General features: G+C 43.9%; 1 long non-coding RNA gene across 1 annotated transcript; it reads right to left on the reverse strand.

Annotated features, from left to right (window-relative positions):
- Nucleotides 1–18533: 18533 nt before the first annotated feature.
- On the reverse strand, nucleotides 18534–51679 carry LOC138637360 (uncharacterized). The gene is made up of 5 exons (XR_011312387.1): nucleotides 51096–51679; nucleotides 20200–20275; nucleotides 19667–19810; nucleotides 19240–19394; nucleotides 18534–19023 (listed from the first exon to the last, which is right to left on the reverse strand). It is a non-coding gene; the product is annotated as an uncharacterized lncRNA (long non-coding RNA).
- Nucleotides 51680–72089: the final 20410 nt, after the last annotated feature.

Here is a 72089-nt window from a genome sequence, read left to right on the forward strand (position 1 = left end):
ATGGAAAGCCGAGGAAAAAGACAAGTCAATGCCCATTCTACCACAAAAGGCTCGCCAAAACCTCGAAACAAACTGGGAACCTCTGTCAGAAACAATATTCTCTGGAATGCCATGCAAACGAACCACATACTGGAAGAACAAAGGCACCAAATCAGAGGAGGAAGGCAATTTAGACAAGGGTACCAGATGGACCATCTTAGAAAAGCGATCACAGACCACCCAAATGACTGACATCTTTTGAGAAACGGGAAGGTCAGAAATAAAATCCATAGAGATATGTGTCCAAGGCCTCTTCGGGACCGGCAAGGGCAAAAGCAACCCACTGGCACGAGAACAGCAGGGCTTAGCCCGAGCACAAATCCCACAGGACTGCACAAAAGTACGCACATCCCGCGACAGAGAGGGCCACCAAAAGGATCTAGCCACTAACTCTCTGGTACTAAAGATTCCAGGATGACCAGCCAACACCGAACAATGAAGTTCAGAGATAACTCTATTCGTCCACCTATCAGGGACAAACAGTTTCTCCGCTGGGCAACGATCAGGTTTATTAGCCTGAAATTTTTGCAGCACCCGCCGCAAATCAGGGGAGATGGCAGACACAATTACTCCTTCCTTGAGGATACCCGCCGGCTCAGATAAACCCGGAGAGTCGGGCACAAAACTCCTAGACAGAGCATCCGCCTTCACATTTTTAGAGCCCGGAAGGTACGAAATCACAAAGTCAAAACAGGCAAAAAACAACGACCAACGAGCTTGTCTAGGATTCAAGCGCTTGGCAGACTCGAGATAAGTCAAGTTCTTATGATCAGTCAATACCACCACGCGATGCTTAGCTCCTTCAAGCCAATGACGCCACTCCTCGAATGCCCACTTCATGGCCAGCAACTCTCGGTTGCCCACATCATAATTTCGCTCAGCAGGCGAAAACTTCCTGGAAAAGAAAGCGCATGGTTTCATCACTGAGCAACCAGAACCTCTCTGTGACAAAACAGCCCCTGCTCCAATCTGAGAAGCATCAACCTCGACCTGGAACGGAAGAGAAACATCTGGTTGACACAACACAGGGGCAGAAGAAAAACGACGCTTCAACTCTTGAAAAGCTTCCACAGCAGCAGAAGACCAATTGACCAAATCAGCACCCTTCTTGGTCAAATCGGTCAATGGTTTGGCAACACTAGAAAAATTGCAGATGAAGCGACGATAAAAATTAGCAAAGCCCAGGAACTTTTGCAGACTTTCCAGAGATGTCGGCTGAGTCCAATCATGGATGGCTTGGACCTTAACCGGATCCATCTCGATAGTAGAAAGGGAAAAGATGAACCCCAAAAATGAAACCTTCTGCACACCAAAGAGACACTTTGATCCCTTCACAAACAAAGAATTAGCACGCAGGACCTGAAAAACCGTTCTGACCTGCTTCACATGAGACTCCCAATCATCCGAGAAGATCAAAATGTCATCCAAGTACACAATCAGGAATTTATCCAGGTACTCACGGAAGATGTCATGCATAAAGGATCGAAACACTGATGGAGCATTGGCAAGTCCGAACGGCATCACTAGATACTCAAAATGACCCTCGGGCGTATGAAATGCAGTTTTCCATTCATCGCCTTGCCTGATTCTCACCAGATTATACGCATCACGAAGATCTATCTTAGTGAACCAACTAGCCCCCTTAATCCGAGCAAACAAATCAGATAACAAAGGCAAGGGGTACTGAAATTTAACAGTGATCTTATTAAGAAGGCGGTAATCTATACACGGTCTCAGCGAACCATCCTTCTTGGCTACAAAAAAGAACCCTGCTCCTAATGGCGACGATGACGGGCGAATATGCCCCTTCTCCAGGGATTCCTTCACATAACTGCGCATAGCGGTGTGCTCAGGCACGGATAAATTAAACAGTCGACCTTTTGGGAATTTACTACCAGGAATCAAATTGATAGCACAATCACAATCCCTATGCGGAGGTAGGGCATCGGACTTGGGCTCATCAAATACATCCCGGTAATCAGACAAGAACTCTGGAACCTCAGAAGGGGTGGATGACGAAATTGACAGAAATGGAACATCACCATGTACCCCCTGACAACCCCAGCTGGACACCAACATGGAATTCCAATCCAATACTGGATTATGGGCTTGTAGCCATGGCAACCCCAACACGACCACATCATGCAGATTATGCAACACCAGAAAGCGAATAACCTCCTGATGTGAAGGAGCCATGCACATGGTCAGCTGGGTCCAGTATTGAGGCTTATTCTTGGCCAAAGGTGTAGCATCAATTCCTCTCAATGGAACGTTTAGCATAATCCAAGTCCATCAAATTCAGGGCAGCGCCTGAATCCACAAACGCCATGACAGAATACGACGACAAGGAGCATATCAAGGTAACGGACAGAAGAAATTTTGACTGTACAGTACCAATGGCGGCAGACCTAGCGAACCTGTTGTGAATTCTGTGGCTGAATTCACTCCTGTGGTCACAAGTGGTACTGCAGCTTCTGAGCTTCCTCCCTCAGGTGTTCTGGTGAGCTCGTTAACTGCTTCATTACTTAACTCCGCCTGATGCTGCTATCCTTGCTTCTTGTCAATGTTTCAGTGTTGGATCTGAGCTTCTCCTGATTGTTCCTGTGACCTGCTGCTCTGTATAGCTAAGTGCTTTTTGCTTTTTTGTTGCTTTTTTTCTGTCCAGCTTGTCTTTTGTTTTGCTGGAAGCTCTGAGACGCAAAGGGTGTACCGCCGTGCCGTTAGTTCGGCACGGTGGTTTTTTTTTGCCACCTTTGCGTGGTTTTGCTTTAGGGTTTTTTGTAGACTGCAAAGTTCGCTTTACTGTCCTCGCTCTGTCCTAGAATATCGGGCCCCACTTTGCTGAATCTATTTCATCCCTACGTTTGTCTTTTCATCTTACTCACAGTCATTATATGTGGGGGGCTGCCTTTTCCTTTGGGGAATTTCTCTGGGGCAAGTCAGGCCTATTTTTCTATCTTCAGGCTAGCTAGTTTCTTAGGCTGTGCCGAGTTGCCTAGGTAGTTGTTAGGCGCAATCCACAGCCGCTTTTAGTTGTGTTTAGGATAGGATCAGGTGTGCAGTCTACAGAGTTTCCACGTCTCAGAGCTCGTTCTTGTATTTTTGGGTATTTGTCAGATCACTGTGTGCGCTCTGATCGCTAAGCACACTGTGTTTCTGGATTGCCTTCATAACACCTGTCATTAGCATACATAACACGAACCACTTAGTGCGCTTAGGACAATCACAGATAGCATGAGTGGAATCACCACAGTAGAAACACAGCCCATTCAGACGTCTGTGTTCTTGCCGTTCAACTCTGGTCATAGTCCTATCGCACTGCATAGGCTCAGGTTTAATCTCAGGTAATACCGCCAAATGGTACACAGATTTACGCTCACGCAAGCGTCGACCGATCTGAATGGCCAAAGACATAGACTCATTCAAACCAGCGGGCATAGGAAATCCCACCATGACATCCTTAATGGCTTCAGAGAGACCCTTTCTGAAAATGGCTGCAAGCGCAGATTCATTCCATTGAGTGAGCACGGACCATTTTCTAAATTTCTGGCAATATAGCTCTATCTCATCCTGAGCCTGACAAAGAGCCAGCAAATTTTTTTCTGCCTGATCTACTGAATTAGGCTCATCGTACAGCAATCCAAGCGCCAGGAAAAACGCATCGATATCACTCAATGCAGGATCTCCTGACGCAAGAGAAAATGCCCAGTCCTGAGGGTCGCCACGCAAAAAAGAAATGACGATCCTAACCTGTTGCGCTGGGTCACCAGAGGAGCGAGGTTTCAAAGCCAGAAATAGTTTACAATTATTCTTGAAACTCAGAAATTTAGTTCTATCTCCAAAAAACAAATCTGGAATAGGAATTCTCGGTTCTAACAAAGAATTCTGAACCACAAAATTTTGAATATCTTGAACTCTTGCCGTGAGCTGATCTACACATGAAGACAGACCTTTAATGTCCATTGTAACACCTGTGTCCTGAACTACCCAAATGTCTAGGGGAAAAAAAAGACAAATCACAGTGCAAAGGAAAAAAAATGGTCTCAGAACTTCTTTTTTCCCTCTATTGAGAATCATTAGTACTTTTGGCTTCTTGTACTGTTATGATAGGCAATTCAGTAACACAATGTACATAGCGATCAGAGCACATACAGTGATCTGACAATAACCCAAAATAATAGAACGAGCTCTGAGACGTGGAAACTCTGTAGACCGCAATTCCTGATCCTCTCCAAACACAACTAGAGGCAGCTGTGGATTGCGCCTAACGCTCCCTATGCAACTCGGCACAGCCTGAGAAACTAACTAGCCTGAAGATAGAAAAATAAGCCTACCTTGCCTCAGAGAAATACCCCAAAAGAAAAGGCAGCCCCCCACATATAATGACTGTGAGTAAGATGAAAAGACAAACGTAGGGATGAAATAGATTCAGCAAAGTGAGGCCCGATATTCTAGACAGAACGAGGATAGGAAAGATAACTTTGCGGTCTACACAAAACCCTAAAGAAAACCACGCAAAGGGGGCAAAAAGACCCTCCGTACCGAACTAACGGCACGGAGGTACACCCTTTGCGTCCCAGAGCTTCCAGCAAAACAAATAGATAAGCTGGACAGAAAAAATAGCAAAAAATAGCAAAGAAGCACTTAGCTATGCAGAGCAGCAGGCCACAGGAATGATCCAGAGAAACACAAGTCCAACACTGGAACATTGACAGGAAGCATGGATCAAAGCATCAGGTGGAGTTAAGTAGAGAAGCAGCTAACGACCTCACCAGATCACCTGAGGGAGGAAACTCAGAAGCTGCAGTACCACTTTCCTCCACAAATGGAAGCTCCCAGAAAGAATCAGCCGAAGTACCACTTGTGACCACAGGAGTGAACTCTGCCACAGAATTCACAACACACTCCTTCTCGATGGCCGCATAGCTCACTTCACGGGGCAGTAGTTTCCGACTCAGGTAAGCTACCGGGTGTTCTTGGCCGTCCGGCCCGACTTGGCTCAGTACTGCCCCCAATCCAAACATAGGAGCGTCTGTGTGGACCAGGAAACGTTTAGTTGGATCGGGTGCGGCCAATACAGGGGTATTGGTGAGGGCGTCCTTTAGCTGGCGGAAGGCTTCCTCACACTCTGGGGTCCAGGTTACCTGGCGGGGTTGGTTCTTACGGGTCAGATCAGTGAGGGGCTTGGCTACACTGCTGTAATTGGGAACGAATTTCCTGTAATACCCCGCTGTCCCTAGAAATGCCATGACCTGGATTTTAGTGCGTGGGGTGGGCCATTTGGCTGTGGCCTCAATCTTGGCTGGTTCTGGTCTCTGGAAAACCTAGAAAAGATAGCACTACAACGAACCAGTAAAAGGAAACAAACTCTATTAAATGTACATTACAAATAGCATAAAAATAACATTAATTTTTGGTTCTGGTCTCTGTTTACCACTTCCCACCCAATGCCCTAAATACTGAACCTCTGCTTTGCCCACGTGACACTTGTTTGGGTTCAGGGTGATTCCGGCCTTGTGGATCCTGTCCAATACTGTCTCTAGGTGATTTAGATGCTCTTCCCATGTCGCGCTGTAGATGGCTATGTCATCCAGGTAGGCACACGCATAGTCCTGGAGACCATCCAGAAGCCGGTCAGCCAGCCTCTGGAAGGTCGCCGGGGCAGTCTTCATCCCGAATGGCATAACTCAAAACTGGAATAAGCCAAACGGGGTGACAAATGCCGACTTGGGAATAGCATCAGGACTAAGGGGAATCTGCCAGTAGCCTTTGCATAGATCGATGGTGGTCAAATACTTTGCCCCTGCCAGCCGGTCTAACAAGTCATCCACATGCGGCATGGGATACACATCCGTCACTGTTTTCTCATTGAGCTTACGATAGTCTATGGAGCGCCCCCAGACACAGGGCCACGAGTTCTCGGTACCGGGCCTCTCTGGTTCGGTTCTGAGGCTGTCACGGTGGCTAGTGTTGTGAATTCTGTGGCAGAGCTCCCTGCTGTGGTCACGAGTGGTACTTCGGCTGATTCTCTCTGTGAGCTTCCGTTGGTGGAGGAAAGTGGTACTGCGGCTTCTGAGTTTCCTTCCTCAGGTGATGTGGTGAAGTCGTTAGGTGCTGCTCTATTTAACTCCACCTAGTGCTTTGATCCTGGCCTCCAGTCTATGTTCTAGTATTGGACCTGTTTCCTCCTGGATCATTCCTGTGGCCTGCTGCTCTGCATAGCTAAGTTCTGCTTTGCTATTTTGTTTGCTGTTTTTTCTGTCCAGCTTGTCTATTTGTTTTTTCCTGCTTGCTGGAAGCTCTGGGACGCAGAGGGTGTACCTCCGTGCCGTTAGTTCGGTACGGAGGGTCTTTTTGCCCCCTTTGCGTGGTTTTTGTAGGGTTTTGTGTTGACCGCAAAGTTACCTTTCCTATCCTCGCTCTGTTCAGAAAGTCGGGCCTCACTTTGCTAAATCTATTTCATCTCTACGTTTGTCTTTTCATCTTAACTCACAGTCATTATATGTGGGGGCTGCCTTTTCCTTTGGGGTCTTTCTCTGAGGCAAGGTAGGCTTATTTTCTATCTTCAGGTTAGCTAGTTTCTCAGGCTGTGCCGAGTTGCATAGGGAGCGTTAGGCGCAATCCACGGCTGCCTCTAGTGTGTTGGAGAGGATTAGGGATTGCGGTCAGCAGAGTTCCCATGTCTCAGAGCTCGTTCTATGTTTTTGGGTTATTGTCAGGTCACTGTATGTGTTCTGACCTCTATGTCCATTGTGGTACTGAATTACCTTTCACAACAGGCTAGGCCCGGTACGCGACCCTGCTAAGGGGCCTCCAATAAAGGTGGTGCAGTCTGTCAGGGGTTCGTGATGCCACCTGTGGTGTTCGGTCAGGGTGACCGACGCTGCTGTGGGGTCCGCTGGGGTGATGGAATGGCAGCTGGATGGTATACCTTCCCACAGGTGAAGTATGTCCCCAGGGCTTCCCAGTAAGGTAGATGGTAATGGTGTAAGGTGCAGTCTCTTTACCTCTTTACTGAAGACTTCAGGATCCACAATCCAGAGCACGCTTAACAGGGCTGTCTGAGACCGGCCGGTCCGATGGGCACATTCAGAGTTTCCTTCACAGATGGAAATCGTTGCCTACCACTAGCGCCTGTGTGTTGTAGTCCTACCCTGCTGAGCATTCGGAATAATCCTCACAACTGCTGTTCTCGTTCGTCATTCTCTACAGCTTTCTCTCTTTCTTTGGTTCCAGATCTTTCTTGTTCAACGTCCCCCAGGTATGTTATGGCTAGGACGCACCCGTATGACGAGAAGGCCTGGAGGTCTTCCGGGACCCTAGAGACGCCCCTCTCCCACTGTTGCCCCCTATGTCTTCGTAGGTGTTTAGGTGAGACAGCCAACCTATAATTAACTGTCCTGCGGAGTTCGAAGTAAGGCCTAGAGTCAGTTACTCCGCGGTGTTCCGGCCACCGGCTACGCGCCTCAGTAGGATGTTGCCTCGGTCTCACGGCATGACTCCTACTGGTACTCCTTTGTGCTTGATCTCGTTTACAGTGTTCCACAATATCCTTCCCTTCGTGTCTCTCTCTTGGATACCGCCGCGGGGCGTGCAGGCGCGGTTCCGTTACGTTCTGTTCTGTTCGCTAGGCACCTGCCAGGTTCCCACGCCTGACAGGGACCCCCCTGTGTCTTTTCCCTGCAACACCCCCTGCCACGGGATGTTGCCTGAATCCAACCCAGTCAGCTTCTAACTAACTTCCTCCCCGACCCCTAGTTTTACCAGTGTGAGGAGTGGCCCAATAAATAAAGCCCTTTGCTCCCCCTAGTGGCCGGAGTGTGAAGTGTAATGTGTTCTGGTGATACCTGGTCAGGAGAATTCCTTCAGTGCCATCAGACGTACCATCACTCCCCTTAGTGGCAGAGCGTCATACTGCAACGACCAGATCTCTGGGGCGCTGCATCTACACAAAACCGTGTAGTCCCATCCTTCTTGGGCACTAACACTACGGGGGATGCCCAGGGACTATCTGACTCTTCAATGACCCCTAAACGCAACATCTCTTGTATCTCTTGTCGCATCCCTTCTCGTACAGACTCAAGGACGCGGAAGGGGGGTTGTCGCAGGGGAGTCTGATCCTGGGTCTCAACCTTGTGTTGTGCCAGGTGAGTGTACCCGGGTTTCCCCGAAAACATCTTCTGTCGCTGCCTCAACAACTCCTCCGCCTGCTGTCTCTCCCGGGGACCTAAGTCTTCACCCCAGTGTACCTGGTCCCATGTTTTAGACTGAGTCCTCTCCCCTAAGACATCAGGCAAGGGAAGTCTGGCTAAATCCTCTGCTTCAGGTGCACAGATGTCCACTACCTCTTCAGGGCGCTCCCGATAGGGCTTCAGCATATTCACGTGGAACATGCGGATAACCCTGGGGTCATCACAATCGGCGACATTATAGGTGGTGTCGGCTATTTTCCCCACTACCTGGTAAGGCCCCTGCCATGCAGCTTGGAACTTGTTCTGCCTAGTGGGCTCTAACACCAGGACCTTCTGCCCTATTTCCAAGGAGCGCTCTCTGGCCCTCCGATCGTACCATACGCGCTGGCGCCGCTGGGCCACCTGCATGTTCCCACGTACAGCCTGGGTCAGCTCCTGTAGGCGGTCCCGGAATTCCAGCACATAGGGCACAATAGGTACCCCTTCTATGGTGCCCTCCCCTTCCCAGTGTTCTAGCACTAAGTCTCGGGCTCCCCTTACCCGTCTCCCGTATACCAGTTCGAATGGGGAGAACCCCGTGGATTCTTGGGGCACCTCTCAATAGGCAAACAGGAGGTGAGGCAAGAATTTCTCCCAGTCCCTGTAGGTCCTGGTAAAAGTACCAATGAGTTGTTTTAACGTCCCGTTAAAGCGTTCACACAACCCATTGGTTTGCGGGTGGTACGGGGCGCTTCTTATGGACTTTACGCCGCAGAGCTTCCACAGTTGGTTGGTCACCTCTGCTATAAACTGGGTACCCTGGTCTGAGATAATCTCCCGGGGAAATAGAACCCGTGAGAAAACCTGGAGCAAGGCAGCCGTCACCGTCTCTGCCAGTATGTTAGATAACGCAACCGCCTCTGAATACCGTGTGGCATAATCTACCACTGTCAATATATACCTTTTCCCTGATGGACTGGGTTTGGCTAATGGCCCTATCAGATCGACCGCTACACGGCTAAATGGTTCCTCCACAATGGGGAGGGGGCGTAATTTGGCCTTGCATCGATCTCCCCTCTTGCCAATATGCTGGCAACTGTCACAGGTCTGGCAGTATTGACGAACATCATAGGTTACCCCCGGCTAAAAGAAGTTTTGTGTCAGACGATGCCTGGTGCGACTGACGCCGAAGTCCCCGGCCAAGGGTATGTCATGAGAGATTCGCAGTAACTCCTGCCTATACTTCTTGGGAACTACCAGCTGTCGTTTTATAGTGGGGCTCGTCCCTGTGTGGTGCTCTGTGATCCGGTAGAAGAGTCCCTGCTTCCATATAAACTGTTCCCCTTCCAGTACCCCTCTCCCCTCCTGTGCCTTCCCACGATATCCCTCCAATGAAGGATCCTCAAGTAACTCCCTCTTAAATTCATCTGGGGTGGCCCAAGAAATGTGTCTGGCTATGGGAATACGTGTAGGGCTGGGATGTCTTACCTGGGCCTCCTCTGAGTGTGATTCCACTTCCGCAGCTCGAGCTTGTCTCCGGGTGGTCACAGGATATGTCTCAGCCAGAGGGGCAACCGAGAAGGCAGACAACATGGGCCCCAAGTCATTTCCCAGCAAAACGTCTGCAGGCAAATCCTCCATCAAGCCGACCTCAACAAGGCCATGCCCAACTCCCCAGTTCAGGTGAATCCTGGCAGTGGGCAGTCGATGTATGGGTCCCCATGCTACACGGACTGCCACTGTCCGGTCCGTCTTCTCTTGGTCCCGGACGAGATGAGGCTTCACAAGGGTCAAAGTTGCTCCGGAATCTCTTAGTCCCTGCATGCGTTTCCCATTAACCCACACGACCTGTCGATGCTGTTGTCGATTATCTGCCCGGGCTGCTTGCACGGGGTCTACTTCATGCAGCACTTCCTCCATGTCTTCCACCCCTTGGTAAGTTGTAGCCCCCAATGCCGGGTCAGCTTCGCCTTGGTAGCAGTGTACAGCGGCCCGGCGGAAGGTAGCTGTTCCCGCCTTTGGCCACTGAGTATGCTGAGTCCGGTTGGGACATTGTCTTTGCAGGTGGCCCAGCTGACGGCAGGTGTGGCATCGCGCTCCAGGGCAACTGTGGTAGGCCGGGTTACTAGCTGGTCCCCCTACAATCTTCGGTGGTTTGGGCCCCTCCAGGTCCATGGGCAGTCCCCTAGTGACCATCTTTGATCCTGACAACTGAGGCCTCCTGGTGTCATGATGTTCATCGGCCAGACGAGCGGCTTCCTCAAGAGTCATTGGCCGCCTGTCCCGAAGCCATTCCTGTGTCTCGGGGTTTAGTCCATTAAAGACTCGTTCTAACAAGAAGAGCTGGTGGATGTTCTCCTTAGTGGTTGCTTGGCTCCCTTGTACCCACTGTAGCAGTGACCGCCGTAATTTACAGGCCCATTCAGCGTGGGTATCGGTTGCTCGTTTCATAAGTCCGCGGAACTTTTGGCGGTATGCCTCTGGTGTCAGCGCATACCGGGCCAAGATCACTTCTTTGATCCGCTCATAGTCCATACAGTCCTCATCAGGTACCGTGCGATAGGCGTCCGCTGCCCGGCCTGTCAGCTTGCTGGCCAGAATCTGAACCTGTTCCTCCGGCTTCACTTGATGAAGGGCACACTGCCACTCAAAGTCCTGCAGAAAGCCATCAATGTCTTCCTCTGCCTCCCCCAACTGTCGGAAGGCATTATACTGGATCTTTTTGTGGCTTACTGTTGAAGGTACCTGGGCGGAAGCCAGAGCTCCCCCTGCTCACTGACTCTCCTCTCTCCGCTCTGCCATCTCCATCTTGGCCAGCTCCACTTTGGTCCGCTCTGCCATCTCCATCTTGGTTAGCTCTATCCTGGTCCGCTCGGCCATCTCTTCCTTCAGATCAGTACGCACATCAGCCATCACCTCTCGTATGATCTCTACTGCAGGGTTTGGGCCATAAAACGCCAGTCTGTTCTTTACCTTCCTCTGGAATTCAGTCTCCTCCACGTTCACATTGGGGTTCGCTGTACTGTCGTGTTCCATGATGGCTGCTATCAAATCCGCTTTTGTTTTGTTGCTGGCGATTAACCCTCGGGCTTCCACCAGATCTTTTAATGTAGTCCTCTTTAACTTCTGGTAGTTGTCTTCCATTCATTCCTTTCCTCCTGTAGAAGGGGTATCAGATCCCGCTGTCTGCCACCAGTGTAACGGGGTCTAACAAGCTGGGGTACCTCTTTCAGTACCACCCCGTGTTTCAGGAGGTCCACGCTGCTTTTGCTGGATTCTGAATGAAGGATGCTGGCTGGAATTCCTTGGTTACGTGAGAGCATATAAAAGCTGACTGCTACCCCATGTATTTCCAGTCTAAAAAGAACACACTTTATTTTCAGCACACAGAATATATAACACAGATACACAGGACAGGCCAATAGGAAAACAGCTGGCCAGACATACATTACAATAGCCTCAGGGGGCCGGAGCCTGCCGCTATTTACTGTGGGAATTACAAAGGTGGGGGGAGGTCAGAAAAAGAATATCTTGTCCAGGGGCGCAGCCTGTGGACTGATGCATTTCACATGGAAACTATTATACATACATTTACTGCATAACATTCTTGGTGCTAGGGGGTTCTGTAACACTATCTATCTATCTATCTATCTATCTATCTATCTATCTATCTATCTATCTATCTATCTATCTGTATGTCTGTCTGTCTGTCTATCTGTCTGTCTGTCTGTCTTTATCTTAGCACATCTTTAACACTTAAAGATCTGTAATTTCTGTTCTGCATTCTATTCCGGTACGTGTCACACAGGCGGCACACGGATGTCACACTTTGTCATCCATGTGCTGTACGCATTGTCATCTGTGCTGCCATAAAAAAAAACCAGACATATATATGTGTGGTTCACATGGACACATGGTCCCCATAATTATAATGGGTGTGTGTGTGTGTACGTGTTTCCTGTCCATGTGAAAATGGACACCACATGTCCCAGAAATACGGACATTTGAAGGGGACCTTAAAGGGACACTGTCACCTGAATTTGGAGGGAACAATCTTCAGCCATGGAGGCGGGGTTTTTGGGTTTTTGATTCACCCTTTCCTTACCCGCTGGCTGCATGCTCGCTGTAATATTGGATTGAAGTTCATTCTCTGTCCTGCGTAGTACATGCCTACACAATTCAATCTTGCCTTGCGCAGGCGTATACTATGGAGGACAGATAATGAACTTCAATCCAATATTGCAGCCAGCATGCAGCCAACGGGTAAGGAAAGGGTGAATCAAAAACCCCAAAACCCCGCCTCCATGGCTGAAGATTGTTCCCTCCAAATTCAGGTGACAGTGTCCCTTTAAAGCAATGAGCAGATATGCCAAGGTCACTAGTAAGTACAAGTGCAAGGAATTGTAAATAGGTCGTAATTTAGGGGTTTTGGCTTAGTTGATCCGATGGATATTTCTTTGCAAGCTTACTTTTACATAAAAACTTGCTTTTCTCTGCTTTTATTAGTCATTGACTAACTTATAGTTGGTTTGCTTAAGATCATATATTGTATTAAAAATATTCCTTTCGATGGGTGATGGCAGTAACTATATTATGAATGAAATCCAGTAATACTACAATATTCCTACTAGGGGGCAGCAGTGTCTCATTTAGTACAGTTTACAGGACTTATTCTTACAGTGTAAAATACACAACTAAGTAAATGGGGTCTGTCTAGGTCAATTTAGCTTTGGGCTTTTTTCACAGAAGCATCACTTCTATTATAAACACTAGTATGAACCAGAGACGTAGCTAGGAGTTCACCACAGGGGGGGTCAAAACACTTCTGATTAGGCCTCTAACCTAGCTAGCCATGCTTACAACTACGGTGGCATTCCCAAAGCATTGTGAGTATAGTGGGCACCTCAGAAGATGATAATGCTGTTACTAAATAAAATTCACTATACAAGGATCAAGAGTCAGACCGATATTACTGCCATACGGTGACCATGTAGTGGTAGATACCAGTCCTGCAGAACATATAAAAGATTACAGTTCCGTTGTAGATAGTCACTTACAGAGGACATTCTTTCTGATGGAGTTGTTCACATATCCTGTCATTTACATCTGGCCCAGACCATCATGACAACTACTTCCAGCTAAGACTCGTCTACAGGGTTTACAACAAAGACACATTTGACTTCTCACATTTCCAGCAGCAGGGATATAACTACAACAGGTGCCTAGTTGGTGCTAAAAGTCCCTTAGGCCTATAGAAAAAGACTATTGCTAGGAAGCGATGGCCGGGGGACCACCACGGTGCAGGAAGACAATCGTACACAAGATGAGGTGCAAACAACAAAGGGTAAATTTATTGGAAGGGAAGGAATGAAGGGAATGAGGAAGATGCAAACAGGGGTATGCAATGGCAAAATATAATTTACAAGAGTTATATTCTTTAGCCTGTCCATCAAATAGCACGGTGCTCCAACTGTTACAGATTAAATATATGTCACACAAGCAAATGCAAACAATAAACAAATAATGATGCTACTCTACGTATAACCTCCCTGGCCTCTACTAAGCAGGCCACACGGCTCCCGTGTACTGACTATTGAAGCCTACACTAGGCCCTAACATGTGCATAAAACAGGAACAAACTCACGGTGATGTTGGGGACTCAGATCCAGTCCCAAGGGACCCCCTACAGTCTAGTATGGTGGTGCGCACGGCTTTCTGCCTGCTCCATGAAACGTAGTCTTCTCATTGCTTCGGGGTCCTGGAGATGCTCCTGGAAACTGTAAATCCCTTTCTCAGTGTCTTCGTGGCTTCTCAAACTCACACAGGACAGCCACTCTTGCTGCACCGGAAAAGTCTGTCAAATTTCACATGTCCACTACGTTACAGGCTGTGGGTCCTCTCGCAGCAAAACAGCACAAAGTTCTCTCTGCAGCAGCTCCAGCTCACACACCTGTTTAGGCTCCACCCCCACCCTCTGCACAGTCCAGTTCATTTACACAGTCTATTGCAGGGGAGAAGCAGAACATTCCATCATGTTAGACAAGGGGGTGCAGTCTCTTAAAGTGACAGCGTGTTCCTTACTGTCCATAACAGCATCACCCTCTTACAGCTATTAAAGATTTAAAATATATTTGGGGGCCCCATTGGAGCTTTCGATCGAGGCCCATGAGTTTAAAGTTACGCCACTGTCCAGCACTATCCCCATCTGTTCCCAAACTGCTGTAATGTGGCACGGGGCAGTAGCTGCGGACGAGGCTCTGGTCCTCTCCTGTCATGCCCCGACACGCTACATGAAAGAGTGGGTTCTGGCTGGGTGTTGGTGTTAGTGTTGTGTGGGCTTTATGCCCATGCAGGCCGCTTTTAGCCGCTGGGTAGCCAGGACCACAAATTACACAGATTAATAAAGGGGACTTCCTTTAAATATGGTGATTTTACTGAACTTGATAAGGGTTGTGTACAAGGGATAGCAGGTACAGTTTTAAGGAGGTTTCCTTCATAGTAAGAAGCTTTTCATTTAAACTGTATCTTTCCTCCGTAGGCTACCCCAAGGTTCTGCAGCTTAACTGTTTTGTCTTTATGTCGCCACAACCCAGACTCCAGGCCACAGTCTTGATCATCGAGTTTTTCACTACTCACTCAGCAGTTCTGCGTACTTTCATTATAGATGTCCTGGATCTACCTCTCGGGACCCCCAGTAGTCCTATACTCTCAGTCCTCTTTAGGTCTGCTAGCTTCAGCATTAGCAAGCTCTGGGGTTTCTTATGACTCAGCGTCTTATCTGATAACCAGAGATGGATGGACACCTGGTTGCTCGGGTCCGGTGGGTTTGGTCGAACAGTTACAAAAAGTTCAGGTTCAGGTACCAGAACAGTACCCAGACCTGAACCCAGACCCCATTCACTTGAATGGGGGCTTGAACATCCAGTGCTTGCCACCCTGTCATGTGCATGACCTCGGGGCAAACACCGCTTCTGATTGGCAGTAAAATCATCACCACCGGTCAGACAGCCGCTGTTCACATGCTGTCAAATGACAGTGGTTGGAGGTATAAAGTTTACCACTGGTGTCAGCAGATGGGACTACTGCTCCCATCTGCTGATGCCTGCTGCCGCTAATAACAGCGAGAGCAGGCGACGGCTGATGGGGGTATTCATTAGCAGCGCCTGCGCTGTAAATAATAATAAAAAAAACGGTGTTGGTTCCCTTGTATTTTTGATAACCAGCCAGGCAAAACTCACAGCGTGGGGGCTGCAACCCTCAGCTGTCAGCTTCAGCAAGGCTAGTTATCAAGAATAGAGGGGTACTCACTCCGATTTTTTTATTTTAATACATAATTTTAAAAAATACCTTAAGCTCATTCCACTGAAGCCCTCGTCTTCTGTAATAAAACAAAAAATAAAAAATAACAATATCCCTCACCTGTCCATCATTCTGTTCCATGCCATAATCAATGTTTGAGGGATAAACAGTAGTGATCGGCGAATATACTTGTTACTCGAGATTCCTCGAGCATGCTCGGGGGTCCTCCGAGTATTTTTTAGTGCTCGGAGTTTTAGTTTTTCTTGCCGCAGCTGAATGATTTACATCTGATAGCCAGCATAAGTACATGTGGGGGTTGCCTGGTTGCTAGGGAATCCCCACATGTACTTATGCTGGCTAACAGATGTAAATCATTCAGCTGCGGCAAGAAAAACTAAAACTCCGAGCACTAAAAAATACTTGGAAGACCCCCGAGCATGCTCGAGAAATCTCGAGTAATGAGTATTTTCGCTCATCACTAGTAAACAGTTTTCAATCTGGATCGTGCCATGATGCTACTGTCCAGACTGAGAACTACTGATGCATGAGCTGCTGCAAGTGCAGCACTAGTGAGCAGCGGTGACCTCATCGAGGTTACTACAGGTCACTGAGGCTGCATTCTCAGCTGGCAAAGGAACTGCAGTGACCTCCCTGGGTTGAAAATTGTTTATCCCCCAGTCATGGATTACGATATAGGTCAGGACAACGGACAGGTGAGCGATATTGTTGTTTTTTATCTTTGTTTTGTTACAGCAGACGAGGGATTCAATGGAATGGGCATTAGGTGAGTATAACTGTGTTTGTTATTTTTAAATAAAAGCAGTGTTTGCTGTGCTGTCATGCACATGACAGCGTGACAAATACCCGGTGTTCGGTGGGGGCCAAACCCGAACAGTAACACTGACTTCCTGGTGAAATCCGTGTTCGGTGGCGATACCTGAACAGTAGGTGTTAGATATGGACGCTGTACTTTACTGTTCGGGTTTGCCCATCTCTACCGATAACGTCTTCTGGATGGTCTATAAATCTCATCAGTAGCTCTCTGTAGAATCTGACTATTCACCCCTTGGCAGCACTGCACATTTGTTAGTCTCTAAACTCTATCTAACTCTATCCAGGAAGAAGAGTCCTGTCCCTATCACTAAGTCCTTCCCTGTGGGATGGTCCGTAAACTTAACTACTTCTGACCCTGCTGTTTGTTGCTGGGCAGAACCTCCATACACTACACACTGCACTATATTACTTATCTGACACCTTTGTCTATCACATCCTGCATTACTATTCATTATGCATATTTCATATCAACACACCAGAATATGTCACAAGACACAATATAAGATGCACAACACTATTCACATAATCTGATTGTGTCTTCAGGGATAGGAAAATCAACAGTTCAGTCCACAACCCTTAGACTTCGTAAACTCCATATCTTGCTGATACCGCAGTGCTGAGCCACTGTTTTATTTGTGCACCCCCTCTGTTCCCTTTAGACAGAAGGATTCCCCTAAAATAACATTGTCTGTGCACACTCCAGAAAGTAATAGTATGCTCTTTGTGCCCCTTAGAAAGAATGAATGTCGCCAGTGCACCCGTGTGTTCTTTACAATACTCCCTATAAGATAATAACGGTCCCTAAGTGTTTCCTTAACAATTAATGGTTCCCCAAGTGCCCCTAAAGAGTAATCAGACCCCTTCTGTGTCAAACAAAAAGTAATAAAAACTCCCCCTATTAATATAATACCTTGCATACCTCACCAAAAGTATAATTGCCCCAAGTCTACTCACATAGCTATAATGCTCACTGATTCCCCCCATATATAATAATGTCCACTTAATACTCCCATGTAAAGTAATATTGCTCCCCTCAGTTCTCCATATATGGTAGTATTGTCCAAAAAAAGTGTGGCAAAAATTTAAATAAATACTGTATATATGCTCACTTAACACCAGGATCCTGACTAGTTTTTCAGCACAGTCAGTGTCATGACCCCTCTTAGAAAGAAATAATGACCCATATGTATCCCTGTGATTGTTATATTACCTTAGTGCCACTATAATGTAATAATGTCCCTTGAGTAATTGCCCAAGTGGTTTGAACAAGTAGCCCCCTCTGTGCCACACAAAAAGTAATAAAGTACCCTGAATGCCCCTTTTACTATAATGCCCGAATGCCTCGCTAAAAGTATAATTGACCCAAGTCCCCCCACATAGTTACAATGCCACCTGATACCTTGAATGTTTAATAATAATGTCATCTATGTAGAGTGCCAGCCATAGATCCCTTATATCAGTGACAATCTTGCCTTGCGCAGGCATGTACTACGGAGGACAGAGAATGAACTTCAATCCAATATTGCTGCCAGCATGCAGCCAGCGGGTAAGGAAAGGGTGAATCACGCACCCGAAAACTCCGCCCATATGACCAAAAACCGGTCCCGCCAAATTCAGGTGACAGGTTCCCTTTAAAACATTTTTGTCTCGCCAGCCTTGTGGAATTATAGGGCCTGATTCTTTACCTGTAATACCTTGAAGTCACTCTTTTTTTCTGTCTTGTACCCTCTTACTTTTTTTTTCGCACCGAATTGTTAAAAATATCGCTCTAGGGGCATTAAGTTATTTTTGTGTCTTTAACCTTTTCTTTTTTGCAAACTTTTTGCACTAGAAGTTGAAAATCCTTTAAAAAGTCGCACAGTTATCTAAAATTGTGCCAAATTGAAAACTCCACAAACCTTACTCCAAGGGGAACTGGATTTAAATCAGCAAAAGAATGTGATATTTGATAATAGTCGTATTTGCATGAATCTGTTTATAACATCTGAATAGGCAAAGATTTTTGAGGAAAAATTAAAAAGACTTAAAAAAAGACAACATAAAAACAAATGAATAAGACCCAAATAAAAGGAGCAAATCTTCAGAAAATTTGAGAAACCGTAGTGATGAATCGAGGACATAGCTTTTTTTTTTAAACTTTTTACCTGGTTTTTAATTGTGTTAAAATAACATGCAAACAAACAAAACAAAGATGTGAAAAGCTTATTACAGGTTACAAAGTATTGGAATATCAAGGAGAACTGCATAGTGTGTGGAAACCTGTAAGAGAATCATCAAACACATTTAGATGTGACAATGTCTTCCACTGTAAAACCTAGATGACATTCCTTTGCTGTATGTAGTCCTGTTTAGGTTTCCATCTTAAAGATACCCGCTGCTATGAGCAGCATGCATAGCCTATAAGTGCTACCATGGCTTGCAGTGTCTCCAGACTTTTCTCATATTGAGCACATTGGTCAACAATTTCAAAAGAAGCTGCCAGCAGATGATCTTGATGATTTCAGTGCTCAAGTGCATTCAGTGTTGCAGAAAATCCCTCAGACAAGCAATAATTGTTCTGGCACCCTCAACTTTGTGCTTAAGATAAGTGAGTTGACAGACAGCTAAACTCTTTCCTATCGATGCATTGAGGTAGACGTAGGGGGTCCTTTACACCTTTTATTAATAAGTTAGTGTAAAACTATAAGAAAAAATGAAAGTACTCAGTACAAGGCCTACAACATATCTAAATACATGGCATTATGTATGGTACTGGACATTCACAGTGTAATTGCACAACATGGCGGTAGTATAAACATCTGTAATATCAAAAGACTACTTGGTATGAAACATATAGAACAGAGTAGCTATATAATGATATATGGAGAGCTCTAGCAAGGGGGAAATAATAACTCACCGACTGTGCTATGTGGAGGTAAATAACCAGATGGGCTGAAAATCAGGGAGAGATAACCAGCATGCCAGCATCCATGAGGCCAAAATGGCTGCTGGAGAAGAAGGGGGCAAGGCTAATGCAGAGACTGATGGGAAACTACTGAAGCCTTGATGAGCCTGAAAGAATAAATTGCACAGTAAGCAATGAAACAGAACGTAAACCGTAATGAGAACATTGTCAATAGGTGGCGCAGTTGGATAAGTTATCACAATACACCACAGTTCAATACAAGCATAGCAAAACTGATTATATGCATTTGTATAAAGGCATGACATTAATAGCATGCCAAGACATGTAAGTATGTTTATTTCTGTGTCTGGGCTGCTCAGACTGGGCAGCATGGTGGCTCAGTGGTTAGCACAGTTGCCTTGCCTTGTTCAAATCTCACCAAGGATAAAATCTGCAAGGAGTGTATATATTCTCCACGCTTGGTAGGTTTCTTTCTTGGCACTCTGGTTTCCTCCACCCTCCAAAAACATATGATGCGATAGGGAGTTTCGATTGTGTGGACAGTGATGATCTCCGTAAAGTCCTGTGAAATTAATGGTGCCATTAAAAGCATAGATAGAGTAAAAATACTTTGCTAAATGCAAACTTAAACCCCTTTTAAATTGATGTGATTATTTTAAATAAAGTGGAATAACACTAATAGGATATATAGTATATAGATAGTATAAGGCAGTTATACCTCTGTTGATAGAGTTTGCATTCCAAAATGTCCGAATGTCTGGCACTGCAACCTATTGGATAATGTGAATATGCCTTAAGGGGATTATAACTGTAATACACAGTAGACTATTTCTGTTCATTATAAATTCTGAATGTAGGACTTTCCCTGAAGTTTCTTCCTGAAACACTACAAATCCATTTTATATATATGAATGAATTATTCATCTATACAAACTGTGAGAAATGACATACTTTGTACTTTTCATATTCGTCAATTCTGCATACAATGAAAGTCTTGTAACTGAAGGGTCCTAAATTCCTTTTCATCCTGTAGTGAAGTAAAAAAGACCCATTGTATATTATTGGGAGTTCAGCCTAATAGGATAGAATTTTCTTCTCCAAATTGTTACAATATGTGTCAGTAAGGCAAAGAAGACTTCTATTATAGTGAAAATATCTAATTTATTAACTAGACAGTAAAGCTGGTTATGAATATGCATTGTATTACTGTGCCATTGAAAATTGCTCAAACTTTCTCTCTAGCAACTCTAATATGCATATGAATACATTGACAGATTGAAGCATAGTTGTAGCATAGTGCTGTACTGTACCTCAATGAGAAAAATACCCATAGAGCACCATCTTATGCTCAGAGACTGACATAAATACCTAGTAACTACATGCGGTTAAAAGGTTTTATACATAACGTATTGCTAACAGAATGCTTTCAGTGAGAAAAACAAGATAATCTCGTAGTTATGATACCTTTTATTGGCTAACATAAAATATATGATGTAATAAAGCAAGCTTTTGAGACTTCTTAGGCCTCTTCCTCAGCCATGTTATACCAAAGTATCTGAAAAAACACAAATATGTGCACAAAACCCCCAAAACCCCCCTTGAGTTCGTTACGGTGCCCATGAGTCAGGGTCCGGTGCTGATGCTTTTCAATAATATCTGCTTCCGGGAGTGTCACGGATTTGTCGCGACAGAGAGGACCCAGAAAATTGCAGCTGTGTACATCCGCAGCGTCCAACCTACCGAGTCCAGATGTTACAGCATAGTGGATGGGATTTCAAGAAATCCCATGCCGACTATGCATGCACGATGACCGCAGCTTACCTGTGGAGACTGACATGCAGCGTATCTTTCCAGACCACAGCATGTCAATTTATCTTGCAGAGACGCCAGATAAATCTCACCCATACAATGTATTGGACGCTGTGATTCCGCACAGTTCGATGAACACATGCGAAATCAACTGCGTTCAAAAGCCGGCAGCGCTTTGGACCCAGCGGACATGTGCTACATCCAAAGCATTGCTGATTACTGACCATGTACACCTACCCTCAGCTGTGGACTGTTAGCCACTTCCATCTCTTATATAACCTGGGTCCTGGTTAGCACTTATTGTCAGAGATAGCTTTTGCTGCATGGCTAGAGGTTGCTGATGGTTGTTATTGTAGAAGGTGTTTGGTGGATGTATATGTGACTATTGCTAGGTTTTGAGTGTGTGATAATTCCTTTTCTTCTGCTACTTTGATTTAACACCATCCTCCACTCCCTGGTGTTTACCTCTATTGCCTGTGTGAGTATATTTGTATTTTTGGTATTTTTCGTTCTCTCTGTTCATATTACCTTGTTAGTCTGATTGGTGTATTACGATACACTACTACTCCCTTCTCCCATGGGTGGGGGAAGGGTACAGACTGAGGGCGGATTCAGGAGCTAAGGCAAACTACATGGGCCCAGCGTCTTCACCATCAGAAGTAATCTGGGGAACAGGGCGAGCTAGGGCATTCCCTCTGCATCCTGAGCTCTGATGTATCTACATTGTGCCCGCTGTGCAGAGCTTCAGAACACACACTGCAGAAACTGGATAGGTAAGGGAACGCAGAAGGGTGAGTAGCCTCCTATTTTCTTAAATATCAATGAGCACATTAAATGGGGTGTAAGAACCAGATGGTAAAGTCCTGGATGGGATATATGTGTCCCCAGGTGGTTAGCCTCGGTGATGTAAGTCCTGGAAATGAAAGTTCCAGCAATATGAGGTTGCTGAGAATTATTTTAATGGGACCAGATTTTGAGTCTAGGTTTTAGGAGCGACCAGAAGAGATTGGGTTGGAATGGTCATTCCCATAACTCCAGTCCGGGCTTTACAAATCCTATTTAAAGCAGCTGAGCTATCACAGATATGGTCTGTGTGTAGGAGGAGGGAAGGATTCTTAAGTTGGTTGTTCTCTTCTAGAGACCGGGTGTTAGATTTATATCTGTTGTACGAATTGTTTTCTTCTGTTTTACCTTTTTTTTTTTCCCCGAAAATAATGGCTGTATTTGTTTTGAGTTTTTCAAGAGTTTGCAAATTAAATAAGTCTTTTGGGACCAGACATATTGGCTTTGTGTATGCTAGCTGCTAAAAAAGAGAGTGGATTCCTACATGGGATATATTGTGTGTCTGACATATATAGGGGAGCTGTCATACTGTGTGTTGGGGAATATGGGGCCAGTTTTGGGATACATCAGGAGGCATTGTGGGGATGATGAAATTCTGTATGGAGCTTTGGGGGCCATCATACTGTGTGTGTGTTGGCGTGTCTGGGTGCTGAGAGAGTGATCATACTGAGTAGACCGGAGGCCGTTTTACTGAGTGGAGGGCTGTGCGAGCCATAATACTGTGTGGAGGGCTGTATGGAAGCCATTATACTATTTGGAGTGCTGCATGGGGCAGTTAAACTGTGTGGAAGACTGTGTGTGGGGCGATTATACTGTGATGGGCCATCATACTATGTTGTGGGGTCCATCCTACCATGTCTGGGGGGCTGTGGGGGACATCATTATGTGTATGGAGACCATCATAATGAGGAGGGGCACTATGGGGACATCACTGTGTTGGGGGCATCATACTATGAATTCACTGTGGGAGCATCATACTGTGTTTGGGGGCATTTTTGTTGGCATCATACTTATACATACAGGTGCTTCTCACAGAATTAGAATATCATCAATGACTTAAAACATTCTCTCTCAATCATTATTCTGGCATTTGGCAAATATTAATAATTACGGTAATCCTAATTGACCTAAAACGGGAAAAGTTTATTCTGATTTCATGTCAGATATTGAGAAAAACATGCATATGTATCTTTTTATGTACAAATGCTTCTCACTAAATTAGAATATCATCAACAAGTTAATTTATTTCATTTCTGCAATACAAAACTTCAAACACATATATTATATAGAGTCACTACAAACAGAATGATCTATTACAAGTGTTTATTTCTGTTAATGTTGATGATTATGGCTTACAGCCAATGAAAACCCAATAGTAATTATCTCAGTAAATTAGAATAATTAACAAAAAACACCTGCAAAGGCTTCCTAATCCTTTAAAAAGGTCCCTTATTCTGTTTCAGTAGGCTCCACAATCATGGGGAAGACTGCTGCTGACTTGACAGATGTCCTGAAGGCAGTCATTGACAGATTCCACAAGAAAAGTAAATTTTGCATTCAGAGGCGTAGCTAGAGCTTTTGCCGCCCGGGGCTGTTCCCGAGTTTGGCGCCCCCCCCTCCCCTGGCTCAATACACACAAAGGTTACCAAAAATGGTTTTCCTGTTTTGTAGAACTTAAACTGGGCCTAATGGTGTCACCCCCACATGCCAAACCTGTGACTTAATACCACCACACCATGACCAGGCGACATAGTGACCGAATAATACTACATACAAGGGACAAATACCACAACACCATTTCCAGACCACATATTACCACCACATAGTGACTGAATACTACAATACTGATCAGTAATAAAAAAAAACCACAATACTATCACCATAAGTGCCAGTATTCACAGGAGATCTGTACTTAGTATGCAGTGTCTGTGTAGAGGTAATACAGAGATCACTGGTGACATTATACACAGGACCTCTATATAGTATACAGTGTATAGTGTCAGTGTATAGGTAACACTGACTCACCAGTGACGTCTCTAGGTGAAGTCCTTCATCTTTCATCCAGCACAGACCACCATCATTCCTTCCAGCCAGGACTCGTTTCTGCAGGAAATAACACAGTTATCTCGAGCTCCGCTTGCAGAACACATTACTTAATTTTTCACAACTTCTACATTACATCACATGAAGAAAAAAAGGTGATATAGTGTCACTCTGCACAGTAACAGGACCGCCCCCCCATTTAAAACAGTATACTCAAAAAATAAAATAAATACATCACTGCAGTAATAATATCCCTTAATTAGCCCCTATGGTGACACTATTCCCCACCCTGGCCCCGTTTATCTCATTCCTGGCTCCAGCCATATGTTCTCGCATCCTGCCCTCATGAGTATCCATTCTACCCCATATGATCTCCCCATCCTGCCCCACCAGCCTCCATTGTATCCATCCTGCCCCATGATCCAATCCTGCCCCATGTCTCCAATCATGCCCCGTATCTACATTCTGCCCATGCCTCCAGTCCTGCCCCCAGTGTGTCCAGCATATTACCCCCAGTGTGTCCAGCATATTACCCCCAGTGTGTCCAGCAATCTGCCCCAGTATGTCCACCACTGCCCCCAGTGTGTCCAGCAATCTGCCCCAGTGTCCAGCATTGCCCCAGTGTGTCCAGCAGTCTGCCCCAGTGTGTCCAGCATATTACCCCCACTGTGTCCAGCATATTACCCCCAGTGTCCAGCATTGCCCCAGTGTGTCCAGCATATTACCCCCAGTGTGTTCAGCAATCTGCCCCAGTGTCCAGCATTGCCCCAGTGTGTCCAGAAGTCTGCCCCAGGGTCTCCAGCATTGCCTCAATGTGTCCAGAAATCTGCCCCAGGGTCTCCAGTATTGCCCCAGTGTGTCCAGCAATCTGCCCCATGGTCTCCTGTATTGCCCCAGTGTGTCCAGCATTCTGCCCCATGGTCTCCAGTATTGCCCCAGTGTGTCCAGCATTCTGCCCCATGGTCTCCAGTATTGCCCCAGTGTGTCCAGCATTCTGCCCCATGGTCTCCAGTATTGCCCCAGTGTGTCCAGCAATCTGCCCCATGGTCTCCAGTATTGCCCCGGTGTGTCCAGCAATCTGCCCCATGGTCTCCAGTATTGCCCCAGTATGTCCAGAAGTCTGCCCCAGGGTCTCCAGCATTGCCTCAATGTGTCCTGAAATCTGCCCCTTGGTCTCCAGTATTCAGTGTGTCCAGCAATCTGCCCCATAGTCTCCTTTATTGCCCCAGTGTGTCCAGCATTCTGCCCCATGGTATCCAGTATTGCCCCAGTGTGTCCAGCATTCTGCCCCATGGTCTCCAGTATTGCCCCAGTGTGTCCAGCAATCTGCCCCATAGTCTCCTGTATTGCCCCAGTGTGTCCAGCATTCTGCCCCATGGTCTCCAGTATTGCCCCAGTGTGTCCAGCAATCTGCCCCATGGTCTCCAGTATTGCCCCAGTATGTCCAGAAGTCTGCCCCAGGGTCTCCAGCATTGCCTCAATGTGTCCTGAAATCTGCCCCATGGTCTCCAGTATTCAGTGTGTCCAGCAATCTGCCCCATAGTCTCCTTTATTGCCCCAGTGTGTCCAGCATTCTGCCCCATGGTCTCCAGTATTGCCCCAGTGTGTCCAGCATTCTGCCCCATGGTCTCCAGTATTGCCCCAGTGTGTCCAGCAATCTGCCCCATAGTCTCCTGTATTGCCCCAGTGTGTCCAGCATTCTGCCCCATGGTCTCCAGTATTGCCCCAGTGTGTCCAGCAATCTGCCCCACGGTCTCCAGTATTGCCCCAGGGTCTCCAGTATTGCCCCAGTGTGTCCAGCAATCTGCCCCATGGTCTCCAGTATTGCCCCAGTGTGTCCAGCAATCTGCCCCATGGTCTCCAGTATTGCCCCAGTGTGTCCAGCATTGCCCCCAGACAGAGTCAGACATAAAGAAAAAAAAAAAAAAAAGTAAAATCCTCACCTCTCCCGTTCCTAGCGCAGGTCCGGTGCAGCCAGTCAGCGTCTCTCCGGCTCTGCGACGCTCAGGACAGAGAGGCTGAGCGGCGCGCACAGTAGTGACGTCATCGCGCCCTCTGCTCTGAGACGTCGCAGAGTCAGAGGACGCTGCAGCTGCCGCAGGAACCAGGAGAGGTGAGTATTAGAGCGGGGGGCGGGGGCCCCGGGGGTGGGGGGAGCCTGGTCGTGGCGGCGGACGGCGCCGCCCGAAGATTTAAAGGGGCGTCTTTTTTTCTTTTTTTTTTTTCTCTTTCTCCTCCTGCAGCGCCGGACGCCCCGCGCATTGTGCCGCCCGGGGCGGACCGCCCCCCCCCGCACCCCCCTTCCTACGCCACTGTTTGCATTTCATTTGGAAATCAAGGTCCCAGAGTCTGGAGGAAGAATGGAGAGGCACACAATCCAAGCTGCCTGAGGTCTAGTGTGAAGTTTCCATAATCAGTGATGGTTTAGGGAGCCATGTCATCTGCTGGTGTAGGTACACTGTGTTTTATCAAGACCAAAGTCAGTGCATCCGTCTACCAGGAAATTTTAGAGGACTTCATGCTTTCCTCTGCCGACAAGCTTTTTGGAGATGGAACTTTAATACTCCAGCAGGACTTGGCACCTGTCCACACTGCCAAAAGTACCAATACCTGGTTTAAAAACAACAGTATCAGTGTGCTTGATTGGTCAGTAAACTCGCCTGATCTTAACCCCATAGAGAATCTATGGGGTATTGTTAAGAGGAAGATGAGAGACACCAGACCCAACAATGCAGACAAGCTGAAGGCTGCTATCAAAGCAACCTGGGCTTCCATAACACCTCAGAAGTGCCCCAGGCTGATCTCCTCCATGTCACGCCGCATTGATGCGGTAATTGATGCAAAAGTAGCCGCGACCAATTATTGAGTGCATTTACTGAACATACATTTCAGTAGGCCAACATTTTTGATTTTAACACACAAGTCAACTATCCGGTGCAAAAAATTGCTTTTACCAATACCAGCTCACTTCATTTTGCATAATCATAGTATCGCACAGCTCCGATACCAAATTATTGACAGCATTCCCGTAGCCAGAAGAGGCGGTAATAGGATTCAAAAATTAAAACAGAGGGAGGCATATTGGATTCATGTGCTTCAAACCTTGGAACCACATGGCCTCAATAGAGAGTAACAGACGTTTTACTAAGATTACACCATTCTGTGTTATACTGTAGGTTCGCGAGATAAAACACAGGATTCCTTATTTCATAATTTGATTTTATTCCTTTTTTTACTGTGGTTGTGCACTGTGGTTTATTATATGTCCTTGATATACTTGTTATTGTATCATATCAGATAAATGTATTATATCATTTAATTTGTGTTCTTCTTTTTTTCTTTTGTAGACTTAATCCAGTGGTCCATCACCCTTGGTGTTATATCATTTTCTACAGGTTTGTGGTGTTATTCTTTCTTTTCTTTTTTCTTTTATTGCCCTTACTCCTGTCTTTATTGGCTCTGCCTCTGTAGGTTTTTTATAGTTTTTCGCAGTAGCAGATCCTAGTATATACAGCGCACGCATATTTTAGTTTCCCATTTACAGCGTGCTTACTTACGTACCGGGTTGTCTACAACCGGCTTTAGCGCTCCTGTTAGCGTATCTTTTCTCTTATTAGCGTTCTTGCAGTGCTGTCTCTCATTTGCGCAAACGCATACCATTGTCTTTTTCAGCAGCAGCGCCGTTATCTGGTGCGCTTGCTTCCCTCCCCTTTTTGTACGATCGGCGCCTGCGCACACACTTTCTCCTACTCCTTGCCCCACTTCCGTCGGCACGTTTCTACTGCGCCTGCGGCCGCACTCTTCTCACAACGGCGCCATCTTCTTCCGGTCTCCTGGAACTGCCTCTGCCCCACTTCCGTCGGTTGTATGCATTTACGCATGCGGCTCTCATCATGTTAGTGTTGCCGCGCGGCTCGTCTATTTCCGGGCCATAAGGTCAGCTTTCACTTATATAGAGCATCTTCCTCTTTCCCTTTCACCTTATCCCTTCAGCGGCAGCGCCTATATCCCTTGTGCCTCTCCTCACTAGGTATGTATATGCGGTCCTTGGGTCCCTATCTCCCCTGCAGTATTTCTGGTGTGATATTTATTGTTTTTCTTTGTTTTTTACATCCCCTCTAGTTTTGTCTTCTACCATCATACAGGTAATCTATCTCTTTCACCTCCACAGATAGATGTGACCCCATATATGTAGGACACTATCGTGATGATTGGTGGTGTTGGACCTTTTCTTGGCTTTTCCGCTTTCCTTTTTCCTCCTGGGACCATTATTTTATAGTATATTATATTTTTTGAGCTATCTACATAGCATTTATTTATGATATTATAGTAGGGTGACTTTATCTGATATGTCCACATATGTTGTATACTCTACGCGTTGTTTCTGTTTTGTCTTTCTCTTTTTTATTTAGGACATGTTCTTATCCCACTGTTGTAAAGGACCTATGTGATTTAATATGTCCATTTGGCTAAAGATTCCTTTTCTGTTATACACACAACCTGTCTTTATGTTGATATATTTGTAAAGATCTGTATTTATTTTGGTTTATTATTTTGTAGATAAATGCCTTGATAAAGGCTTTTGGGGCCGAAACGTTGGCATGTTGTATGACTGGTTGTGACTTTAATAAATCAACTTTGTTCTTCACTACTTTTTGAGTCCTTGGATTAGTCTACTTATATACTGTGATTTTTTTCTGAGAACTCTGCTATACTTGGATTAAGATCCCCCTGAGCTTTTTTGGAACGATTGATATCCTCCATGTCACGCCGCATTGATGCGGTAATTGATACAAAAGTAGCCGCGACCAATTATTGAGTGTATTTACTGAACATACATTTCAGTAGGCCAACATTTTCGATTTTAAAATCATTTTTCAAGCTGGTGTTATAAAGTATTCTAATTTACTGAGATAACGACTTTTGGGTTTTCATTGGCTGTAAGCCATAATCATCAACATTAACAGAAATTAACACTTGAAATAGATCACTCTGTTTGTAGTGACTATATGTAATCCATGAGTTTCACTTTTTGTATTGAAGAACTGAAATAAATTAACTTTTTACCTTTCGCCACGACAGCACCCCACATGAGAGAGAGGGATCCGCCCATAGGAACAGGAAACCTACAGAATAAAAGGAGGCGGTCCCCTCTCCTCCTCAGTTTAGGTTTCCTGTTCCTATGGGAATCCCAGGACTCACCTACAGAAGAGGATCCCTGGGCCATGCACCCGCCTGCGTCAGTCTCTGGAGGAACGGCAGGGGCTGCGGTTCCAGAAGCAGCGTCGGGGGAGCCACTGTTTGCAGCCTCCCCCCTTGTCTGATGGATGGCCATGGTCCGGGGTCAGTGCCGCTGGTCCGCCCGGCTCCATGAGGACGCGCGCGCTCAGCGGCCGGCTTTTTATCAGCAGCCGCCGCATGGTGAGAAGGAGCGGCGCGTCTAACCCGGAAGTCGCCGGAGCACTTCCGGGTTGGGTCCGGGGAGGCTGGAGATTCGGCGCTACTTTCAAAAATGCAGCGCTAGCGTCGGCCGGTGTGTGGATGTGAGTATGGCTTCACCGGCCGACGAAACGCACCTTGCTGTGACAGAGCGCTCTCCTAGTAAGGAGGAAAGCGCCAGAAGCAGCACTAAAAGTGGGGAGAAAATATCTGCCACCAAACAAAAGGATCCTTTATTAAAGAATCCGCCTCCAGAACCGGTACCTGACAGCTTCACTGGGTGAGTGGTTTTAAAAAAGTCTCTTCCCATATGCTGATATATGCTCCTCCTATATTCCCTCTAGATTAAGAAAAGGATACATAAGACCAAACACAGAGAATGTGCTTTATGTTTGCAACCCCTCCCGGACTCATATACAAAAAGCCTATGCTTAGAATGCATTATACTGACCTTACGTCAAGAAAATGTAATGACTCCATCTGACGTTAGAGCCATTATCCGCGAAGAGATGCAGGGTTTGGCGCATGCAGGTAGCACCAGTACCCGCCAGCCAAGCAGGTCCCAATCTCCAGCAAGCTCGGAGTCAGAACATAGATCCTCAGAAGGAGATGAAACTCAGCCGAGTTCATCCGAAAATGAAGGGGGACTGTGTCTGCCCAATAGCAGCGTTGACAACTTAGTAAAAGCTGTTAGAAATACGATGGGGTGTCCAGACGAGAAAGGGAAGAAGTCGGCTCAGGACATTATGTTTGCGGGGTTAGGACAAAAAAAGCGTAGATCCTTCCCCGTCATACCCACAATTAAAGAACTTGTTAAAAAAGAGTGGGAAAAACAACATACAAGGGGTTTCTTGCCATCATCAGCTAAAAGACGCTATCCCTTTAGCGATGAAGAGCTAAATTCCTGGTCAAAAATACCAAAAGTTGACGCCGCAGTAGCCTCACCTTCCAAGCAATCGGTCTTGCCTGTGGAAGACTCGGGTTCTCTAACTGACCCATTAGATCATAAAGCAGAGGCCTTACTTAAGAGATCCTGGGAGACTAACACGGGGGCGTCCAGGCCAGCTATTTCTGGTACCTGCACGGCAAGATCACTGCTAGTATGGACGGAGCAGCTGGAGGAGCATATTAGAGGTGGATCTTCAAGAAGTACAATCTTATCGAAAATCCCTCTAATGAAAGAGGCAGTAGCATTCCTGGCTGATGCCTCGGTGGATTCACTACGCCTAGCAGCCAGGTCAGCCGGCCTAGTAAACACAGCCCGGCGAGCACTCTGGTTAAAAAACTGGAAAGGGGACGCACAGGCCAAAGCAAAACTTTGTGCGATCCCCTGCCAGGGTGAGTTCCTGTTCGGGAAGACACTAGATGAACTCCTAAATAAAGCGGGAGAGCGAAAGAAGGGTTTCCCTAACCAGTATCTTCCGTCTTACAGGAGAGCCTTCAGAAGACGACCCTTTACCAGGAACAGACCTACTGAGCAAAGGGATCGTTGGGAGACAAAGGACCCTAAACAAAGAGGTGCTCTGTTTAGCGGATCCTATAATTCAAGACGTGGCAGATACCGCTAGTTATAAAGTTGGCGGTAGATTGAAATTCTTCCTTTCCAGATGGGAACAAATAACAACTAGCCGTTGGATTCTAGATATTATTAAATATGGATTAAAATTAGAGTTTAATAGAATCCCTTGGGATTCTTTTATTGTAACATCGCCAAAAAGTCGGGAACAACAAGAAGCTCTAGAAACAGAAATCCTATCTCTTTTATCTAAAAAAGTCTTGATAGAGGTTCCCCAAGATCAAGAAGGAAAGGGGTTCTATTCCCCTTTGTTTTTGATCAGTAAGCCAGATGGTTCATTCAGAACCATCATAAATTTAAAGAAATTAAATTCCTTCTTGCGTAACCATACTTTCAAAATGGAATCCATTAGTTCTGCCATCAAGCTTTTGTTCCCTAGGTGTGTCATGGCTGGAATAGACCTAAAAGATGCCTACTATCATCTTCCCATACATGCCGAACACCAGCAGTACCTAAGGGTAGCAGTCATCCTGGCAGGACAGGTTCGTCACTTTCAGTATGTAGCAATGCCCTTTGGGCTTTCTATGGCTCCCCGCATCTTTACAAAGGTGATCCTAGAAGTGATGGCTCACTTACGCCAGCAGAACACTCTCATAATACCCTACCTGGATGATTTTCTGGTTATAGGAAATTCCATAACCCAATGTGAAATGCGGTTATCTAATGCGATCTCATCCCTGCAGGAATTGGGTTGGATCGTGAATTACGAAAAATCCAGGCTGAATCCGGACACCATCCAGATATTTCTAGGAATTCAACTAGATTCAATAAGTCAGAAAAGTTTCCTCCCGCATTCAAAGAGAATAATTATACAATCAAAGGTGTCAGAGGCAATATCAAAACCCTACATGACCCTGAGGAAGGCTATGTCCTTGCTAGGATCGTTATCCTCATGTATACCAGCTGTGCTGTGGGCTCAATATCATACCCGTCAATTGCAGTATGAAATATTGTCAATCCAGGGGAGGGTGCGACATCTAGAGAGTAAAATTACTCTTTCCAGAGACGTGATTGAATCCCTAAACTGGTGGTTAGATATGGATCACCTTTCAAGAGGGGTACCATGGATGATAAATCCCTCTAAAACAATTATCACTGACGCCAGCCCTGTGGGTTGGGGCGCACATATGGAGGATAGTCTGGTCCAAAACACTTGGAATCAGACAGAGTTAATGTGTTCTTCAAATTGGAAAGAATTAAAAGCGGTAGAATATGCCCTAAGTCATTTTCTTCCACAGGTTCAGGGAACGCATGTGAGAGTTCTTTCGGACAATTCCACCACAGTGGCGTACATAAACCGTCAGGGAGGTACGCGATCAGGAACTCTGATGAACGTAGCAGCAAACATCCTCCAGCTGGCAGAGTTTCATCTTCCATCCTTAACAGCCCTGCACATCAAAGGGGCAGAAAACACAAGGGCAGACTACCTCAGTCGAAACAAGCTACGCCAAGGGGAATGGACTTTAAACAAAGACATATTCAGGATGATAACAAAATCATGGGGCGTACCCCAAATAGATCTGTTTGCCACAAGAGGCAACAGACAGGTAAAAAGGTTTGCTTCCCTGAACCTCATGGATCACCCAGACATGTTAGACTCTCTTCACCATCCTTGGAGCTTCAAACTAGCGTACACTTTTCCTCCAATGTCTCTAATACCTCTAGTGATCAGGAAGATCAGGAGGGACCGAGCCAGAGTAATCCTGATTGCGCCCTTCTGGCCAAAAAGACCGTGGTTCTCGTGTCTCCAGAGCATGTCTCTAGGCGATCCATGGATCCTTCCTTCACACAAGGAGTTGCTGTCTCAGGGCCCATTTTTCCACCCGCAAGTGAAAGGTCTTCACTTGACGGCGTGGAATTTGAAAGGCAGTTATTAAAGTCAAGAGGGTTCTCAGAACAACTAGTTAACACCTTGTTGTTAAGTAGGATAAAATCTACCACCCTATTATACAGTAGGGTATGGAAAAAAATCTTAAATTTTCATACAACACCATTTACTAAACAAATTCCGGTAGTTCCTATTCTAGAGTTCCTACAAAAAGGTAGAGAATTAGGTCTATCAGTAAACACCTTGAGGGTTCAAGTCTCAGCTTTAGGAGCCCTGTATGGAGACAACATAGCAGCTAACAAATGGGTCTCCAGATTTATTAAATCCTGTGAACGTTCCAATCCGGTCCATATTCCCCGTCTACCTCCGTGGGATTTGAATTTAGTCTTAGAAGCCTTAACTGACTCCCCATTTGAGCCACTAGATGCCATACCTCTAAAGGTCCTAACATACAAAGTCTCCTTATTGGTAGCCCTAACCTCAGCTAGAAGGGTTAGTGACATCCAGGCCCTATCGGTAGACCCACCTTTCTTAATGGTATTTCAGGATAGAATTGTCCTAAAACCTGATCCCTCATACCTCCCTAAGGTAGCATCCATCTATCACAGATCCCAGGAAATAATTCTGCCTTCCTTTTTTAATACACCTGTAACCCCAGAACAACATAAGTTGCACACCTTAGATGTCAGAAGAGCCATCCTGACGTATTTAGAGAGGTCTCAGACATGGAGGCAGAGTAGGGCTCTGCTTGTCTCCTTTCAGGGCCGCAAGAAAGGACATGGGGTCACAAAGGCTACCATTTCTCGATGGATCAGAGAAGCTATCTGTCTGGCCTACACATCGAAGGGCGAAATCCCGCCAGTGGGGATAAAGGCGTATTCCACGCGGGCCATGGCTTCCTCTTGGGCGGAGCATGCGGATGTACCGGTCCATCTGATATGTAAGGCCGCAACCTGGTCCACACCTTCTACCTTTTACAACCATTACAGACTTGACCTTTCTGCTTCCTCTGATTTAACCTTTGGTAGAGCTGTTCTTAGTGCAGTAATCCCACCCAAATAATGAATCTCTGAAAATCTCTCATGTGGGGTGCTGTCGTGGCGAAAGGTAAAAAGCTGGATTACGTACCGGTAATACCCTTTTAGTGAGTCCACGACAGCACCCATGTATTACCCTCCCTAAATTCTGCACAGTTCTTTCCTTTAAGTTCACAAGTAATGGTTGTATAGAGTTAAGAAATTTGTGTGACTAAATAAGAATGAATACTAACACTTTTGCGGTTCCCTTTTTATACTCTGTAAACTAAACTGAGGAGGAGAGGGGACCGCCTCCTTTTATTCTGTAGGTTTCCTGTTCCTATGGGCGGATCCCTCTCTCTCATGTGGGGTGCTGTCGTGGACTCACTAAAAGAGTATTACCGGTACGTAATCCGGCTTTTTAATGATATTCTAATTTTGTGAAAAACACCTGTACCTATGTATGGGGTCATGGAAGAGTTATCGTAGTGGGTAAGAATAATAAGAGACTAGGCTTGAATGAGACAAAATTACTTTATAAATGCTACAATATACCGTATGTCCCTCTCTCTGTTTTTAAAAGTTGGTAGATCTGCCCTTCTGTGAATATGCTTATTTGAACTATGACCCCACTTACTACACGCAATATTTTTTTGCGGGGTGTGGGGAATGAAGGATTTCTCCTATGGATCCCCATGATTTCTATGTAAGCCCCTAATAGCATTTGCCTGCCTAGATATACAGTGCATACTACTTTGGGCAGCATGGTGGCTCAGTGGTTAGCATTGGGAATTTAGATTGTGAATCCCATTGGGGACAGTGATGATATCTAATATATAAAGCTGAATGTGTGTGTGTATGTGTGTATGTATGTATGTATGTCCGGGATTGGCATCTGCACCGTTGCAGCTACAGCCACAAAATTTTGCACAGTCACACGTCTGGACCCCGAGAGCGTCATAGGCTATGTTGTGAGGTGAAATTTTAACCCCGCACTTTCCAATTCACCAAACAATTTTGCCCCTATCTACATAATGGGGAAAAAGTGAAAGGAACAGTGTTGGAGGCAAATTGACAGCTGCCAGATGTGAACAAGGGGGACTTAAAGAGTGAGAGCGATGGCGCCAAAGAGTATATACCGTACAGTTGCTAAGGTGGGGCCCCGACATGGGATACTCACCACACACGGGGATATGAACACACACACAAAAGGCGCCACAAACTACCACGTGCTTGAACACATATACCACCCTCAGCACACATTTCACAACACATACACCAACCTCGCCACAGAAAAGTCGAAACACAAAAGTTGCTACTCAAAACTCGCCACGCGCAAAACTCGCCACATGCAAAACTAGGCAAAACTTGCACACGCGGAAAAATTGCCACATGCACAAGAGTTTCAACACATGCAAAAGTTGCCTCACACAAAACTTGCACATACTCAAAACGCACCACACATAAAACTCGCCACACGCAAAACTCGCCATCCGCAAAACTTGCTGCACACAACTTGCTACACTAACCTGTCACATGCAACTTGACACACAAAAAGTTGTTACAGGAGAGATGACACACAGGTATATACTATATACAGGAGGAGACGACACACAGGTATATACTATATACAGGAGGAGATGACACACAGGTATATACTATATACAGGAGCAGATGACACACAGGTATATACTATATACAGGAGCAGATGACACACAGGTATATACTATATACAGGAGGAGATGACATACAGGTATATACTATATACAGGAGGAGATGACACACAGGTATATACTATATACAGGAGGAGATGACACACACTTATATACTATATACAGGGGACATGACACACAGGTATATACTATAAACAGGAGGAGATGACATACAGGTATATATTATATACAGGAGGACATGACACACAGGTATATACTATATACAGGAGGAGATGACAACCTGGTATAAATCTATATACAGGGGAGATGACATACAGGTACATACTATATACAGGGGTGATGACACACAGGTATATACTATATACAGTGAAGATGACACACAGGTATATACTATATACAGGAGGAGATGACATACAGGTATATACTATATACTGGAGGAGATGACACACAGGTATATACTATATACAGGAGCAGATGATACACAGGTATATACTATATACAGGAGGAGATGACTTACAGGTACATACTATATACAGGAGGAGATGACACACGTATATACTATATACAGGAGGAGATGACATACAGGTATATACTATATAAAAGAGGAGATGACATAGGTACATAGAGATGACATACAGCAGGTATATACTATATACAGGGGAGATGACATACAGGTATATACTATATATAGGAGGAGATGACATACAGGTATATAGTATATACAGAAGAGATGACATACAGGTATATAATAGAGGAGATGACACATGGGTATATACAATATACAGGAGGAGATGACATACAGCAGGTATATACTATTTACAGGGGAGATGACATACAGGTATATACTATATACAAGAGAAGACATACAGGTGTATACTATATATAAGGGAGATGACAAACATGTATATACTGAGGTGAAAATGAAAAGGTGTGAGTGCAAAATGAGAGGAGTGAGGGAAAGTAGTGGAGTGATCGGAAAATGACAGATGTGAGGTCGAAATGACAAGTGTTAGAGGGGAATGAGAGGAGTGAGGGGGAAAATAAGAGGAGTCAGGGGGAAAATGAGAGGTGTAAGGGAGAAAATGAGAGGTGTAAGGGATAAAATGAGAGGCATGATGAGAAAATAAGAGACGTGAGGTGCTATAACTAACCACAGAAGATCGATACGATCAGAGAAAGCTTTGGCCCACAGCGCCCACTGCCCCTCTTAGCTGCTCAACCCTGCTCCTCCAAAACCAGCTTCTCCACCATGACAGAAGATCAGCTCTCCACCCTCCTGTCAAGATCACACCTCACCACCTGCACGCTTGACCCGCTCCCATCCCACCTCATCCCTAACCTTTCCACGGTCTTCATCCCAACCCTAAAGCACCTCTTCAACCTCTCACTCACAACAGGTGTCTTTCCCTCATCCTTCAAGCATGCCAAGATCACACCCATCCTCAAAAAGCCCTCCCTCGACCCATCCTCTGTGTCTAGCTATCGCCCAATATCTCTTCTCCCTTATGCCTCCAAATTGCTGGAGCAACACGTCCATCTTGAACTGTCCTCCCACTTCTCCTCCTGCTCCCTCTTTGATCGGTTACAATCAGGCTTCCGTTCCCATCACTCAACTGAAACTGCCCTAACTAAAGTCACCAATGACCTACTAACTGCCAGGAGCAAGCGACACTACTCTGTCCTCCTTCTCCTGGACTTGTCTTCTGCCTTTGACACTGTAGATCACTCCCTTTTGCTACAAATCCTCTCATCCCTTGGCATCACAGACTTGGCCCTTTCCTGGATCTCGTCATATCTGACAGACCGAACATTCAGTGTCTCCCTCCCCCACACCACCTCCTCACTTCGCCCCTTGTCAGTCGGTGTTCCTCAAGGCTCTGTTCTAGGACCCCTACTCTTCTCCATCTACACTTTCGGCCTGGGACAGCTCATAGAATCCCACGGTATGCAGTACCATCTCTACGCTGACGACACGCAGATCTACCTCTCCGGACCTGACCTCTCCTCCTTGCTTACCAAAATCCCGCACTGTCTGTCTGCCATTTCAGCCTTCTTTTCTGCTCGCTTTCTACAACTGAACATGGACAAAACAGAATTCATCATCTTTCCCCCATCTCACTCTACCCCTCCACCAGACCTATCCATCAATGTCAATGGCTGCTCACTATCCCCAGTCCCACACGCCCGGTGCCTCGGGGTGATCCTCGACTCTGCCCTCTCTTTCAAGCCACATATCCAAGCCCTTGCCTGCTCCTGTCGTCTCAAACTCAAAAATATTTCCCGGATCCGTGCTTTCCTTGACCGCAACACTGCAAAAACGCTAGTGCATGCCCTTATCTTCTCCCGCCTCGACTACTGCAACCTCCTACTCTCTGGACTCCCCTCTAGCACTCTGGCACCACTCCAATCCATCCTACACTCTGCTGCCCGACTAATCCACCTGTCCCCCCGCTATTCCCCAGCCTCTCCCCTGTGTAAAGCCCTTCACTGGCTTCCTATCGCCCAGAGACTCCAGTTCAAAACCCTCACACTGACATACAAAGCCATCCACAACCTGTCTCCTCCATACATCTGTGACATGGTCTCCCGGTACCTACCTACACGCGACCTCCGATCCTCCCAAGACCTCCTTCTCTACTCCCCTCTCATCTCTTCTTCCCATAACCGCATCCAAGACTTCTCCCGTGCTTCCCCCATACTCTGGAACTCTCTACCCCAACACATCAGACTTGCGCCTACCATAGAAACCTTCAAAAAGAACCTGAAGACTCATCTCTTCCGACAAGCCTACAGCCTGCAGTGATCCTCAACCTACTGAACAGCCGTACAGCCAGCTCTTCCCTCTCCTAGTGTATCCTCACCCACCCCCTGCAGACTGTGAGCCCTCGCGGGCAGGGACCTCCCTCCTTATGTACTCGTGTGCCTTGTTATCTGCTCATGTTTAATGTATTTGTCTATATTTGCCCCGTATTCACATGTAAAGCGCCATGGAATAAATGGCGCTATAAAAATGTATAATAATAATAATAATAATATTTACTATGCCCAGGCAACGCCGGGCTCTTCAGCTGGTTGTCTATAGAGTGATAATAGTTTGTAAGCTTGCGAGCAGGGCCCTCATTCCTCCTGGTATCTGTTTTGAACTGTATTTCTGTTATGCTGTAATGTCTATTGTCTGTGCAAGTCCCCTCTATAATTTGTAAAGCGCTGCGGAATATGTTGGCGCTATATAAATAAAAATTATTATTATTATAAGGAATTAAAGGGAATCAGTCACCTACTTTTTTGTATCTAAGCTTCGGCCACTGCCATCAAGGGCTTATCTACAGCATTTTGTAATCCTGTAGATAAGCCCTGATGTAACCTGAAAGATAAGAAAAACAAGTTAGATTATACTCACCCAGGGGCGATCCGGTGCGGTCCGATCCTATGGGCGTCGCGGTCCAGAGCAGAGTACTGCAGTGCGCAGGCATGAGGAAAGGTCCGAGAAGCCCAGCACCTGCGCACTGCAGTACTTTGCGCTGCCCTCAACAGAGCAGATAAAGTACGCCTGCGCCGGAGCCGCAACAGAAGCAAGGAAGAGGACATCATCGCATGAAGATGGGAGGCGCCGGACCCGGACCGCGACACCCATCGGACCGGACCGCACTGGACGGCTCCCCCAGGTGAGTATAATCTAACTTGTTTTTCTCATCTTTCAGGTTACATCAGGGGCTTATCTACAGCATTACAGAATACTATAGATAAGCCCCTGATGGCAGTGGCCGAAGCTTATATACGAAAAAGTGGGTGACAGATTCCCTTTAATGCTGCTATATAAGTGAGTAAAATAAATACTACATTACATTACAAACAGTACTCCAATAGTGTCCTACTCCATAATGTTTCTACATTGCCAAATTGCTCATGTAATATCAGTGTCAAGGCTTTGCCCATACAGTTATACAGTATTAACATAGAGGCAAATGATTCCAACATGTGATACCATACTTTGCCTACACTGTGGACAAATGGTATTAACCTACTGTATACATATAATAATATCAAATGCTTAGGGAGTTGCATTCTCATGGCCAGAGAATACTTAATTTTCCAAAAAAAGATTACTGGCCATGAAAATGCAACAAACCAAGAAACAGTATGTAATATCTTCTATTGATGATTACAGATTTTAAAATTACATGTAGCAACAGTGGTTTTGCTGTTGTTCGAAATACAGCAGCCTTCGTTTCACAAATCAATCCACTGATACAATGATATAATATTGTTTCATTATAGAGGTATAAAAAAAACTGTTAATTTGAGATATTAGTGGAATATTTTAGCAGCTGTGAGGAATTTTGATACTAGAAATACATAAAGAATTCCTGATCAGGGAATTCCCTAATATTTTAGTAAAAGTTTAACAAAGTTCGTTACATGATCTTTATATACGAACCTGATTCTACTGAGTAATTGTAACCTTTCAGTGTTTATGATGGGGTATTTCTATGAATATGATCCATATGCCTTTATGTGACTATGATTTACTGTGTAATATATTCTTATAAATTATGAAATAAGATCCAGTCTGGTTTTACAGTAAGAAAAACTTGGTCCAATTATTCTGATCATACCTTGGTATGAGTGTCATCCGTACATGGAGAAATAAAAAACAAATGTCTCTACCTCCTACCTTCTAACAGTCCATGAAAATTAGACTGCATTCAGATAGTCCGATTTTTTTCACATACCCATTGACTTGTTCTACGTACTTTGATCTGACCTTAGGATTCAAATCAGACATATATCCAATATTTTACGTTGACCACTCAGTCTGAGAAAAAACATGAATAGCACTCGTATGCGACAATCAGACGTCTGAATGAGGCCTAAAGCGGGGTCAACTTGAAAGACATGCCTTCTTCTTATCGAACAATCTGTAGAAAAACTGTGGAAAAGTGTCTGGACTTTATTAATATGACATTTACCATGGACGCCATAATTTTCAAAAGCAATTATGACAGAAAACTGATGTTACTGCATTGACGCATATGACATGGACTAAGGAAAATGTTCAGCTCACCCTTGAAGAGAACTCCATAGGTTCCATGTTGCGTGACACGAGATCTCGTCTCTGCGGGATGTAGAAGCTAGGTGCACAAATGGAAGTAAAGATCCGGCTCCAGAGGGTCAAATTAGAAATATCTTTATTAGATCAATTTAAAAAGATTGGCATTGTTGTGACACACCGGTTAGGTGTAGCTGGAATATGGACGGTGCATAAAGAATACCGTACGCATTTCGATCATAATACGTATTCTTGATGGAGTTTAAGAACACGTACTGTGTTTGAAACCTGTTCGGTATTATTTATGTACCTTCCATATTCCAGCTACACCTAACCGGTGTGTCACAACAATGCCAATATTTTTAAATTGATCTAATAAAGATGTTTTTAATTTTACCCTCTGGGGCTGGATTTTTACTTCCATTTATGCACATTGACCCATATGACCGAAATGTTGGGTGAACAAGAAAAAGTAGTATTGATTATTCTAGCAGCCCAGTATCATCACCGAGAAAGAGTCTGAAAAACCTCAGAGACCCCACCATAGAACCCAATTCTGGAATCACTGGTCTAAACCAAGATTATTTCACAATGACCTAACCCCTTTATTGAGTCCTGTTCATAAAATAAATCTCACCCCTGGACAGAACTCAGACCAATGTTATTCAATTGGGCTGTTCAGATGACAGTTTTTTCACACGGACCAAATGTTTGTGTAAAAAAAAAAAATTGCAGCATTTACTAGTCTCTTCCTTATTTTGGACGAGAATCGCCTATTTAAGTTTGTGTGCGCAAAATAAAATTATATCCCATATAGATCATCTAAACCTTCTAACTTTTATAAATACATTGCCAATATTAACCTAAAAAAACTGCTTTTGATCTTGTAAATTCTGTTAACTCCTGATATAGAAAAATGGATGCCATACAGATTGCATATACAGTGGGGAAAAAAAGTATTTAGTCAGCCACCAATTGTGCAAGTTCTCCCACTTAAAAAGATGAGAGAGGCCTGTAATTGACATCGTAAGTAGACCACAAGTATGAGAGTCAAAAAGAGAAAACAAATCCAGAAAATCACCTTGTCTGATTTGGCAAGATTAATTTTGCAAATTTTGGTGGAAAATAAGTATTTGGTCATTAACAAAAGTTCATCTCAATATTTTGTTATATATGCTGTGTTGTCAATGACAGAGGTCAAACGTTTTCTGTACGTTTTCACAAGGTTGCCACACACTGTTGGTGGTATGTTGGCCCATTCCTCCATTTATATCTCCTCTAGAGCAGTGATGTTTTCAGCCTGTCGCTGGGCAACACGGACTTTCAACTCCCTCCAAAGGTTTTCTATGGGGTTGCGATCTGGAGACTGGCTAGGCCACTTCATGACCTTCATATGCTTCTTATGAAACCATTCCTTGCTGCCCTGGCAGTGTGCTTGGGATCATTATCATGCTGAAAGACCCATCCACGTTTCATCTTCAATGCCCTTGCTGATGTAAGGTTTGCACTCAAAATCTCACAATACATTGCCCCATTCAGGCTACGTGCCCACATTGCAGAAATGTCCGCAGCATGTCCGCAATGTTTGCAAGCGTTTTAAGCTTGCAGAATGCTTGTATTTTCCAAGCGATTTGGAGCATCGCTTGGAAAAGCGATTGACAGGTTGGTCAAACTTGTCGAGCATAGTGCTTGACAAGTGTGACCAACTTTTTACTATTGATGCTGCATATTAAAAGTAAAAAAAAAATGGTTATTTTCTTCTTCCGAGGGCCCCAGATCTCCTCAGCGGTGCTCCCGGTACGTTCCGTTCCCAGAGATGCTTTGCGCGAAGGACGTTTGTGACGTCACGGTCACGTGACCGCGACGTCATCCCAGGTCCTTCGCGCAATACATCCCTGGGAACGGAAGCTGCCGCGTGCACTGCTGAGAGGCGGGAGGACTCCAGGGGCCATCAGATGGTAAGTATATCCCTATTTTTTATTTTAATTATCTTTTTTTTTACAGAAATATGGTTCCCAAGGGCCTGGAGGAGAGCCTCCTCTCCTCCAGACCCGGGTACCATCCACACATGAAGCGCTCATTTTATGCATGGTGGGCATAGCCACATGCGTAAAGTGAGCATTTCAATGCAATCCTATGGCTTTGGAATTGCCGTGATTCCGCAGAAATAATGAACATGCTGCGGATTTTACCACTATGTGATTCCACAGCGGGAAAATCCGCAGCATAGGCACAGCCACTGCGGAATCCCATAGGATTGCATGGGAATGCAGTTTTTAAGCGTTTTTATGCGTTTCTGCTGCGGCAAAAAATGCGGCAGAAACGCATAAAAACTTCAACGTGGGCACACAGCCTTATTCGTTCATGTACAGTATATATATATTTATATTTCATACAGAGCTAGATAGCAGAAAAGCCAGCAATTCAATTGCTGGCTTTTGCTATCTCCTTCTCAAACCTGACAGGATATGAGACATGGTTTACATACAGTAAACCATTTTATATTCCTTATATTTTTACATATTCCTCACCGATAATGTTAGTAGTGTCTGTGTGCAAAATTTGGAACCTCTAGGTGTTAAAAATAAAGGGTTAAATCACGGAAAAAACTGTCGTGGGCTCCTGCACAATTTTCTCTGCCAGAGTGGGAAAGCCAGTGACTGAGGGCAGATATTAATAGCCTAGAGAGGGACCATGGTTATTGCCCCCCCCCTCCTGGCTAAAAACATCTGCCCCCAGCCACCCCAGAAAAGGCACATCTGTAAGATACGCCTATTCCGGCACTTGGCCACTCTCTTCCCACTCCTGAGTAGCAGTGGGATATGGGGTAACTCTCTTCCCACTTCTGAGTAGCGGTGGGATATGGGGTAATAAAGGGTTAATGTCACCTTGCTAATGTAAGGTGACATTAAGCCTGGTTAATAATGGAGAGGTGTCAATTATGACACCTACCCATTATTAATCCACTAGTAATAAAGGGTTAAATAAACACACACATACATTATGAATAAAATATTTTAATGAACTAAACACACATGGGGTTTTAATATCTTTATTGTACTCTCAATCCAACTGATGACCCTCGTTCTTCTGAAAAAATGGAAAAATAAAAAAACACCAATATCCCATACCTGTCCGCCGTACAGTCATGTCCCACGATATAAATCCATCTGAATTGGTTAAACAATTTTACAACCAGGAGCCTGCTAATGCAGCCGCTCCTGGCTGTAAAAGCCTTGGGAATGAATTGAATGCAGCTTCGTTGACTTGCGGTGCTGCGCTCCCTGGTGGCATAAACTCATATGAACTCTAGCGTGGGAATTTATCTGAATATTTTCTCACGCTAGAAATATACGGCTGATGGGAGCAGCCCCATAGAGAAACATTGGTCCGTGTGCAATGCGTTGTTTTTGCACTTCTTGCTCGTTCGTATTCCTGTCTAGTGATATTCCTCTCTAGTAATAAATAAAATTTCCAACATGTCTTCTTTACATCAGCATAATTTTAGAAATATAATTTTACTTGTTAGGAAGCTATAATTGTTAAAAGTTGACGAGTGATTTCTCATTTTTCCGATAAAATTACAAAAACATTTTTTTTAAGGACCACATCACACTTGAAGCAATTTTGAGGGGCTTATATGACAGAAAATACCCAAAAGTGACAACATTCTAAAAACGGCACTCCATTCAAAAAGGTTATTAACCCTTCAGTTGCTTCACAACTTTCCAACATTTTTGGAATGTGGAAAGAAAAAATGAACGTTTAACTTTTTGTCAGAAAAAAAAATTACTTTATACCCAATTTTTTTATTTTTGCAAGGATGACATGAAAAATAGATCCCTAAATTTGTTGGGAATTTCTCCTGCGCTTGCCGATACACCATATGTGGGGGAAAATTATTGTTTGGCCACATGGCAGGGCACGAAAGGGAAGGAGCGCCATTTGACTTTTTGAATGTAAAATTTGCTGAAAAAATTAGTGCATGCCATATTGTGTTTGGAAAGCCATTGATGTGCCTAAACAATGGTAACCACCACCAAGTCACACCATTTTGGAAACTAGAAACCTTAGGGAACTTATCTATTTATCTATTTTATATTTAAATAATCTTATTTATGTGTGGTGAGCATCTTGAACCCCCAGGTTCTTCACAGACGTTTATAATGTAAAGCCGTCAAAATAAAAAATCACATTTTCCCCACAAAAATGTTTTTTATCCCTAAATTTTGCATTTTTACAAGGGTAACAGGCAAAATTTCACCATAAAATTTGTTGTTCAACGCCGATACCCCACATGTGGGTGCAAATTACTGTTTGGGCGCACAGCAGGGCTTGGAAAGGAAGTAGCGCCATTTAATATGAATTGTGTTTGTTAAAAAAATGGAAAAATGCAAAATTTGCTGTAATAATTAGTGAACGCCATAATGCGTTTGGAGAGCCCCTGATGTGCCTAAACAGTGGAAACCCCCCACAAGTGACACCATTTTGGAAACTAGACACCTCACGGAACTTATCTAAATGTGTGGTGAACACCTTGTGGTTTAAAAACAACAGTATCACTGTGCTTGATTAGCCAGCAAACTCGCCTGACCTTAACCCCATAGAGAATCCATGGGTTATTGTCAAGAGGAAGATGAAAGACACCAGACCCAACAATGCAGACGAGCTGAAGGCTGCTATCAAAGCAACCTGGGCTTCCATAACACCTCAGCAGTGCCACAGGCTGATCCCCCCATGCCACGCCGCATTGATGCAGTAATTGATGCCAAAGGAGCCCCGACCAAGTATTGAGTCCATTTACTGAACATACATTTCAGTAGACCAACATTTCAGATTTTAAAATCATTTTTTCTAATCTACTGAGATAATGACTTTTGGGTTTTCATTGGCTGTAAGCCATAATCATCAACATTAACAGAAATAAACACTTGAAATAGATCATTCTGTTTGTAATGACTCTATATAATATATGAGTTTCACTTTTTGTATTGAAGAACTGAAATACGGTAATTTAACTTTTTGATGATATTCTAATTTTGTGAGATGCACCTGTATAACCTGTCAATGCTGCAGACACAAGTTAGATCATGCACTCTGCATGATCTAACTAACTGGCTACTGCCTGGTGACCCGACATCATAATGACATTAATTCACTATGGTAACAATCGGGCCTCCGCGATGATGTCACGGGAGCGCCGATCCATGGGCAGAGGGGCTTTCTTCCCTCTGACTGCTCGCTAAATGCTATTATCACAGCATTTAGATGGTTAAAATGCCAGAATCGGTGCAGACACCACTCCTGGAACTGAGAGTCTGGTGGAGACAGCCTGTGTGCGCGGAAAATCACCTGGACGTAGCCATGCATCCAAGCTCGTTACGTTTAAGGCAACCTGGATGTAAGAATACGTCTAAGATCGTAAAGAGGTTTAATTATATAAAAATTGAAAGTTTGAAAATTGCTAATTTTTAAAAAATGTTGCCACAATTTTCACAAACGCAAAACATATTGACATAAATTTACCACTAACATAAAAGTACAATGTGTCCTGAACAAAACAATCCCAGAATCAGTATGATCCGTTGAAGCATTCCAGAGTTGTTATCACATAAAGTGACAGTGGTCAGATTTCAAAAATTTCACCTAGTCATTAAAGTCAAAATTGGCTTGGTCAGTAACCCTAAGTATGACTGCCAAAAGGAAAAAAGGCTGTCATTAGTTACATTAAGTTTCATTTAAAGGAACTCTATCTCCAGGTTTTTTGTTGTTCCATCTGAGAGTAGCATGATGTAGGGGAAGAAACCCTGATTTCAGCGATGTATCACTTACTCGGCTGCTTGCTGTAATTTTGATAAAATCACTATTTTATCTGCTGTATGTCTACCAGTTCTCTGAATGTTGACTCTATGTGACCCCTCTTACACCACTCATTGGCAGCTTTCTGCCCATGCACAGTGTTCACAGAAATCTGGCAATAAGCGGCGTTATACATAGCTCTTGAATATGGAGGACTCCCTGGCAACAGATTTACTAGTCCTCTAATGATAACCTCATAGTGATTATAAAGTTACTAGATGGTGGCCGGATTCTAACCCATCGGGTATTTTAGAATATGCATGTCCACATAGTATATAGCACAGCCACGTAGTATATTCCTTAGCCACGTAGTATATTGCCCAGCGACGTAGTATATTACCCAGTCACGTAGTATATTGCTCAGTCACGTAGTATATTGCCCAGCCACGTAGTATATTGCCCAGTGACGTAGTATATTGCCCAGTCACTTAGTATATTGCCCAGCCACGTAGTATATTGCCCAGTAACGTAGTATATTGCCCAGTGACGTAGTATATTGCCCAGTCACTTAGTATATTGCCCAGCCACGTAGTATATTGCCCAGTAACGTAGTATATTGCCCAGTGACGTAGTATATTGCCCAGCCACTTAGTATATTGCCCAGCCACGTAGTATATTGCCCAGTCACGTAGTATGTAGTATATTGCCCAGTCAAATAGTATATTGCCCAGTCACGTAGTATATTGCACAGCCTACGTAATATATAGTACAGCCCATGTAGTATATTGCTCAGCCCACGTAGTATATAGCAATGTGGGCATCATATCCCTGTTAAAAAAAAAGAATTAAAACAAAAAAATAGTTATATACTCACCTTCCGTTGGCCCCCGGATCCAAGCGAAGCGGTTACCGACGCTCCTCGCGCTTCGGTCTCAAGAGTGCATTGCGATCTCGTGAGATGATGACGTAGCGGTTTCGTGAGACCGCTACGTCATTATCTTGCGAGATCGCAGCATGGACCGATTACCGGGGCGTCGCGAGCGGGAAAGGCCTGTTGTGGATCCGAGGGGCTGACGGACGGTGAGTATATAACGATTTTTTATTTTTTTTATTATTTTTAACATTAGATCTTTTAACTATTGATGCCGCATAGGCAGCATCAATAGTAAAACGTTGGTCACACAGGGTTAATAGCAGCGTTAACCGAGTGCGTTACACCATGGCATAGCGTGGTCGGTTAACCCTGTGTGAGCGCTGACTGGAGGGGGAGTATGGAGGGAGCCCTAACTGCGGGGAGGAAGGAGTGGCCATGTTGCCGCCGGACTGTGCCCGACGCTGATTGGTTGTGGCTGTTTTGCCGCGACCAATCAGCGACTTGGATTTCCATGACAGACAGAGGCCGCGACCAATGAATATCTGTGACAGACAGAAGGACAGACAGACAGAAAGACAGAAGTGACCCTTAGACCCTTAGACAATTATATAGTAGATATTACCGCAGTCAGCCTAGTAAGTGGCACATTGCTTGAATCAGGGCCTCTACCCGTACATTATGCTGCTCTCAAATGGGACATCAATAACCTGGTGCCAGATTCCCTTTAATTGCTTCATTGTTATGTGTGAAGATCTGAGGTTGTGGGTTGTAATAATCATTTAAGCAGGTTAACGATGAAACAATTTTTCATTCCTTATGTCCATGGTTGAACCACAAATCCAGGTAGATGGCCAAAGTACAATGTCCTCAGTCCACAAGTTCCCCACCTGGGATAGGTAGTTCCACTGTCTCTCTAGGTGATACCCACTGTTTACCAACTTTTGGTTGGCTCACAGCTTTTGGTACCTCCAGACGGTATAGTGTGCAGTCACAGCCTATGTTCTTCCAGACGATGGATATCACAACTGTAGCTCATGGATACCCCTCCAGCCAACAACCGATCTCCAAACTCTATAGGCCATCCATCCATGTGCTCCAGGACATCATCCTTGATCCTCTCCCTTCAAAGTCACTCTTTCAACTTCCTGACTAAACATGTGGCTTTTTTTCCTCCCTCCCCCTTAAACATTTGATTTTAGCTCAAAGAATGAAGTAGATTCCATAACCTGGGATTCCACGTGAGACCTCCTGCAGAAACAGCTCCTTCGGGTCTACAATCCCCATCTACACAATGGGACTAGTGGCTGTAAGAACAATGGAATGGTAGAGTTCCTTGATTACTGACTTGTGTTTGGACTCATTTATGCATACGATTTCGCTTATATGTGTTCCTCTGCTTACTGCCACTGAATGGAAACATTTATTCCTGAGGCTGAACTGAAGAGCAAGCAAATCACAAAAAAAACACAGCAAGCAAATCTCTAATAAATTCAACAATAATATTGAGTCAACCGATGCTCCGTGCTGGAAAAAGTCAGCAACCTGTAGAGCTGTGGACTCTATGTGCATTGGTCCAATAGTCTTCTGTAAGTGGCCAGCTCCTCACACTGTTACATGGATTAGATTTCATTGAGTACAGTACATTTCATTGAGTACATTGAGTATCACCAGTACAGTACTGTAATCAGAGGCATAGCTAGGGATTTGGTTCAGAGGGGGCGAAGATTCTGAGTGGGCCCCTAACCAGGTAACCTTGATTACAACTTGGTGACGCACCCTAATAGTGGAGGAGAACCTCAGCAGATGACCGGGCTGTTACTGAAGATAATCAACTATATAATTGTCTAAGGGTCACTTCCGTCTTTCTGTCTGTCTGTCCTTCTGTCATCGCTGATTGGTCACAGCCTCTGTCTGTCATGGAATCCAAGTCGCTGATTGGTCTCGCCAGCTGCCTGTCATGGCTGCCGTGACCAATCAGCGATGGCCACAGTCCGATTAGTCCCTCCCCTGCAGTCAGCGCCCGGCGCCCGCTCCATACTCCCCGCAGTCACTGCTCACACAGGGTTAATGCCAGCAGTAACGGACCACGTTATGCCACGGGTAACTCACTCCGTTACCGCCGCTATTAACCCTGTGTGACCAAGTTTTAACTATTGATGCTGCCTATGCATGTATATCAACTTAAGTTAAGCTCAATTTTGTGTTTTTTTTTCTGTGTATTGTTGCATTCTGTGCAATCCGGGGTGTGGCCTCCCTGTTTCTGAGCTAGAGACTATATAAGGCTTCCCCAGTCTAGTGTTTCACTGGTTGGGCCCAGTCCTTTCGTCTGCCCTTATTCACACTGAGGTCAACATTGACACATGGTAAGGTTTTAATATTAGATAGTTTAGGACTGTCCTGATCAGAGTTACCGTGACGAGGTGGGATGGCTTTTGTGTTATTTTTTTAATCAAAAAACAGTATTACTAAAAACTCTGTGTTATTTACATGCACTTTTGCTTTTTTACTTAGTTATATCAGGGTTTTCATTTACTTTTTTCTCTTGTAGGTTTTAATGTTTTATGGCCATTTTTGAACATGCATTTTACCTCTGCATGTATATCAACTTAAGTTAAGCTCAATTTTGTGCTTTTTTTCCTGTAGTATAAAGCAGCACCCCCATAGCCAGACCCTGTAAGTATAAGACAGTACCCCCATAGGCAGACCATGTAGCATAAGACAGTACCCCTATAGGCAGACCCTATAAGTATAAGGCATCACCCCATAGACTGACCCTGTAAGTATAAGACAGTACCCCCATAGGCAGACCCTGTAGTATAAAGCAGCACCCCCATAGGCAGACCCTGTAAGAATAAGGCAGCACCCCATAGGCAGACCCTGTAGTATAAGGATATGTGCACACGTTGCAGATTAGGCTTAGGAATTTCTGGTGCGGATTCTGCCTCTCCTGGCAGAAAACACACCTGCGGATTTGTCACGTTCTTTGTGCGATTCCACAGCATTTTTTGTGCGTTTTTGCTGCGGTTTTCTTGCGGATTTGCTGCGGTTTTTACCCCTGCGGTTTTCTATAAAGGAATGGGTACAAAAACACTACAGATTCACAAAAGAGAAGTGACATGCTACTTCTTTTAAACTGCAGCGTTTCCGCAGCGGATTTTCCGCAAAGTGTGCACAGCATTTTTTTTCTCATTGATTTACATTGTACTGTAAATCAATTGCGGATCTACAGCGCTTCTGCACCTCAAAAAACGCTGCGGATCCGCAGAGAATCCCCAACGTCTGCACATACCCTTAGACAGCATCCCATAGGCAGACCCTGTAGTATAAGACAGCACCCCAAAAGGAAAACCATGTAGTATAAGGCAGCCCCCATAAAAAAAAACACAATAAATACTTACCTCTCTTCCTCCTTGTTCGAGCGGTGCTCCGAGCTTCCACTCATCTCCTGACAGAGGGCGCCGGGCAGTGACGTAATGGCGCCTGCTGTCAGTGTCAGCGTCGGTGACGCCAGATGCTGGTGGGGATGATGGGAGAGGGAGTACAACGCTCCTTCTCTCATCAATGTGGAGCCCCCCGTCAGGGCAAGGGATTACTCGGTACCGGTTCCTGCGGTTCACAGGGGGATGTCATGGTACCTGACCCGCTCCGTGGCCCTGGGACGTCCGTATAAAAGGGAAAGGTCTTTAAAGGGATAAAGTTTGTGTTCGTGACGCCACCTGTGGTATTCGGTCAGGGTGACCGACGCTACTTTAAAGGGTCCGCTGGGGTGATGTTATGGCAGCTAGATGGTATACCTTCCCACAAGTGAAGTATATCCCCAAGGCTTCCCAGTGTGTAGATGGAAGAATGGTGAATGGTGCAGTGAAGAACGAGGACACAAGGTTGCAGTCTCTTTACCTTTACTGAAGACTTCAGCATCCACAGTCCAGGGCACCAGACCACAGGGTAGGCAGAGTCCGGCCGGTTTGGGGGCAAGTCCAGAGTCCCCTTGTCTAGGTGGAAATCAATAGCCTTCCCTTGCGCTGTAGTGGTGTAGTTCGGGGCCGGTCCCCTTCTAGTATCCTCTCCTGTGCTTTGCTTTCCTTCATGCTCGCTGCAATACAATTTTGCCTTCTGAAATGTCTCTTTCTGGGAGCTGCAGCTCTTAGGGCATGCACAGCTCCGTGGACCCTCTGTCCTCCTCAGACGGATGTCTGGAACTTTCTAACTTTCCCTACAGACTACCAGTTATATATATGGGGAGTCACCTAGTAGCTAGATGCCGATACAGCTGACCTTGCAATGACAGGCAGGGGGTCTCACTGCTGGCACCGGGCTCCCCGCCTGCTCAGGGGCCCCATAGCGGCTGGGCGGCAGAGCAGGGAGATATATTCTCCCTGCTCTGCTGCAGAATGTAGCTGTATTGGTGCCCTGCACACCGATAGTTACAGTAGTGTAACTCTGGGTGGGCCCCCTTAGAGTGTGGGGCCCTGGGCGACCACCCCCTCTGCACCCCCCACGATAGCTACGCTACTGACTGTAATGACACATAATAATGTGTGAGCCACTGTAAAACAATTTACAGGTATGTGTGTATAACTTTGCACTTTGAACGGGCGTCATTTGGAATGTAGATACCAATGTTGGTAAATCCCATGTGTCATGGTGAAAACCTGCAGGCCCTCTCTTGCCCTCATGTTACACAGCAGGTCATTGTTTCTTTTGTGAAGTGACAGAATGATAGTTGTCAGACCCTGCTAAGCCCATTATATCTTGCAAGGTTCTAGCCCTATTACCTACCTGCATATGCTATATAATCTGTTCCTGCTATTTACTGCCCACAGCTGCAGATACTGTACTTAACACACCTATAAGGTGCTATCCGGGGCATAGAGTTGGGGAGGCAGATCTGATCACGTCTAGAGCATTTCAGCCTCATTTGTATAGAGAGTAAAACATTGATTTTTCAGTAATGAATAGTGTTGAGCATTCCGATACCGCAAGTATCGGGTATCGGCCGATACTTGCGGTATCGGAATTCCGATACCGAGATCTGATACTTTTGTGGTATCGGGTATCGGTATCGGATCCATAGGGATGTGTAAAATAAAGAATTAAAATAAAAAATATTGATATATTCACCTCTCCGGCGGCCCCTGGACATCACGCTGGTAACCGGCAGGCTTCTTTGTTTAAAATGAGCGCGTTTAGGACCTGCGAATGACGTCGCGGCTTCTGATTGGTCGTGTGCCGCCCATGTGACCGCCACGCGACCAATCAGAAGCCGCGATGTCATTCTCATTCACTAAACTCCTAATTCTAGGAATTTAGGACCTGCGAATGACGTCGCGGCTTCTGATTGGTCGCGTGGCGGTCACATGAGCGGCACGCGACCAATCAGAAGCCGCGACGTCATTCGCAGGTCCTAAAGGCGCTCATTTTAAACAAAGAAGCCTGCCGGTTACCAGCGTGATGTCCAGGGGCCGCCGGAGAGGTGAATATATCAATATTTTTTATTTTAATTCTTTATTTTACACCTTAATATGGATCCCAGGGCCTGAAGGAGAGTTTCCTCTCCTTCAGACCCTGGGAACCATCAGAATACCTTCTGATACTTGGTGTCCCATTGACTTGTATTGGTATCGGATATCGGTATCGGCGATATCCGATATTTTTTGGGTATCGGCCAATACTATCCGATACCGATACTTTCAAGTATCGGACGGTATCGCTCAACACTAGTAATGAAACAAAGGATTGATTGAAGGGAAGTTATCATCAGAAAATGACTTATTGTTAGTGTTGAGCGATACCGTCCGATACTTGAAAGTATCGGTATCGGATAGTATTGGCCGATACCCGAAAAATATCGGATATCGCCGATACCGATATCCGATACCAATACAAGTCAATGGGACACCAAGTATCGGAAGGTATCCTGATGGTTCCCAGGGTCTGAAGGAGAGGAAACTCTCCTTCAGGCCCTGGGATCCATATTAAGGTGTAAAATAAAGATTTAAAATAAAAAATATTGATATATTCACCTCTCCGGCGGCCCCTGGACATCACGCTGGTAACCGGCAGGCTTCTTTGTTTAAAATGAGCGCGTTTAGGACCTGCGAATGACGTCGCGGCTTCTGATTGGTCGCGTGGCGGTCACATCAGAAGCCGCGACGTCATTCTCATTAACTAAACTCCTAATTCTAGGAATTTAGGACCTGTGAATGACGTCGCGGCTTCTGATTGGTCGCGTGCCGCTCATGTGACCGCCACGCGACCAATCAAAAGCCGCGACGTCATTCGCAGGTCCTAAATTCCTAGAATTAGGAGTTTAGTGAATGAGAATGACGTCGCGGCTTCTGATTTGTCGCGTGGCGGTCACATGAGCGGCACGCGACCAATCAGAAGCCGCGACGTCATTCGCAGGTCCTAAACGCGCTCATTTTAAACAAAGAAGCCTGCCGGTTACCAGCGTGATGTCCAGGGGCCGCCGGAGAGGTGAATATATCAATATTTTTTATTTTAATTCTTTATTTTACACATCCCTATGGATCCGATACCGATACCCGATACCACAAAAGTATCGGATCTCGGTATCGGAATTCCGATACTGCAAGTATCGGCCGATACCCGATACTTGCGGTATCGGAATGCTCAACACTACTTATTGTGTTAATTCAATTAGTTAGTACATTTAATTTGTATTAAAAATTATATATTCAATTAATTATTTACATTAAAATCAGTTTTTCCTGTTAGATGTATTTTTTAAATGTTTTGGCAATGTATTTTCCCCTTTTATTACAACCAAAATTAAAAATAAAAACTAGACATATTATAATTTTCACACTGGCCACTGGGACTTTCTAGACTGTAACTTCCTGTTTCAGGAAACAACACATGCACATAACTACAATGGTCAGATCCCGACCATATCTTTTGTGTTGAAGCATCTAATGAGCATGTGCAAAAGTAATTATGAAGTTAGGAGAGCATGGTCAGTTATTACATCCCTTATCGGTGGATTCTGTGCTATTGGCTGTGTATAGAGGTGTTACCTGTCATTGTAATCCTGCCTCAATATGGAGTCTTGTTGTAAACAAGGACTGAAAGGATTGAAAGTAGGAGTCTAAAATAAGTGACTAGAATGAAAATGGTCAGAATACAAGTTTTATGTATTTTTTATACGGATCATAATATGAAAAAAACATTGTCGTTGACATTAAACACGTGATTAGATCCTGCATTCATTTGCTAGTCTTGATGCGAGTTTGCTGTACATTAGATCTTCATGACAAATGTCAGTAGTTGTTTAAATGTTACACATATCAAAACTTTTTAAATCTTTACATTTTTTTAGCTATTGTTTTTTTTTTTTTTTTTAATGACCCATTCCCATTACTATGTGATTAATTTCCTACCTGTAAATGTTTTTTTTCCAGAAGCTCAGTGTGATCTCTGAGATTCACATTGCCGCCTTATTTGCAATACTTCAATATTTAGTATTTAGTAGAAAAGACATTTAGTAGATAGACAAATGATTTCAGGACCAGGGAAACACAGAAAAGTGTGAGATCAGATAATTATTCCACCATGGAGAATGGGTTAAGTTTTTGGCTACCATTTAATGTCTATGTATATAAAGTCATATTAATGACACATGTTCTATATTGTTCATATGTGTTCCAATTATACTGCAACATTATTTGCTGTCTAGTAAAATTCAAATACACTGGTCAAGTATATTCATGATGCAAAACAGAGAGCAGATCCTGCATGTGAAATCTTATGTACTTAGCTTGTATTTATTTTATTACATAACGCTCAGTGTGCTGGAAATTCCCTGCAGCTGAGTGCAAGGGCTGGTTTAAAGTATCTAATCATATTACAATCTTGAAGAAATGGAAAGTACAATATTTATAGATAAGAGCAGATCAATCTGCAGGAGATTGAGTTTGAGTAAAATTTGCAGATCCCCGTGAATTTTTAACCCCTTAGCGACTGCCGATATGCATTAAAATGGCGGCGTTAAGGGTACTTATCCCCCCCAAGGATCGGGAATAAGGCTGTATCACCCCCCATAGTTGGAAAGTATCGGGAGTAGCTGAGACCCAGTAGAACATGTTCGGGGCCAGATTTTCCAGTCCTCGATCATGTGATCGCTGTTATTCACTGAATAACGGCGATGACAAAAAAAAATTGTGTCCACTGTTACAAAGATTTCTCTATCATCTGACATGATATACAGTACATGTCAGAGGAGAGAGAAATGTCCTCCGAGATCCCCTGTACCTCCGCCATCCCTGGACTCTTATAATCCATCCCCTGACCCGGTGTCTTCTTCCTGGAAAAAAAATGGCGGGTGCATGTGTAGTGTGCCCCCCGAGATCTCGCCAGTATCCGGCAACAATTGGAAATTTTTCCTATTGGTTCCTTTTGGTCATTGTGATAGACACTATCACAGTGATCAAAATAAAAAAAAAACAGTAAATCAAATTCCCCTTTGTCACCGTCCTTAGATGAAAATGATAAAATATATATATATAGAGAGCCTCTAGCAAAAATTAATTAAGAGACTACTGCAACATGTTCAGTTTGTCTGATTTTTCTCTTTATAGGTTTATTTTTGAGTAAAATCTAAATTATTCTTTTAGTCTATAAACTTCTGACATGCCTCCGAATTTCCAAGCAATAAATTTTGTATTTTTTTCTGAAAAGGAGAAATGGTCAAAATTGAAAAAAAAATAACCAGTGCTTTAAGACCTCAAGTACTGCAAAGAAAACAAGTTCATAATTATCTGGAAACAACAATACTAATGTTTTAAATCAGGAAGAGTTCAGAAATCAATATTTAGTGGAATAACCATGATTTTTAATCACAGCTTTCATCCGTCTAGGCATGCTTTACACCAGTCCACCACACTGCTCCTGGCACAAAAATTTAAGCTGTTCTTCTTTGTTTGATGGCTTGTGACTATCCATCATCCTCTTGATTACATTCCAGAGGTTTTCAATGGGGTTCAGGTCTGGAGATTGGGCTGCCCATGACAGGTTTTTGATGTGGTGGTCTCTTAATTTTGCCAGAACTGTATATTTTTATTCCATTCTTTGCAGTTCGGGTTAGGGGTGGGGTTAGAGTTGTGGTTAGAGTTGGGGTTGTGGTTAGGGTTGGATTATTGTTGGGGCTAGGGTTAGGGTTGTGTTAGGGTTGGGGTTAGGGTTGGGGTTAGAATTGGTTTAAGGAAAAAAAAGATGATATGATGGCAAATTGGCAAATGCTCGCTACTCGAGTTTGCATCAGGTGCTCAGGTATGCACGAAGGGATCCGCATGTTTTTTTATTATGTCTAATAGCTGCGGAGCATATGGGGCAGGGACACGAGCATGTCACTCGAGCACCCACAATTTTCGCTGCATATCCGAGCACCCAATGCAAACTAAATTAGCGAGCACATTCTGTATCATACCTGTGGGTTCAAAATTCTCACTATACCCCTGGATAAAATCCTTGAGGGATGTCATTTTCAAAATGGGGTCACTTGTGGAGGGTTTCCACTGTTTAGGTACATCAGGGGCTCTCCAAAAGCGACATGGCGTCCATTAATCTTTCCAGCAAATTTTACATTCAAAACGTCACATGACGCTCCTTCCCTTCCGAGCCCTGCTGTGTGCCCAAACAGTAGATTTCCTACACAAATAGAGTATCAATATGCTTAGGAGAAATTGCACAAAAAAATTTTCTGGTCCATTTTCTCCTGTTAACCTTGTGAAAATAAAAAAGTTTGGGTATAAAGTAATTTTTGTGTGAAATAAATTAAATGTAAATTTTTTCCTTCCACGTTCCTTCAATTCCTGTGAATCACCTGAAGGGTTAATACACTTCTTGAGTGTGGTTTGAGCACCTATAGGGGTATAGTTTTTAGAATGGTGTTATTTTTGTGTACTTTCTGTCATATAGGCCCCTCAAAGTCACTTCAAGTGTGAGGTGGTCCCTAAAAAATGGTTTTCCAAGTTTTGTTGTAAAAATGAGAAATCGCTGGTCAAATTTTAACCCTTCTAACTTCCTTACGAAAAAATATTTCAAAAATTGTGCTGATGTAAGGTAGACATATGGGAAATATAATTTATTAACTATTTTGTGTGACATAACTCTGATTTAACCCCTTAATCCCATATGACGTATTATCCCGTGCAGGTGACCTGGGACTTAATTCCCAGTGACGGGATAGTACGTCATATGCGATCGGCCGCGCTCACGGGGGGAGCGCGGCCGATCGCGGCCGGGTGTCAGCTGACTATCGCAGCTGACATCCGGCACTATGTGCCAGGAGTGGTCACGGACCGCTCCCGGCACATTAACCCCCGGCACACCGCGATCAAACATGATCGCGATGTGCCGGCGGTACAGGGAAGCATCGCGCAGGGAGGGGGCTCCCTGCGGGCTTCCCTGAGACGATCGGTACACGGTGATGTACTCACCGTGTACCGAGTGTCTTCTCCCTGCAGTCCCCGGATCCAAAATGGCCGCGGGGCTGCATCCGGGTCCTGCAGGGAGCACTTCCGGGTCGCCTGCAGGCACTTGGTAACGCTGCAGCGATGAACGAGATCGCCGATCTTACAGAGTGCTGTGCAAACTGTAAGATCGGCGATCTGTGATGTCCCCCCCTGGCACAAAGTAAAAAAGTAAAAAAAAAAATTTCCACATGTGTTAAAAAAAAAACAAAAAAAAAATTACTTAATAAATAAAAAAAAAAAAAAAAATTATTCCCATAAATACATTTCTTTATCTTAAACAAAACAAAACAAACAATAAATGTACACATATTTAGTATCACTGCGTCCGTAACGACCCGACCTATAAAACTGTCCCACTAGTTAACCCCTTCAGAGAACACCGTAAGAAAAAAAAAAAAAACGAGCCAAAAAACAACGCTTTCTTATCATACTGCCGAACAAAAAGTGGAATAACACGCGATCAAAAAGACGGATATAAATAACCATGATACCGCTGAAAACGTCATCTTGTCCCGCAAAAAAACGAGCTGCCACAAAGCATAATAAGCAAAAAAATAAAAAAGTTATAGTCCTGAGAATAAAGCAATGCCAAAATAATTATTTTTTCTCTAAAATAGCTTTTATCGTATAAAAGCGCCAAAACATAAAAAAATGATATAAATGAGGTATCGCTGTAATCGTACTGACCCGACGAATAAAACTGCTTCATCCACTTTACCAAACGCGGAACGGTATAAACGCCTCCCCCAAAAGAAATTCATGAATAGCTGGTTTTTGGTCATTCTGCCTCACAAAAATCGGAATAAAAAGTGATCAAAAACTGTCATGTGTCCAAAAATGTTACAAATAAAAACGTCAACTCGTCCCGCAAAAAACAAGACCTCACATGACTCTGTGGACCAAAATATGGAAAAATTATAGGTCTCAAAATGTGGAGACGCAAAAACTTTTCTGCTATAAAAAAAGCGTATTTTAGTGTGTGACGGCTGCCAATCATAAAAATCCGATATAAAAAACGCTATAAAAGTAAATCAAACCCCCCTTCATCACCCCCTTAGTTAGGGAAAAATAATAAAATTAAAAAAATGTATTTATTTCCATTTTCCCATCAGGGCTAGGGTTAGGGTTAGGGCTAGGGTTAGGGCTTGGGCTAGGGTTAGGGTTGGGGCTAGGGTTGGGGCTAGGGTTAGGGCTAGGGTTAGGGCTAGGGTTAGGGTTGGGGCTAGGGTTAGGGTTGGGGTTAGGGTTGGAGCTAAAGTTAGGGTTAGGGTTGGGGCTAAAGTTAGGGTTAGGGTTGGGGCTAAAGTTAGGGTTAGGGTTGGGGCTAAAGTTAGGGTTAGGGTTTGGATTATATTTACAGTTGGGATTAGGGTTAGGATTAGAATTAGGGGTGTGTCATGGTTAGGGGTGTGATTAGGGGTACCGTTGGGATTAGGGTTAGGGGTGTGTTAGGGTTAGGGTTTCAGGTAGAATTGGGGCGTTACCACTGTTCAGGCACATCAGGGGCTCTCCAAACGCGACATGGCGTCCGATCTCAATTCCAGCCAATTCTGCGTTGAAAAAGTAAAACAGTGCTCCTTCCCTTCCGAGCTCTCCGGTGCGCCCAAACAGGGGTTTACCCCAACATATGGACAAATTAGACAACAACTTTTGGGGTCCAAGTTCTCTTGTTATACTTGGGAAAATAAAAATGTGGGGGGCTAAAAATCATTTTTGTGGGAAAAATAAGATTTTTTTTATTTTTGCGACTCTGCGTTGTAAACTGCAGTGAAACACTTGGGGGTTCAAAGTTCTCACAACAAATCTAGATAGGTTCCTTGGGAGGTCTAGTTTCCAATATGGGGTCACTTGTGGGGGGTTTGTACTGTTTGGGTACATCAGGGGCTCTGCAAATGCAACGTGACGCCTGCAGATCAATCCATCTAAGTCTGTATTCCAAATGGCGCTCCTCCCCTTCCGAGCTCTACCATGCGCCCAAACAGTGCTTCCCCCCCACATATGGGGTATCAGTGTACTCAGGACAAATTGGACAACAACTTTTGGGGTCCAATTTATCCTGTTACCCTTGTGAAAATACATAACTGGGGGCTAAAAAATCATTTTTGTGAAAAAAAAAAAGAATTTTTATTTTCACGGCTCTGCGTTATAAACTGTAGTGAAAAACTTGGGGGTTCAAAGTTCTCACAACACATCTAGATAAGTTCCTTGGGGGGGTCTACTTTCCAAAATGGTGTCACTTTTGGGTGGTTTCAATGTTTAGGAACATCAGGGGCTCTCCAAACGCAACATGGCGTCCCATCTCAATTCCAGTCAATTTTGCATTGAAAAGTCAAATGTTGCTCCTTCCCTTCCGAGCTCTGCCATGCGCCCAAACAATGGTTTACACCCACATATGGGATATCAGCGTACTCAGGACAAATTGCACAACAACTTTTGTGGTCTAATTTCTTCTCTTACCCTTGGGAAAATAAAAAATTGGGGGCAAAAAGATCATTTTTGTGAAAAAATATGATTTTTTATTTTTACGGCTCTGCATTATAAACTTCTATGAAGCACTTGGTGGGTCAAAGTGCTCACCACACATCTAGATAAGTTCCTTAAGGGGTCTACTTTCCAAAATGGTGTCACTTGTGGGGGGTTTCAATGTTTAGGCACATCAGGGGCTCTCCAAACGCAACATGGCGTCCCATCTCAATTCCAGTCAATTTTGCATTGAAAAGTCAAATGTCGCTCCTTCCCTTCCGAGCTCTGCCATGCGCCCAAACAATGGTTTACACCCACATATGGGGTATCAGCGTACTCAGGACAAATTGCACAACAACTTTTGTGGTCTAATTTCTTCTCTTACCCTGGGGAAAATAAAAAATTGGGGGCAAAAACATCATTTTTGTGAAAAAATATGATTTTTTATTTTTACGGCTCTGCATTATAAACTTCTATGAAGCACTTGGTGGGTCAAAGTGCTCACCACACATCTAGATAAGTTCCTTAAGGGGTCTACTTTCCAAAATGGTGTCACTTGTGGGGGGTTTCAATGTTTAGGCACATCAGGGGCTCTCCAAGCGCAACATGGCGTCCCATCTCAATTCCAGTCAATATTGCATTGAAAAGTCAAATGGCGCTCCTTTCCTTCTGAGCTCTGACATGTGCCCAAACAGTGGTATATTCCCACATATGGGGTATCAACGTACTCAGGACAAATTGTACAACAACTTTTGGGGTCCATTTTCTCCTGTTACCCTTGGTAAAATAAAACAAATTGGAGCTGAAATAAATTTTGTGTGAAAAAAAGTTAAATGTTTATTTTTATTTAACCCTTGTCAGGCTGCATAATTTTACAACCTTAACAGGCTGCATAGGTACAATTGTACCTTCACATATACCTCCACTGTGGGAAGACTTTACTTGGTTTCAGAAACTAAAGTTCATTCAGCTACAAATGTTATTCTGATATCTATTGTTCAGTGTTGTTACTGGTCACTTATGTTGCTGTCAATTAAGTTAATTCAAACTGGGAGTGGCTTCTACTTGTCTTCCTGCCTCCCTCCTCTCATTAGCCATTTTGCTGTTCATCTCATTGCTGTGAGCACACATTTCTAGGCTTGTGAAGTCTTCAATTTCTTGGAAACGAAGGTAGGAAAGTCTCACAGCATCTAACAGCCAGTTATACCTTTATTCTCATTATGTGGGGACAGAACAGTCAAATTGTCTTTCAGCCTGGACTTGGCTTACATATATTTTGTATGAAACTTATCACTATAGGTATAATTTTTATACGAAAAATGGATAATAATTAGTATCTACATATTGTTTTACGATGTTTTATTTATATTCAGCACAAAATACGAAGCCAAAATTCATCTAGCAAGTCATCATGAGTGATAGTAATGCTGGATCTAGTTTCCGCCATAATCCAAGAAAACGTGTTTGCAGGTTAGTATAATTTTGTGAAAAGCCAATAATGTAGTATTTCGGAAAATTATTTATTTTACATTTTTTCATATTTACAGATTTACGTCTGACGAAATAATGCGAATGCTAGAAGAATCTGATTCTGAGCATGAGGATGAACCATATGTTCCATCTGATGATGAAAACTATGTACCACAAGTGGATGTTACTGAAGAAGATTCAGACATTGAACAAGAAATGGTCATAGAGCATGAAAATGAATACGAATCAGACGAAAGTGTTGAGGATGATTCTGTGCCTCAAAGTGCAGGCGACATTTGGACTGCTAAGGATGAAACTCAATGGTGCAGTAATCCACTGCCAAATGCACAAACAAAATCTCGTAATGTCCTACGACAAAGAGGTGGCCCTGCAGCAATCAGCAACCTATATACAGCAAAAGAGCTATTCAAGTCCATCATGACTCCCGAGATGTGTGACATCATATTACGGGAAACGAATCGAAAGGCCAAGAGAGTTTGTGATGCTTACAACAACGAACTGGTACAACGTTTTCCTGATTCTTCCAAACGGCCACCACAAAAAACATTCAAGCAATTTACTGAAACTGAACTTCATGCATTTTTGGGCATACTGATTGCTGCTGGTGTGCACAGAGCCAACAAAGAGAATCTGGAGGAAATGTGGAATGTTGCTGCTCTGCCTCTTATACGTGCAGCCATGTCTCGTGACCGCTTCAAGATGATACTCAGATTTATCAGGTTTGACAACGAAAATACACGTGCAGAACGTGTGCAAACAGATAAAGCTGCACCAATACGGGACATCTGGACAATGCTGAACAGTAATCTGGAGAGAGCCTACAAGCCATATCATTGTATCACCGTCGACGAGCAATTATGTCCATTTAGAGGTCATACTAAATTTACCCAGTATATACCTTCAAAACCAGCTAAATATGGCATAAAGATTTTCTGGGCTTGTGACTCATCAAATGCCTACCCTTTACAAGGTCAGCTCTACACTGGGAAACCAACTGATGGTCCTCGACAAGTAAACATTGGAGAACGAACAGTATTGGACCTAGTGAGCTCGTATAAAGGCTCTGGAAGAAATGTCACCACCGATAACTTCTTTACAACCATGGAACTAGCTAAGGTATTGAACTCCTGGAACATGACACTAGTTGGTACAGTGAGAAAAAACAAAAGGTTCCTACCTAACAACATGCAGCCTGCCAAAGAAAGGCCTGTATACTCGACAAATTTTGCCTACAATCATGATGCAACAGTCTGTTCATATGTACCAAAGAAGAACAAATCAGTCGTGCTTCTATCATCTATGCACATGACGGGAGAAGTTGAAGAGACACTAGCAGCCAAGCCAGAGATAATAAAATACTACAACATAACAAAAGGTGGCGTTGATGTTATGGATAAAATGTTGGGAGAGTACACTGTGAAACGACGAACATCACGTTGGACTTTGGCATTTTTCTACAATATGATTGATGTCAGTGGGTTAGCATCCTACATCATCTACAGAGAACACAATCCAAGCTTCAGGGCAAAGGATCAACGAAGAAAGTTCCTGAAAGATCTCGCAAATCAGCTGTGTATGATTGCAATTGAAGATCGTAGTACAAACAAAATGATAATGAGAAACCATTTTCTTCGAGGTGCAGTAGAAATGGTGCTTGGACGATGCATTGTGGTAGCATCGCAGCCAGCAGCTGGCCCCAAAATACCTCATGGTAGTCGTGGACCCTCCCCTGTTGTTGGTAGTTGCTATGTCTGCAGAGACCTGAGGCGAAAACAACGCAAGACTAGAAAGTCTTGTGTGGTTTGTGTGAAACCCATTTGCGATGAACACTCTGTAGCAAAGCCAACATGCATTACTTGCAAAGAAAATCAATAAAAAAAAGTTTCTTACATTTTCTTTTATAATGTAAATGAACAGTTTTTTACTTGTTTATAATAGTTAAATAGCATTATCATTAAAAAAAAATTTATGCTTTTTCCCTTGCATTATCTTCATTCAAAATATATGAGGTACATTTGTACCTATGCAGCTTGTTATGGATGCAAAAAGATCTCGACCCCTTATCTCGGAAGCGGGTGGAGATATTTTATTGAAATTTGGCCAATATATTCTGGACCAAAAATGTAGAGATGTCACGAAATTTCAGCCCTCTACGTCTTTTCAAAAAAAAGTTATTGCAATTTTAAAACGGAATAGTTACAATTGTACCTATTCAGCCGGATAAGGGTTAAACATTCCAAAAATTCCTGTAAAACACCTGAAGGGTTAATAAACTTCTTGAATGTGGTTTTGAGCACCTTGAGGGGTGCAGTTTTTAGAATGGTGTCACACTTGGGTATTTTCTATCATATAGACCCCTCAAAATGACTTCAAATGAGATGTGGCCCCTAAAAAAAAATGGTGTTGCAAAAATGAGAAATTGCTGGTCAACTTTTAACCCTTATAGCTCCCTAACAAAAAAAAATTTTGGTTCCAAAATTGTGCTGATGTAAAGTAGACATGTGGGAAATGTTACTTATTTTGCATGACATATCTCTGTGATTTAAGGGTATAAAAATTCAAAGTTGGAAAATTGCGAAATTTTCAAACTTTTCGCCAAATTTCCATTTTTTTCACAAATAAACGCAAGTTATATCGAATAAATTTTACCACTAACATGAAGTACAATACGTCACGAGAAAACATTGTCAGAATCGCCAAGATCCGTTGAAGTGTTCCAGAGTTATAACCTCACAAAGGGACAGTGGTCAGAATTGTAAAAATTGGCCCGGTCATTAACGTGCAAACCACCCTCGGGGCTTAAGGGGTTAAAGGCATAAAAATTAAAAGTTTGAAAATTGCAAATCTCCATGTTTTCACAAATAAACACAAATAATATTGAATAAATTTTACCGCTATCATAAAGTACAATGTGTCATGAAAGAACAATCTCAGAATCAGTGGGATCCATTGAAGTGTTCCATATTTATTACCTCATAAAGTGACAGTGGTCAGAATTGTAAAATTTGGCCTGGTCATTAAGGTCAAAATTGGTTCGGTCATTAAGGGGTTCAAGTCTGTAGCAGCCAGAAAGAATGTTAATGTTATCACTTGCGGCTATCAGATCACATGGTCTAGCACAACCAGAAGAGGGGACTATCACAACCACTTTAAAAGATGAAGGCCAACCGAGGAGCACCATTTTAGGATTTTACAGGCTAGAGATAGGAGGTCAAAGCCCTTTCCAAATATGGATAGAAATAGTTCTAATCTGATTGTGGTGCACTAGTGCAGTGCTGAAGCACATTGAAAATAAAAATGGTAGTCTCAGTCTGTCAATAATAATCCAAAAATCTATGTGATAGATAGGGAAGTGCTGTAGCTGTATAGTCACTCAGTGTGACTGTGAATTGATTGATCGCTGATATACCGCAGTAGCAGCACCTTACAACAGCATTTTTTCCTCTTCACATACTGCAGCGGAGTTTAACTTCTCCCAAGCTATTGCAGAAGATTTATAGATTGTGATGAAATTCAGAGAAAAAAAGCAAACTGTATTTGGATTGGTGCAAGAGAACATGGTTCAGGCCCATGCAGGGCCGGTTTTATACAAAGTGGGGTCCTGGGTAAAAGTTTAAAGTGGGGCCCCAAATGCTCACATATTGCACAATCACACAAAAAGTTTCAGTTGTATTTACATGCACTGAGTTCCGGCCATTAAACAAGCGTGATTGACAATATAGAAGTCGTTTGATACTTGTTCCAAAGTTTCTTACACTAGCTGAGGAAGAATGATGGTGACAGATAGTCCTCGATACAGTATAATGCAGGTCTAATATAGTACATATAGTATATTGCACTCCCCATGGTCCTTGATAGTACCCCCCTCAAAGTATACTGCAGCTCTCCTCAGAGTATAATGCAGCCTCCCACACACAGAATAATGCAGCCTCACACACACAGTATAATGCAGCCCCCTCAGAGTATAATGCAGCCCCCTCAGAGTATAATGGAGCTCTTCTCAGAGTATAATGCAGCCCCTCTCAAAGTATAATGCAGCCCCTCTCAGAGTATAATGCAGCCCCTCTCCGAGTATAATGCAGCCCCCCTCAGAGTTTAATGCAGCCCCCTCAGAGTATACTGCAGCCCCACACACACAGTATAATGTAGCTCCCTCATAGAGTATAATGCAACCCCCTCAGACTATAATGCAGCCCCACACACACAGTATAATGCAGACACACACAGTATAATGCAGACACACAAACAGTATACTGCAGCCCCCCCACAAAGTGACACAGTATAATGCAGCACCACTCATACAGTATAATGCAGACACACACAGTATAATGCAGACACACACACAGTATACTGCAGCCCCCCCACAAAGTGACACAGTATAATGCAGCGCCACTCATACAGTATTATTCCACCCCTCCACAAACAGTATAATGCAGCCCCCCACAACACAGTATAATATAGCCCCCCCACACACAGAATAGTGCAGTCCCCAAAACACAACATAGTGCAGCTCCCCACACAGTGTGACAGTATAATCCAGCCCCCACACAGTATAGTGCAGCCTCCCACACACACTCACAGTATGGTGCAACCCCCTAAACACACACACACACAATGTTTTGCAGTCCCCCACTCACAGTATAATGCAGCCCCCAGACACATATTATAATGCAGAGACACACAAACACAGAGACTTTAATGCAGACATACATACACATACACACAGTGTAGTACAGCCCACTCATATACATACACACACACAATAATCACCTCTCCTTGTTCCCCGCGCCACTGCAGGCTCTGCTCCGGTCTCAGCAGCTCCACTCCTGGCATAGCATGGTGCACGATGAAGTGACATCATCATGTGCGCACTAAGTCACAAGCAGAGAGGGAGTGATGGGAGAGAAAGCATCAGCTGACTCTCTCCTCCATCACTGCTTTCAACTGTATCAGCGTCTATGATGCTGATAAGTTAAATGCCAGGGGCAGCGCCAGGCCCCATAGCAGCCGCGTGGTGTGCAGCTATTAGTGGCATGCCCCTGGCTGGGGGCCTTTTGGAGGAGCAGGGTCCCTAGACAGCTGCCTGGTCTGCCTGCCCCTAATGCCGGCCCTAGGCCCATGCCAGCCAGAAACAATGGTGTAAAAACAGTGCAAGAGAATGAGTTTATGAAGTGGGTCACAAAGTGTGAGTACTAGTTCATATGACCCAAAGTAAATTGCAAGTGCTTGGGAAAGCCCAAATCTTATCTATCAATGCCTACATGATGTCACTTATGTGGTCACTGTGCACCATGTCAGAAAAAAAGCAGGTTTTCTAAAAAAAAAAAATATGATGTAGGCCCATTATGACCAGTAAGCCTGTGTCATGCCAGTGTGCAGTTTACCGGAGAAGAGGGTGATAGATGCCATTATAGATCTTGTGGCGGACGCTTGAAAAGTTGGATCCATTGAAGAAGCTCAGTTTAATCCACAGCTATCTGCAAAACATAAATCCCACATAGCACTTCACCCCTTCTTAGCCCCTTTCACTGGAAATGCAGATGGTTTATTTCATCAGGGTGAAACTAGTGAGACTGCCTTGGGAGATAATCTGAGAATCAACCACCCATCCCATTTCTCAAAGATATAGGTGTTGTGGAGGAATTATGGATTAGATAAATGAAAATCCAGTATCTCTGGACACCTGTGCTGACAAGGAGCCGACCATGTTAGGAAGAACATACCGTATGTCTCTCTATTTTTCTCACTAGCACATGGAAGCTAAAATATGCGGGAGAAGATAATGACTCCTAAGTTAGATGGCACATCTCTAGCATACCAAGAATATCACATGGCACTAGTAATGCAATATTTCCATTCCAAATTGTTAATAATCTGATATTAACTCCATCCACGGAAATATCTATGATTGATGAACATAATCGCTTCCAGGGCCGGACTAGAACTGAAACTCGGCCCTGGCATTTCAGAGCACACAGACCCACCCAGTGAGTGGTGAATGCGAAATATTTTCCTGTACTTGTGGCTGATTTGGGTCTATGTCACATTTTTTAAAATAAAAATTGATATAAGCTGCACATCATCATTGACAGACAAAACTGAATGGACATAATGTAGAATATAAATTTCCCTCTAGGAAATATTAATTTCTTTCAACTGGATTGACAGATATATTTGTAATAGAGAGTCCCGTGATCGCTAAAACGCTGTTTGATAGTACCAGAAAAGTGAATGAGTTGTCTGAAATGTCATGGAAAAGCAGGTTATTTTTTCCTTGTGATTCCATGCTTTATTCTTTCAGCATTTTTAACCCATTCTAAACAACGGGGAAAAAAATTATTAAAAAAGCAGCAATATCAAGGTGATTTTCCTGCCAAGCATTTTTCCTGCCAAGAAACACGTATTGGGTGCAGAAATGTCTGCAGCACAAACAAGTGCTTCTCACTAAATTAGAATATCATAAAAAAAAAATTATTTAAATTCTTCAATACAGAAAGTGAAACTCATATTATATTGAGCCATTACAAACAGAGTGATCTATTTAAAGTTTGTTTCGGTTAATGTTGATGATTATTGCTTACAGCCAATGAAAACCCAAAAGTCATTATCTCAGGAAATTAGAACACTTTATAACACTAGCTTTAAAAATGATTTTAAAATCCGAAATGTTGGCCTGCTGAAATGTATATTCAGTAAATGCACTCAATACTTGGTTGGGGATCCTTTTGCATCAATTACTGCATCAAGGCGGCGTGGCATACGATACGATACGATACGATACACTTTATTGATCCCGTGGGAAATGATGGTATCACAGCAGCACAACTTAAATCATAAAAATCATAAAGGAATTCCATAGTTGACATGACAGTTTGTTGACAGAAGAACATTATACATTAGAATAGGTCATACACAACGAGTGAACTGAAATGTAGAGAAATAAGTAGACATTCACCTTGGTGGTTTAACCCTAATGTTATTGTTGTACATTCCCATGGCAGTTGGCACAAACGATTTCCTATATTTTTCCTTCTTACACCTCAGAAGTATTAGCCGGTTGCTGAAGGTGCTCTTCTGTCTCATGAATAGCTCATATAATGGATGTGCATTATTGTTCATAATTGTCATACACTTTCTCAGAGTTCTTTTCTCCACTACCTCCCCAAAAGAGTCCAGATTGTAGCCCACAGCAGAACTTGCCTTCTTAATGATGGCATGGAGGCCATCAGCCTGTGGCACTGCTGAGGTGTTATGGAAGCCCAGGTTGCTTTGATAGCAGCCTTCAGCTCATCTGCATTGTTGGGTTTGGTGTTTCTCATCTTCCTCTTGACAATACCCCATAGATTCTCCATGGGGTTAAGGTCAGGCGAGTTTGATGGCCAATCGAGCACAGTGATACTGTTAATTTTAAACCAGATATTGGTATTTTTGGCAGTGTGGACAGGTGTCAAGTCCTGCTGGAGAATGAAATTTCTATCTCCAAAAAGCTTGTCGGCAGAGGGAAGCATGAAGTGCTCTAAAATTTCCTGGTGGACGGCTGCGCTGACTTTGCTTTTGATAAAACAAAGTGGACCAACACCAGCAGATGACATGGCTCCCCAAACCATCACTGATTGTGGAAACTGCTCACTAGACCTCAAGCAGCTTGGATTGTGGCCTCTCCACTCTTCCTTCAAACTCTGGGACCTTGATTCCCAAATGGAATGCAAAATTTACCTTCATCTGAAAACAACACCTTGGACCACAGAGCAACGGTCCAGTTCTTTTTCTCCTTAGCCCAGGTAAGACGCTTCCGGTGTTGTCTATTGGTCAAGAGTGGCTTGACACAAGGAATGCGACACTTGTAGCTCATGTCCTGGATACATGTGTGTGTGTGGTGGTTCTTGAAAGAATCTCCCCCTTTCAAGGCTGCGGTTATCCCGGTTGCTTGTGAACCTTTTTCAACCACAGTTTTTCCTTCCACTCAAGTTTCCATTAATATGCTTGGATACAGCACTCTGTGAACAGCTAGCTTCTTTAGCAATGACCTTTTGTGGCTTACCCTCCTTGTGGAGTGTGTCAATAATAATAATAATCTTTATTTTTATATAGCGCTAACATATTCTGCAGCGCTTTACAGTTTTGCACACATTATCATCACTGTCCCGATGGGGCTCTGTTATAATCTGGTGGTTTAGGAACAACATGAGACAAGCTCTGAAGGAGATGGTATCTGTACTGACCGCAAACCCTGAACCTAGCAGCGCAACTAAAAATAGCCGTGGGGGGTACCTGACGCTCCCTAGACCCCTCGGCACAGCCTAAGATCTAACTTCCCCTAAAGATGGAAACAGGAAACCTATCTTGCCTCAGAGAAAATCCCAAAAGGAAAGATAGCCCCCCACAAATATTGACGGTGAGAGGAGGGGAAAATAACATACGCAGAAATGAAATCAGATTTTAGCATAGGAGGCCAGTCTAGCTTGATAGATAGGACAGGAGAGGATACTGTGCGGTCAGTATAAAAACTACAAAACAATCCACACAGAGTTTACAAAATCTCCACACCTGACTAAAGGTGTGGAGGGTAAATCTGCTTCCCAGAGCTTCCAGCTAACAGAAATCATCCATACTGACAAGCTGTACAAATATAGAATGCACAGAACAATAAGTCCACAACATGTGGACTGAAATGAGCAAAGCCAGAACTTATCTTAGCAGAACTGGTCAGGAAACCAGGAGAATCCAAGCAGAGATGTGAATCCTGCCAGGAAACATTGACAAGTGGCACAGGCTGAAGAAAGAGCCAGACTTAAATAGCGGAGCAGAAGAGACGATAAGTGGAGGCAGGTGAGGACAGCTAACTCCAAGGAGCAGCCATACCACTAGAAACCACAAGAGGGAGCCCAAGAGCAGAACTCACAAAAGTGCCACTTACAACCACCGGAGGGAGCCCAAGAGCGGAATTCACAACAGGGCTCACAATCTAAATTCCCTATCAGTATGTCTTTGGAATGTGAGAGGAAACGTACAAACTCCTTGCAGATGTTGTCAATGACTGCCTTCTGGACATCTGTCAAGTCAGCAGTCTTCCCCATGATTGTGGAGCCTACTGAAACAGACTAAAGGACCTTTTAAAATGTTTAGGAAGCCTTTGAGGTGTTTTATGTTAATTATTTAAATTTACTGAGATAATGACTTTTGGGTTTTCATTGGCTGTAAGCCATAATCATCAACATTAACAGAAATAAACACTTGAAATAGATCACTCTGTTTGTAGTAACTCTATATGAGTTCACTTTTTGTATTGAAGAACTGAAATAAATTAACTTTTTAATGATATTCTAATTTTGCGAGAAGCACCTGTAATTATCGTGTGCACATACCCACGCCAGTAAACTTTATAGACTATAGGCTGTCATCTTTACTAGATACTGACTTCAACAATTATCTTGCAGGTGAAAGGTTCATTTATATTGGCAGACTGCAGCTGCTATGATGGCTTTTCATCGCTTTGTCATGTAACTGCAAGTATGTTATTTCTAGTGTTGCAGTTTCATGCTGAATAGATTCTCATCATCTTCTATCAATGCTGTGCTGAGTAAAGCAGATGACCAACAAATAAAGTTGCACTCTATGGTGTTATGGCATGCAAACATGAAATATATGAAATGTGAATTGCATTACTGCTCTAGAAAATAGAAAAAATTGAGAATACTTGGCACATAAGTTGGACAATTCATGTATACCCAGCAGCCATGATAAAGGCGGTTCTCCTTGCTGGGAACCTGCCTAATGTGAATCCTCTCCTAGGCTGAAGCCTACATTGATATGGGTAGATAGGATCCTGCTGATGGGTGGAGTGCTCAGTCAGAGAGCCCAAAAATACAAATAGTGTACATCTCTGTTTGACACGCACTAATTTATGCTAAGTTCTGCTGCATATTTAATGCAAAAAAAAACATATTACAGCATGTTATAGTTCCAGCAAAGTGTGTGATATATATACAATCAAAAAGGCAAAAAACAGCTTAACCACAAGAAGATCTATGCACGGAGACCTGTAATACGGAGAGAGGTCGTCAGAAGCAAAAGACAGTGATCAGCCTCTGAATCTATTAAAAGCCACACTGTATTGTGCAAAAATAGAGAATGGAAGTTGCAACTTCATCTCTAAAAAATACTGCATGTTTTTGCTCCTGACATGCATGTAAATTTCACACCACTGGGTCTTTTTAACACTAAAGAGTATGAAATGCATTGTTTTTTAAATCTACAGCTGTCACTTTCTCTTATGGTTAATACAGTGGGGAAAAAAGTATTTAGTCAGTGACCAATTGTGCAAGTTCTCCCACATAAATAGATGAGAGAGGCCTGTAATTGATATCATAGGTAGATCACAACTATGAGAGACAAAATCCAGAAAATCACCTTGTCTGATTTGGCAAGATTTATTTTGCAAATT

This window comes from Ranitomeya imitator, chromosome 5 (assembly GCF_032444005.1).
Source record: "Ranitomeya imitator isolate aRanImi1 chromosome 5, aRanImi1.pri, whole genome shotgun sequence".
NCBI lineage: Eukaryota > Metazoa > Chordata > Amphibia > Anura > Dendrobatidae > Ranitomeya > Ranitomeya imitator.